Below are 69870 nucleotides of genomic sequence, written 5' to 3'. Positions count from 1 at the left end.
TCCAAATCTTCTAGCAGAGAGGGGAAATTTAGTTCCTGGGTGCAAAGAGCTGGTTTGTGAGGCTGCTGCTGAGAAAGTCCGTTCTGACCAGCTAACACTGACTGGTGTGGGCAGTGGAGGCAGAGCTGGCACAGGACAGCAGATTGCCGTGGCCAGCAGTGCACCAGCACTCCCTGCCAGCCAGCCTGTCAGAGGAGGAAACCCAAGTGACGACTCTGATAACAGTCCTGGCTCGTGGCAGGAGGCCCAGGGGCCCTGCACGGGAGGGCAGTTTCTGAAGGAATCATCACTGATGGGATTACTTTGCATGCATAGGCCCTCCAGAAACCACTGCCAACACCGTGCTCTGGGGCAAGCATAGGCACCACAAAGGGATGTAGTAGAAAAACTAAAGCTTTATTCTTTTTTAATAAAAGACATCCTTACAAAATAACCATTTTTTTCCAAGGCAGAGGGGCTGGGTATGGTTCCTGCCAGCACTCCTTCCCTTCCCTTCCCTTTTGAATCTGTCCAAGGGTGCTTCTGGGGAAGAAATGGCAGCTGTGCTCTCCCCAGGGTCTTCACGTGCAAGTGCCCTGGCACGACCCTGGCACACCAGGCAGGGTGCAGTGGGAGCCCTTCTGAAGGGCCTGCAATGCCAGCAAACCCAGTGCCCTGCAGCAGGGCTGGCAGAGGGCCCCGAGATCCCTTAGTTTGACCCATCCACAGCATTGTGGCATGTCCCACCAGAGGCCATGTGCTGGGTTGGCCAGCCCCTGCCCTGGCTGCAGGGCACCACCTTCCCATGGGCTGGTGCTGGACACTGCTCCTGCTGGCCTGGGGCTAGCCCAGGGAAGTGACAGGGGATGGCGACTGAGTTTTATGAGAAGAGGAGGAGGAAAAGCGGTGCAGGTTTGTCAGTCAGTGTGGATTCTGCTGAGAGAGAGGTGCACAGTGATTTCTGGTGTCTCGCCCCCGACTGCCCTTCTTCAAGAGATGCTGCCATCGAAGATGTGATGTCAGCCCCACATCCTGTATCCATTGCTGCCCCATGCAATTGCTTATGCTGGGAAATGCTGACCCCACGTTAGACATTACAGCCCACAGCTCAGATCTCCTCCAAGCCTCCCTGGAGCCCTGCTGCCTTCCCTGAAATCCTCCTGCCTTCCCATGGGCCGTGGGATAGCCCCAAGACCTATAGTCCTCATGCCTGCCAGATGTATGCTAGCAGGGCTGGGGAAACACCACTCACCTCTCACTGTGTGTTGTCTGTCTCCTTTTCCTTCTTATGCAGCTTCGACTGGGGGTTAAATGAGAGAAAACAAGGATTCTTTTACAGACCTGCTCCTTTCTAATGCCAGGGAAAAATGTGATTGGGGAGCAACTCCTAACCCCCAGTGTATAAGCATATTTTCAGGTGAATTTGAGAGGAACTGTTTTTGTGTCCTGTTAAAGGCCATGAAACATTCCATGGTCATGGAGATGTTCTCAAAGAGCAGAAAAAGAGACATTTTCTAGTTTGCTAAAGCACTGATCTTCCGCTGCTTCCCTTAAAGCAATGCAAGTGCTACCAGATACCAGAATATCTGGGGTTAAAGGGAGAGAATAAAGTTATTAGCAGTGAGTCACACAAGATCTCAGTAATTTTGGAGAGGAGATTCATGGATCCCAGTCTCCAACAGTCCCAAGGGCTCAGGAAGGCGCCTCGTTGCCCCTCAGCGTGGATGTTTGTGTTACAGCGTCATTACTCATGCACACATCCACACACACCCCCGCAAGAGCCTCCGCAGGGCAGGCACTCGCTGTTACTTACAGGCTCCTGTTCTGCATATTTGAATTTCTTCTGCTTGTAATAGTCTCGTCCATGGAGAAAATGCAGCAGGAGCAGGTCACAGAGGACAGAGGCCTTAAATCAAAGTGCAGTTAGGCTTGGAGTTGCCCTCTGAGCTCACCTAGACTACTGTGTACTTCCAGTTTGTCCCAGTTTGCCCCACAATTTAGGGTCACTTCTGCTTCATCCCACAACATGGCGGTTGCTGAAGTCTCCAAATGTCCATTTAGGACAGAAGTGAAGTGTGCTGTGTTCAATAGTGGGTGATTTAAGTCAACAGAAATGAAGTGTTTCTACTTTAGGTAAGTGCAGAACACAACACCCTTTGAGCCGTGCCCCAGTCTTTAACGACGATAACCAAATAGGATGTTGGGTTCCTGTCCTGCATGAAATACTGCCCATCACCTCCAGACCCCCTTCAATGCCAGCTCTAACTTGAAACTATCAGGATACCAAGACCTGCCAAGAGAGCCAGCCTTCCCTTCATCAGCAGGGCAGAATTCACATCAGCCAGGGACCAGCAGGAATCTATTTTCCTGAGCTAGCAAGGCAGGAGAGCACCTCATTTCCCCCCTTTGCCCATCCTCTGATTCCCTGAGCAGTAGCCAGCATTTCATTGCAGCTCAAGGACACTTCCCACGGATGTCACAGGCAAGAAGAATAATTTGAGAGTCTCCATATAGAGGCTGGAAATATCTGAACTTACCACTCCAAAAATACCAATTCCAGAGCCAATTGTGGTCATGGTTGGGATGATGTCAAATTTGCCTGCCTGGATAAAGTCAGAGAAAATAGGTGATAAGTTACAGTCAGACCAGGGGAAAATAAAAGGGTGCTCTAGCTGTAGGTGGGGCTCGGCAAAAGTGCCTCGCAGCAACCCAAACAGCAACCACAGCACACAGGGAAACAGGAGCTGGGAAAGAACTAGTCAAACAGAAAAATATTATAGGTTGTTTTTAGGCTGAAATAAATTGAAGTTACTTTTCTTCCTGTATTTTTAATATAAGAAACCCAACCAAAACCAAGCAACCAAACAAAAGTATACACTTTGAATATTCCCAGTGGGAACATAATGAGGAAAGTCTTCCCTCCCAGTGGGAAGAAAAAGACAAAACAGAAAAATGCAAATGTTCAGCTTTTGGAAATATCAGTAAAAGGTTTTGAGTTTCCACAGGTCCCCCCCACTCCCATCATGAAGTTTTTTTGACAAAACCACTGACCAAGCTGCAGCTGAAAGATGTGACATATAAAACACGGTTTCCTCCTCTCTTCCCTTCCCTTCCCTTCCCTTCCCCAGTACTTCCCAAGGGTTCCTGTGAGCGGGCCAGCACCCGAGGAAAGCACTCATACTAGTTTTCCTGATCCCATAGGATCCTGGTGCTGTGTTACAGAGCTGGTACCTTCCCAAGGACATGGCACTGCTGTCCCAGGGATCCAGGGGATCCACCCTTACCTTGCCATTCACCAAAATGTCGAGCCGGATCCCAAACACCTTGTAGAGTGTCCTCTTTTCCATCCCACCTTCTTTGTAGTATTTGGCATATCTGTGCAATTGGATGGTGAGTGTTAATGGTCTGCCAGAGTGTCTAACAGCCCCTGCAACCCTACAGCATCAGGATCTTGGACACAGATCTGGGAATGTGCTATCACAGACCTGCTCCTGACCTTCTCCTTAAACCCCCTGAAGGAGCTGGGCTGTTGGCACCTCTCCTCTCTGTGCCTCAGTTTGCCTGCCTGCAGGTTGGAGTTTCACCTCCTGCTCGTGCTGTTTGATCTGATGTCCCCAAGTCCTGCACGCTGCAGATATTGATGCAGCACTAGTGACAGCGTCACACAGAGGAGAGGATAGAGACTGTGAGAACATGTGAGATGATCCTGCACCATCTCTAGTCTTTCAAGGGGCTTCCCAAAAGCTCAGCCAAGCAGGAGAGCCAGCAAGGGGGAGGAGATGGAAAGGAAATAGGGTAATTTTGAAGCCAAGGGGTGTATTACCACTTTTCTCATGCCATTTTAAAGAGCACTGGTACTGCTGTCTGGCCCTGCAAGGGTAGTGAGTATTTTGAAGAAGTCTCTGACCTTCCACCATCCCTTGAGTGCTGTGGGAACCTGAAAGCTGTCACTTCTGAATTATGCCTGGAGAATTAACAGATGTTTCCTTACCTGAAGTTGAACCCTGGTGAAACGTTACTGTCATCATTGTAAAGGCCATGGAACTGGTAAATGGGTTTGCAGTACCGCAGGGGCCAGTCGAGGTCACAGTTCCAGTCTATGGTGATGCCCACCACTCCGCCCTGCAGCCAAGAGTGGAGTCATGGGCTTGCCCTCCTTGGACCTGGCCCACACAGAGAAATGTTTTCCCTCCTCATACATGTCATCTCAATGCCATGAGGTGTCCTGGCTCAGGACCCTACTGCTGCCTCAGCCTTCCTGGGCAGCCTTGGCTTTGTGGCCTGTACATAACCCCTTGCAGAGGCTCTTGTTTCTGCCCTGAGTGCTGGATACACAAATAAATTCATGCCCTCTTGTTCCTGATCCAAATCCTGTGCCCAAGGCATGGTCCTGAGAAACAGTGCTCACCACAGATCCCTTCTGGTCCTCATGGGACAGCCTTCCCTTACCTGATTTTGCCCAAGAGATTGCTCAGGAAACGCAGGAGTCCCTCCTGAGCTCACTCCAGATTGTAAATAGCTGTGCCCCAGAGGCTTGTATTTTTACACCTTTAACATATAGAATCTTAGAATGGTTTGGGTTGGAAGGGACCATAAAGACCATCCTGTTCCAAACACCTTCCACTTGGCCAGATTTCTCCAGGTCCTGTCCAACCTGGTCAGGAATGGGGTGGCCACAGCTTCTCTGGGCCATCTGATCCAATCTATGCAATACATGTTCATATATGCAAGCCTCTGATTTTATTCAGTGCCTGGCAAAGCTATCACAAGATTCTGCAGTGCAGAGGGAGCAGATAATCCCACACACCAGCCTGAGGAGTGTTGGACACAGCTGCATTTTGGAGCCTGGGGAAAGGCTGCAGTTTGCACTGTGCAATGACCAATATTTGACCATCCAGCTGGGACTTCCAAGCTCAATCAGATGGGATTTGGCCACACAGATCTAGTTATTCATTGCTCAAATTAAAACAAACTGAACCCTGGGATTTACTGCCAGTGGGTCAAATCTTCTCAAGAGTTTCCAAGAAAGATGTAAATATTAGGCCATGTCCAAGGAGATTCATAATCTCTATGAGATAATTCTGACACTTTTGTTTTCTCAAGCATTCTTGAGAAAACAGAAAATAATCTCAACAGCTGGGGATGATTGCACTGCCAGTGTCCCTCTCCCATCAACAGCAAAGAACATCACTTGAAATTGAAGTACCTTAACAGCCAGAAAGGTAAAATTCTGACCCGATTCCTTCACTATGTATCCCAGTTCGAACACAGGACATAAGGAATCGGTGACTTTGTGATAGGTGCATTTCTTCAGGTACTGCTTGGTAATGCTCTCAACTAAGTTGCGCCTGTGAATGAAAAGAGAGTGAGAAAAATTCTCAATAATACAATAATTTGGGTGGGAAATAACCTCTGGAAGTCCCTTGTCCAATCCATGTCCCTCTCCCATTCACCTGCCAGCTTGTCCATGGGCTCTGCTAGGCAATGCTTGGAGCACCAACAATTCTTGTCTGGGACACCTCATGGATAGTGAGTGTATCCCACAGCTTTTACGTTTAGCTGGAGTTTGCTATCTCCTATAGCAAGGGTTAAAAGGAAAGGAAAACTTCTTGCCTTCCATCCCACTCTGCTCTTTTGCCTAAAAACATCCTCTCTGTGAAGCCTATGGTTTTGTAAGACCTGTGCCTTGCTCAACCTCATCCCGTCACTGATGCTCAGCAGTTAGTTGTCAGCAGTGATCAAAGGCAGGAAGTTTCCCCACAGCCCAGAGGGGTCTGGCACAGCCCCTGCCACAGCAGCAAGCCCCGCCACCCTCACTGCCAGGACCTGCTTCCTCTCTGTGTCCTCTTCAGCCTGCCCTTGCTCAGGGCACCTCTGCTTGCTGCTGGGGGGATCCCCTCTCCCAGCCACCTCTTGGGGTGCAGTGTGAGGTCAGCCCAAGACTTTGCCAAGAATGCCAGCTGCCAGGACGTTTAACCTTGGCTGCAGCACGGGGACAAGATCAGCTTAGAGAGAAGAATCCGCTGTCTTCAGCACAAATAGCTTCTGTTAATTTGTTTCAAATCAAATATATAATCGGTGCCATCACAAATCCTCTTATGAGTATGCCTTCAGCCAGCAGCACTTCCCCCAGTGCTGCCAGGAAGGGGCCAACCCCACCCTTTGCTGAAACAGATCGAATCTGTGATGTTAAGAGGGACTCTGGGGCACCAAGCTTATCCTGGCCATGTAGTATTTTTATGTTGTCTTCAGAGAAGAAAAATGAAGAATCAGAGAAACTATATTTTCATGTGCAACTTGTGAGGGTAACTCAGGAGAGGTTAATTCCAGAAATCTTTCCAGTAACTACAGCTACCAGGTGAAGTGGGACAGACTTGGGAGGGAAATGTCTCAGTTCCTATGAGGTAATCTGGGGTTCAGTGAAGTGGTTAGGGTAATTCTGGGATCCCTGATGAGGTATGCAATCCTCTATACCAAGCATCCAGTTACATCCATCCAGCTAAACCCATGGTTTCCTCTGAGGGACACAGCTGGAGGAACTGACCAGGAGCCAACCCCCCAAACCTCTCCTTACCTGGACACCTTGAACTTAGGGAAGGTGATACTGTTCTTGATGAACAAGGTGAACTTCTCTGCTTCTGACAGTAGGGCAGGGCTGAAAAACACAAGTGTAGACATGTGTCCATCACTTGGCTCTCCAGGCTCTAGAGAAAGCCCCATTTGGTAGAAATTCACCCAAACTGGGACAAGCCACAGAAAAATGGTGGTCTCATCCCTTCCCTTTCTGGTCTTTCATGACTCAGGCTGTCCTAGCCACATCCCATAGAGCCCCAGCTTGGTCTGCCCCACACCAAGTGCATCTGGGGTGGGAAAGAGGGCAACATCATCATTCCTTACCTGGGAACATGGTAATCGACTTCAACAGGACACCAGCCAAAGATCTCACAGGTCTTCACAGTGTTGTTGTAGTGTACACACTTGCCAGTCATGAGCCCTGTGGGAGAGACAGCTGCTTACACCCCTGGATCCTGTGAAATCTCAGCCTCATGCTGGGATGGATGGGATCTGGCTGGGGCTTCTGCTTCAAGGCACAAAATGCTCAAGGCTTTGGCACCTTTCTAAAACAGGAAATTAATTGTGGCCTCTCAGCTCAGGGCAGTGGTTTCTCTTACAATGCTGTACAGGGGAAGAGCTGGGGATTTTTCTTGTTAAAACACACCTAAGAAAATGCTGAGCTGATAAGAGGACAAGAGTTTGGGGGAAATGGCTTAGTCCTGATTAATCTTTTGTTGGCTGAGCTGTTTGCAGCTCAGGTATCTTTCAAAAGAGCAGAGCTGGACCAGCCCAGGTGGAAACTTCAACCAGCATGTCAGAGGCTTTTCCTAAACCCCTGTCCAAAGCATGTCCCCCAGTCAGGGGACACCCCAGCCAGGCAGCTTTTCTGGGTGTGTCTCACCAGAAACACCAAGGCCGGTGCCCCGGGGCCGTGTGCCGTACCTTGTCCCTGACGGCTGTACTTCCCTTTGCTGCAGTCGCTGTCCCGCGTGCACAGCCCGGCATCTGGCAGCTGTTTGGAGAAAGCAGCCACCTCTTAGCATCCCACCCTGCAGCTTCAATCCCTCTGTCCCTCCTGCCTCACCAGGCAGAATTTTCCTAGAGGGATACACTGCTCAGAGCCTTGTCCATACACTGCTTCCCAACCAAGGCTGTCCAGATAAAGCAGGAAAAAAGGGGCAATTTATTCACTCCGGGCAGATGTTTTCATTTAAGCCTCAAGTCTGCTCTGCCTGATCATCTCAAAGGGAAGAAAATTTAAATGGATGCTGCCTGTTTTTCAGCAGAATAAAAGTCTTCACATAGCACACAGGAGTCAGGAACAATAATATGGGGCCAGGCTCAGGCTTTTACTAAACCTCCCAATGTCAGGAAAGTCTTTCCCCACAGTCCCCCTGAATTACAGAAGCTCAGCCCACTGAAGGAAGCCAGTGCGTTTACCTCTGGGCAGGTTCCTTGTTTCTGTCCAGGAGTGACAATGAAGTTGGTCATCACCACGAACGAGTTGTCCCCCTGTGGAGAGACAGCCAACGAGCTCACAGCCAGCACAGGGTCTCCTCTGTGAGGAGCCTGTCCCTGGATGGGGACCTACAGTGCCACCAGCCCCAGGGACAGTGGAGGACCCTGCTCACTGCCTGAGATACTGCTCCGGAGGCACCGGAGGATCCTTGATCCTTTTGGAGGCAGCCTCAAATGGGCCTCCTCAGCCATAGTGGGTCCCAAGTACCAAATGCTCCCCAGGGAGAACCTGGGCAGAGGTTTGTGACGGGAGCAACCTCCTTTCCACCACAGGGACACCCTGTCATGGTTAGCCCCATGGAAAGCCTATGCTGAGGACCCATCTGCACCCCAGCACATGGGGAAAAGCAGCCACAGGGACAAAAGCAAATTCCTAACCCACCCACCCTGACTCCTTACCTGGGGTGGGAAAACATAATCCACCACATCCCAAATGTGAGGACCCAGGACACTCTCATTGGTCAGCGTCAGCCCTTTCAACTTCACCGAGACCGAGCTTACGATGCTGTCCTGTGACTGGTAGCCCTTCTCGTAGAGGAACACCCACCTGGACAGGGAAAGGTGGCAGGGTGAGCATGGCCACCAGCACTCCTCCACTGGGCCCCAATTCTCAGGGCTCACTGGGGCTTTTTCTACCAAGTCTCACCTGAGGAATAATTTTCCAAGTTTCCTCCTGCTGGACATGGGACATGTTGCTGAACTTTCCTACCCTTTGCCTGAGGCATGTGGTAGCTGCAGGACCCAATTTTCATGCCAGGATGGTGTGTTTTGGGGACTAGGACACATTTTGTGGCTGAGGGTGTGTGAAGGCAGGTGGAGCACGGTAGCCATCAGTGATTTGGGGTTAAAGCCTACAGTAGGTTTGCAGCTTGCTGGTCTCAGTGACCTACCCAGACACTCTCAATCTCCTGATCCACTGCAGAGGAACTCTCCAAAAATCAATGCCTCCAAGGCCAACACAGGGCTGAGTCTGGACATGGCTCACATCCAGAGCCACTGTTCCCCATCCAGCAAAGGGAATTTGGAGCCATGGCCCCGTGTGCAAGAGGGCTGTAGGAGCAGGGTTAGGGACACTGCTGTGGCCGGAACAGGGCTCTTTCTGCCTTTCTCAGCCCATCACACAGTCATTAGGGCAGGCTCCTGACACTATTTAACCTACAGCATAAACAAGCTGCCGCTGGATTAACTCAGACTCAGGGAGACTATAAACATGGGCAAGCAACCATTTCGGGTAGCGCTCCCGGCGGCGCGGAGCATTCTTGGCACTAAAAAAGGAGCGATCTGGATTTTGTCCCCACTGCCACGGGCATCAGTCCCGCTGGCTGTGACAGAGGCAGCAGGCTACCCGTGGGACAGCCCATGACACCAGCCTGGCGTGTTAACCTCGCCTCTGACACCTGGCTGATGGGCAGAGAAAAAAATGGAGAACCCCAGGTGCTGCCTGGAGGTTTTCCATTTGGTGCTGGACCTTGTGGGGACTTCTCAGGGAGGGAGCTTTTTAGCTTGCAGCCCCATTGGCATCCCAGGACTGAGGGCAAGAGGACCTCTGCCAGGGATAGCATCTGCTCCAGTGCCTGGGGATGGGAACAGAAATTCAGCACTGCTGCCACCCCAGCTGGGACACCCAGCTCCAACATCCTCCTCCAAGGCAGAACACCGTAATGGGTTACACTGGTTACAGTGGGCATCTTCCCTGATGCCCTTGGAGCTGCAGGAGGTTGTGAGCTGGGCAGAACATTTTCCTAGATCAGCCTCCAGCACAGACTCTGCTGCTGACCTTATCCCCTTCTGGCAGAGCTGACTACAGGCACACAGGGCTGGGCAACCCCACCTCCCCTGCCACAAAGCCAAGGTCAAGACAAACAAAACACCATTTCCCCATGAAGCTGTAAATGCTGCAGTGAGTCCTGACCAGGTTGTAAAAGTCCCCTGGTGTCACTCCCCAAGCTCTCTTCCCTTACCAGCCTCATCCTGTGGCTCAGCCCGCAGCTCCTTGCATGCAAGGTTTCCGGAAGTGGAACCCAGAAGGCACCCAGCATTGCCTGCACAGCAGCGATACCGCCTTATCAGTTATCAGAGGAAAGAGGTACTGCTTCCCAGGGGTGACATGGGGTCTCGCAGGGGAGTTGGCCCCACTTGTGTGCACTGATGGCACTACCCATGTCCTTCCAGCAGTCATGCATTGGCACACATTTCCATGAGCATCCCATGCCTACTATGAAGGAGGGACAAAAGCTGGGAAAACGGTAAATAAATACACATTTGGCTACCAAATTGGCTTTCAAAGGACAGAAGATCTCAGGCCTTGTGGCTTGATGATGGCAGCAAACTGGGGGACAGTGTTGTGGGCAGGGAACTGGGAGTAGTGCTGTGGGACGGGAGCTGGGGGCAGTGCTGTCAGCAGTGAGGGGATGCCAGGGGCTGGGGGGGCTGTGGGCAGCTGCAATCATAGGTAGCCCCTTGCTAGAGGAGCCTGATCCCCACAAGCCAGGAAAACCTTCATACCAGATTCCTCCACTCTGCCACTGTTGCCCCTTGGCTGGTTCTCCTGCTCCCTTCTGGTTGCCTGTCTCCGTTTAGCCAAGTTGCTTAAGCGACGTTTCCTTAGCTGCTCTGCACAACCTTCTGTGCCAGTTCCCCATCCACAGGAGTGGCTGGCCCTGGCCACATTTGGGACTGGAGCCCTGGGACTTCACAGGCTCAATCCTTAGGAAAAACAAAGCTGCTCCCAGTAACACAGGTGAAAAACTCTTTGCAACAAAGCATCCTTGAAACTTCAGCTGCAGTTTTGCATGAGGATTACCCTTGGGAGCCAAAGCACTGATGAGCAGGGTGGGACCAATGATCCCCTGGGAAGATTTTCACTCTTTCCAAGGAGTCTGTGCTAAAAGGAGGGATGGGCACCTCTGCTCCCCACAGCAACTTGCTTGCACTGAGCCCTGGGAGCCACTGCCTTTCCTTTTCATGTCTTTTCATGAGACACTCTGCACCACAAAAATTCCCAGACTTTCCAATTCATGGCCACATACCCCCTTTCCCTTCAAACCTCTTGCCCTGGGGCCCTTCCCCATGAAAGGGTGCTGGTCTCCCTGTAGGGCTGAGTCCACAGCAGCCATGGGGCTACAGCAAAGGCTTACCAATCATTGCATTGTATAGCATCATCTCACACTGAGGGGACAGGGACCGAGTCACTGTGGCAGGAGCAGCAGTCCCGGGGCACCTGAGGACACACATCCTCACTGGGTTCTGATTCCGCCTGCTCCACTCGCTGCCTTTTTTAAGCAGTTGCCCTTGCACCGCGTTTGCTTTTGGAGCTGCCTCCCAGAAGCAAAGCAGACCAGGAATTTTGGAGCCAAGCTGCGTCTCAGCCGCAGCATCAGAGCGGTGAACAGGGAGATTTATGGCCCTGTCTTGAGCTGCTTGGGTCTCACAAATCACTGCACTGGCCTCAGATGCCTCTTATTTAATACAAATGAAAATAAAAATAACAACAGATTCTTGGGCCACCGTCCAGCAGCTGGAGCAGGATTTGGGTTCCCTTCAGTGAGAAGATCGGGCCCCAGTGTGCAGAGCAGGGCTGGGCAGGGATGAGCCTCCAGCCTGCACATACAGTAGCTTCTGGGGAGGATATGGGGACTAACTGCTATCTAAAAGAGCCATGGTGTGACACTGGGCTGCATGGGGGCAGCCACAACCAGAGGGATGTGAAGCCATCAGCAGTAACCCCCCTGCCCTGGGATATAGGGGTTATAGAAGCCTCTCTCTCTCCATTGCTTTTTAACCCATGGCAAAGCATTAATTTTACGAAAGGCAGGTGCTGGGGAGCCTTACCCGATGATGTACGCCAGGACGATGAGCTGGATCAGCCGGAAGGTCAGTCCCACCTTCTTGTTCCTCACCAGCACCATCCGAGGGGTGTCATACTCGAAGAGGAAGGAGGACACCTTGTCCATGCACTTCTGCCCCATGGCTGCGCCAGGGCTGTCCCGCAGCCTCCCGGCTCTTCACCGCGCCGTGGGTTGGGCCGTGCCCGCCGCCGCTTCGGCAGCTCCTCTGCTTGCAGAGGAAAAAAAAGAAAATAAGAATGCTATCGGCGTGGCTCTGTGCACATCTGGGCTGTCGGGTTTCCTCCTCTGCGCAGGGATGAGGCTTCCTCTTCCTATAAGCTCTGGGCTGGGAACAGCGGGTGCCCTACATGGTCTGGGGGTGGGACAGGGTGTGGGAGGGTGCAGGGCCACCCCGCTGCCAAGCCCAGATGCCACCAGGACGAAGCCATCTGCCCGTGAGAGATGCTCCCTCGCCGGCAGGGTCCTTCCCTGGGGACAGAGGCAGGGCTCGGGATGAGCGGGACCACGAGGCATCCCTGGGGACAGCAGTGGGATGGAAGGTGGGGGTCCCGGGGGAGATTTTAGGAATTAGGATTGGGGTATCATCTTTCCTGCCACAGCAGCCACCTCAGGCTGTGTGTCTCGAGTCCGTGTCCTACTCTGTCTCCCAAAAGCTGCCCCAGAAAAAGGGTCGGGAAAGAGAAGAGGGGCACAGAAAGCCCAGCTCAGCAATTCGGAGCTGACCCACGGAGCAGAAAGGCGCCCAGCTTGGCCCCCTCCCGTGGTGAGGCCAGACAGCTGGGGCTTGGCTCGTTCCCAGCACTTGCACTGGGCTGGGCTGGGCGCATTTCGAAGCATTCCCAGCATTTCCTGAAAGGCCCGGCCGTGAGCGGGGCCGTGCGAGCCGGGGTCACGGCGAGGGATGCTCAGCAGGGTACAAATATCACTGAGAAAGGGACTGGATTGGAAAGTGCCAGACTGAAATTTGGGGGCAACAGCCGCAATGGGAGCTTTGAAGGGCGTTGGCTCATTGCTGGGGAAAGCACAGAGGCTGTGGGTGGGGGACCCTGTGCCCTCACTGCATCCCACCAGGCAGCTCCGGGCACAGCCCCTCAGGGGTGAGCTCTGTGCTGGGGAGCACTGGGGCTGAGGGGGGGGCACTGGGGCTGTGTTTCTGGGGGAAAGAGAGGACGTTTTCCCTGGAAATCCCAGCACCCAGCTGCTTCAGCACTCCAGGCAGGGACAGGCTCCATGAGCCCCAGTTCATCTGCTGCCTCCCTTGGCCTCAAAGGAGACACTGGCTCTCTGCAGCCACTGAGCCTGGGATAAAGGCCCTCTCTGCAGGAGGAAACATGGAAAAGCTTAACCTGCTGGGATAAATCTTTCCTTTCAGGAATATTTCTTTTAGCAACACCACCTCTCAAGTTCACTTGCTGATTGCTTACTGTCACATTAACCTTTCGACTCAATATACTACAGACATGACAACTGTGAAATAAGTGGAACAAATCAATTATCTTTGCTGGGCAATAGGAAAAACTGGGGGAAAAGCAACTGAACCATTTATCCAAATCTTTTGGGCATGTCATGAAGCCTGATAATCCAAATCTGACGATCCCATGTTGCAAGTGACGTGATGCGATCCCAATGCCCCAGTCCTCAGCAACATGGAAAGCTGTCAGACAGGGAGCCAAAAGCAGATACAAAATGCTGATGTTAACCATACAGATTGAAGGCTGATACTGCTATTGAGCAGAGCAGACAAACCTTATAAGCTTAGATATCTGTCAGGAGAGAAGCAAATAACTTACTGTATGAAATGAGGCCTTTTAGGGAAGGCTGCTCACCCTTGCCAAGGCCATGGGGATAATGAAAATAGGACAGCTAAATTTAACAGCAAAATGACTTGTAAAAGAGTCACTTCTAACCTCCTCTCTGGTACTTGGAGTCAATAAAATGGTTATAGCATGGATTTAGCGAAAATACTTTCCATTGGGGGATAATATGCATCTGCCATTTTATAATGTCTTGGAGCCATGTTGCAGCTGGTAAGTGGGGCTGGACCCTGTCTGGAGTGATGTGGAGAGCAGCAGACCCCAGCCTGGAGCACCAACAGAACCTGAGTCTTCTCCTGGGCAGCACCCAGCATGGGTGAAAAAACCACAGCCTAAACACTTGTGGGCTCACATCTCTCCCACACCCATGCCATCCCTGGGACTCTTTACATTACTTCATCACAAGGAATTTAGTAGGTTTGCCAGGCATTGCTCACCTGTGTGGCCCTGCAATGGTGCCATGGTGGTGGCATGGTGGTGCCAGGTGGCTGCCAACACACCTCCCTGCCTCTGCCACGTGGTTATCGAGGGACAGTGCCCTGCTCGGGCTGTTCAGTTGTTAATTGACCTGCCCAGACAGGGTGGTCGCTGGCTAGAGATGCTGGGATCATGGGGCTGTGATGCTTCCAGCTATGGTGCAGGCACTGGGCTGTCCTGAGGCCAGGCTGGGATGTCTGTTTGCTGTGATAATAAATGCATTATTGTAACACCCAAATAAAAAATAAAAATACTATTAAGAGAAAGAGGTTTTTATCAGCCTGCTGTGTAGGGTGCAGCCTGGGGCTGTCCCATGACCCTCTGCACCGATACCCACACGTAGCTGGGACCTTGGGGATGGTTTTATCTTGGGTTCCCACAGACAGCAACTGGAATGGTGCTGTCAATGCATTCACAGTCATCTCCTCTGAATAACTTTCGTATCTCTTGGCCACTTCCAAGCAGAGCAGGTGGGAGGCACTGGGGGTGCTCTGCCAGGACTGACGAGGTGTGGATGCTGCTGGAGGAGCAGTGGCAGCTTGAGTTCATCTGCAGCAGGTCCTGGGCACTGAGGGTGGGTTTGCCCAGGGCACAGAAAGTGCTGAACTAGGCTTGACCTGAGCAGCATGAAAACAAAGGACCAAGTGGAACAGCACAGGGACACAGAGAGTAGAACTGGAGGTGTTCAAGGCCAGGTTGGACGAGACCTTGAGCAATCTGGTCTAATGGAAGGTGTCCCTGACCGTGGGAGGGGGTTTGAATGAGATGATCTTTAAGGCCCCTTCCAACCCAAACCATTCTGTGATTCTGTGACTCTAAAACCAGGTAGAGATAAGGAAAATGAGCCCATCTAGCTCTGCCTGTGGGAGGGGAAAATGGAAGCAGAAACAGCAAACGAGGCTCTAAAGCCCCTATGTTTGTGTCTGAGATTGCAAAGACCTAGGGCCAGATTTCCCAAACACTCTTCTGCATCAGCTGGCATTGACTGGTCCCCAGTGCCAGGCTTGGCCTCATCCAGCATCTCCAGCTCCAGCCAGGCCAGATGCCAAGGGCATTGAGGGCTGGTGACCCTCCAAGGGTATCCCTGGCAGTGTTGTGCAGCATTAGCACAGGAGTCCATCTACGGCTGCAAAGGGAACTCCTTCCCCCTGCCCGTTAAATACACTCAGCCTGTGCTTGGGGCTGAGAGAAAAATGCAAAATCTGGTATTTTTAAGGGACACATTTGGGAATGCAAGTGCATCCTTGCTTTGAGCTGGGACAGGAACTGCTGGAGCACAAAGAGGGTTCTGAAAACCTCTGCATGGGGTTCAAGCCCACCCACACCCAGAGAAGCACAACTGTGGAGGGCATAAAAGCTACCAGGTATTGCCAGGCTCTCAGACATTGATGGGGGGAAAGAAAATATAAAAATAATAGATTAAGCTCATTACACAGCCCAGACTCATGCTTGGCAGTGTCCAGCACAGAGCTCTGAACTTCAGCACAAAAATGTGTGGCATGCTGCAGATCTGTGGATGGGGAGGAGTAACACAGAGGCAAGATTTAAAATATGATGGTGGGTGCAGAGGGGCCCTGCTGTGGTCAAGGTTGCCAAGAAGAGCCTCTGAGAGCTGGTGGCTTTTCCCAGTAATTTTGGCTACCACAGCCCCCTTGCCCTCACCAGTTGCAGGAGGTGCTTACACTGCACCACTGGCAATGGGAAGGGGAAAGTGGAAAAAAATTGGCAGATGAGAGCAAGCAAGGTTCTACAAAACAGCATGTTCAGTTTTCTTTCCAATTTTAACTTGTCCTTGACCTCTCTTCACTCCTTCCCAGCAGGGCTGGCTTGGCTCTGTACTTGTCCCGTGCTGCAACGCCCTGGCACAAGATGTTTTTGGTGGTACTCACCCCTCAGAAGTGGCATTTCCATCCCCAGTTGCTGTGACAACATATCTCCCTGGAAATACTTCAGCAATAGTTTAGCTGATGCCAAAGCCAACATGAACCCAAGGTGCTGGGGGTGCCAAAATGTGTCAGTGGCCCTGTGGCCATTGTGGCCTCCAGAAATGTGGATGCACATCTAACGTGGGGGCTGGACCTGTGCCATGGACCAGCCAATCACAGGGACAATGGGATTGTTTTGGTAGGGTAACACCTGTGTTCTGAATCATGCCTTCAAAGACAAGCATAGTCCCAGGTGATGGTCCCCAGGGATCCAGGGACTGACACAACATCAGGTGGGAAATTTGGGGTGTTTTTGCCTTCACCACTGTGTCCTGAGACAGCATTTCTGGTATGGGAGTCTGGCTTGAGGTTCCCCTCCAGCCACGGCAGAGGTGCTCCTCTTGCTCTGCCATGAGTCTGCTCCTGCAAAGAGAAGGCCAAGCAATGGCCCTTTCCCAAAACCAGCACTTGCCAGGGTATCCCATGTCCCTCTTTGTAACCCCCTGTGGGTTACAAAGTTTTTGGCTTATCTTGTGCACCACCTTTGTCCTGCTCACAGCATCGGGAAGGAATATATGGCGCCACATCCCAGCAAAAAAGCACCAAGGGTAGATGTTGCCATGAGCACAGGTTTGCTCTAAAACACAACCTGCAGCTAGATCAGGATTTTCTGCTTGAAACATCACCATGGGCAGAGCTCCGGGTGATGCAGAGATGGCCCCAAGCACTATGCCATCCTCCCAGAGGAGGCCAAGTTATTTAATTATTATTTATTTCACAATTATTTCTTACGGAGGTTATTTCAGGGCTTATTTAAACCTCCCCTCCCAGCTGGGGAAGATAAGGTGATGACTATTCTGGATACAGTCAAAATTAGCACTGTTATTTGTATTCTTGTGCCCTGAGAGTGAATGAAAACATTCCCAATAGTCACATCATGCCACTCCGCTCATTTTGCCTTTGTCATCCCATGCCAGGCACAAGCTCAGCTCCATTTCTAGTTTGGCTCCTCTGAAAACCCACAAGAAATCCTCATCTGGTGAGCACAACTCCTTTTACGGCTGAAGAATGCCCTCAGACACTCCCGTATGGCTCCATGGGCTCCCAAATGTCCCCCAAATCAGCCACAAATGGGACAAGAAAAGAGAAAAAAAAAAAAAAGAAAAGGTAAACCAACAACAAAATAGACCAAAAAACCCCCAGAGTCATCCAGTAAAATTGCTTTTATTTCTGTAATTTTCTAAGTATAAAACAAATCAGCCCAATATTGTGTGAACAGAGTGGATTGTATGGATGTGACCACAAGGAGCCTTCCCACATCTTCCTGGCACACCTGGCTATTTACAGTCAGACAAAGGACACGGTTTAGGAAGTGGTAATTTAGTGGAAAAATATCTCTCATATAATAAAATAGGAAACCTCATTTTTTTCAGTTCTATCCCTCAAATAACACCCTCCCACCCCCCAAGATATAACAATTTACCTTTTGCTATGAAGCACAATCTCAGAGATTTCTACATTTGGCTGTTCAGGCATCTCATATAAAAAAATCAGCATATTTCCAGACCAAAGCCACTGAGGGCACCCGCTGGCAGTTCAGTGGTCGCCCTCCTCTTGGTCCCAAGTGCCCATCACTCCAGGCACACACAGATTTTGGCTCATTTAATGCCCCACTCACACCAAAAGCTGAATGGCACCACAAGAACATGTCCAGGGAGCACAGTTTACCCTGTGTCTCCACTGCAGCCCTGCAAATCCTAACCCCAACTGTGCCACACAAGATCTGCATGGGGTAAAGCCCTCTCCTTGGTCAGTACCAAAAACCTGAGTCCCAGGCTGTCTCCCCTGACAGAAAATGCCTCTGCAGAAGTGGGAGGAAAAAGAGCCCAGATGGGACTGAATCTCCGTCATCAAAGTGATGGCCATGCCAGGTATGGTCCAAAAATCACAGTAAGTCTTAAGAGTTGGTAGCGGGGCCTCAGCTGTGTTTGAGTTTCAGGAGTGACATAATGCCAAGGTCACTGAACCTCATGAACATCTCCCAGCCAGAGTGCCTGCACAGCTCAAATCATTACTTCATGAGTTTTGGTGGAGCAGGACCCTGACTGGGAAGCAGTATTTTATCAACCTGATGTACAAAAGAAGGACCAAAAATCAATGCTGAGTTTTCCTATTGCTCCTCCTTCTGCCATGCACACCATGAGCAGAAACTCAAATTCAATCCCAGGTTTGATGCTCTTACAGGAACAAAGTCCCCCAGCCCCTCCATAGAGCCTGTCCCTCCTACTGCCCTCTCCAGTGCCTGGTGGTGCCATCCAGCCTTGGCTGAGCAGAGCATCACCAGAAACACACACGGAATGTTCACAGTGCCAAAGCCCCAAACACACAAACACAAACCTCATGCAGGCCTGGGCCACACGACACAAATAAAACACAGGATGCAGTACTTTGCTCTTTTTCCATTTCCAGCATGCCTCCCCATGGGATCACACACCACAGGGGGAAGAGCTCATCCAGCAACTGGCCACAATGACACAACATCCCAAAACAGTACAAAAGACTTGCCACAGCTGCTGCCCAAAGCTGATCCCCCTGGTGCTCGCCCCAGGGACACAGGACCTTCCCCTCCCACCTTGGCTGTACCCCAGCACAGTGCTTGGCCCCTGAGGAAGGAGTATAAAGTGCTCATAGATAATCCTATGCTGCCATCCCAGCACATCCTACACCCTGCATCTTGTGGAGGATCTGTCACAGCAGCCCACCAATGCTAAAGGTCTTGCTGGAAAGACCTGAGTTTTATTTATAGACTTAGAATATGCCAAGCAGCACCATCAAAATAAAACTAAAAAGGAAATATATCCTAACCTCTGTTGCCAAGAAAAGCAAGGATCCCAGAGGTTTGCCCCTAAGCTACTTTCTTAATAAAGCTTTTGGGCAAAACAGCCACCCAGTGTCCCTCTCCCTTGTATTGCACAGTCAGATGCCTTGGTAAGACACAAGAGCCTATCCCAAAGTGATGGTCTTGGCTCTGGGATCTCCAAGTTTACATAAGAACATGTTCCAGCCTGTAAAAGTCCCCACCATGCTGCTGCTGGCACACATGCAATAAATAACTACTCTGTGATTTATCCTGACCCTTCACTGAAGAATAAAGGAAAAAATAATTACATCTATGGATGTTTTTCTACTTCATTAAGATGTTTGAAGTATAAGCCCCTGTAATCAAAAAGTATGGAGCGAAAACCTGTACTCCAAGTAATTAAAGGATGGGGGGAAAGACAAGAGACGCAGTCAACCATTCAGAAGGGGACATGGAGACGTGTCAAAATGGTCCCGCCCAGCAAGGGGGATGCCTGCTCCAGGCAGCTCTAGTGCAGATTACCTGGGCTACTTTCTAGATAGATCTGAAGGCTCACAACAGAAATAAAATGCAATTTGCTGCTGCTGGAAAGAACAAGCTGGGACACAGCTCTGGTTTCCTGCCCACGATGGCTCAGCATTTGGTAACTCACAACTGTGACCCAATGACTGCATGAACAGACTGACACTGCCTGGGCTTTTACACAAGAAACTTCTCCACACCACATGTATTTGGGTTAAATTAATAATACACCACCAGACATTAAGTCCAGGGAAAACAGTGTAACTCAGGTGGTGGATGGACCAAGCAGGTTCCTGTAAGTACAAGGGACAAAGGCCACCACATCCCAGGGAGATGCCATTGGGCAGCTGAAAGCCCTGCTGGACCCTCCAAACAGGGCTGGGATGCTCTGAATCCAGCCCAGCCTCTCCCAAACTGGTTTTTAGCCTCAGAGAAGCTGCTGCTTCCTCTGATGACACCGAGCTGGAACTGGACTAAATTCCCACTGGTTGTTTTTCTGCACAGAGCAATGGAGATGGACTCAATCACCTTGGATGTCTTTCCCAACTTCAACTGTTCTTTAATTCTATGACCTGTACTAAAATAAGGTGAAATCCACCCTTCTGGGGAAGGGCAAATCAAATGTCTACAGCATTAGTCTTACTGAGGCTTTATTTTGAAAGCTTATGCAGTACCTGGGTCATGTCCTGATCCTCTACACCAGGGTGGGTCTCATCCATAGTGAAAACCTTTGAAGAGGAATTGGTTATCCCAGGGGATCAACTGATTAAATCATTTAGACAGAACACATTTGAAAAATAAAACTTCTTCAAGACAAAGTATAATAAGATTTTAAAAAATCAGCAACAATCTTCTAACCACAGAGTATCTATAAAGATCTTTTTAAAGAGCTCCATATTAAAATTCCTTGAATACATTATATATTAAATACAGTAACAACATTTCATGCAAGGTTTTCTGTACAATAAATCAGCTCAGTAGTATAACAATTCTGTACATTCCCATTGGTCTGGGGGCTCTGCTCATCTTCAATGCTGGTGATGGAGAAAAGAAAGGAGGGATGATATTTGGCACCTAGTGTACAGAAGGAGAGATGCTCTTGCCCAGGTGATACAGAAAAACATTGGAAGCTTTTAAGAGGCAAAAAGTAGAAGAGAAAACCCAACAGCAAAGGAGCAAATGCTACCCCAGACCGTGGCTCTAGTGCTGTTGCTGGAATGTAAGAGAAAGGAAAAATACAGGCTCTGGCTAACTAAATATCATCAGGATGGATCATAAGGGACTGTGAGGAAAACAGAAGGGAGGATCTGGAGAGCTGGAGAAGAAACCACCCACTATCAGCTTCTCAGCTGACACAGCTCAATGGAGAAAGATAAATTTAATGGATCCCAAAATCCACTCCTGATCTACAAACTCTCAGTGCAGCCTGTCTCACTCCTGCTGTGGAAAAATCCCCAAAGGGCAAGATAAAGTTGGTGCCTTACAAAAAGGGATGCCACAACAAACACCACTCACGGAGAAACACCACGTTATGTACAAGCATACATTCATTCCCATCCTGATCCCTTGGCAAGGATGCCCTGTGCAAGTCAGCGATGTTCTCCAAAGCAGAGGACGTGAAGTCATGGATGTGCTCCTGAACACTTAAGCTCTACTCCTGCTAGGGAAATAGTTAAAAATTCACTGAGGAAAGAAAGTGTGACTAGGAAGGAGTGATGGACATGAGGAATGCAAGGTGGGCATCCCCTCGCTTTTCTTTACATGGCTGCCCCTACAAGGAGAAGGACTGCAGCTTATATAGTGCAGATGGGATCTAGAAGGATGCCAGATGGAGAAGAACAGACAGGACTTCATCGTGCTTTGGTGCTGGATGAGCCTGAGAAGGTGCTGGGCTTTCCAAAACGCAGGGATCAAACAGGACAGCGTGATAAATAGGGAGAATGTCACCTTCCACCACATGCACCCGACCTCGATGCATAAACACACATCCATGAGGTCCATGCCAATGTTGGACACATTCTGAAGCTATTCCCAGCTGCTGCAGCCACTGGAGCAGAGCACAGCAGCAGCAATGCACCCACCAACACTATGGACATCATCAAGGCTCAGCAACCCCAACATGTGGCCCCCTCTCCTCTCTCCCTGCCCTCACTCACTGCCAAGCCCTTCCTGGCCCCTGAAGCTGCCCTGTGCATCCTGTCCCACTGGGGGATGTGGCCTCAAATCCCGACTTCCTGCCTTGATCTCTCATGAAGGCCACCTTGCCCGAGCTCACCCAGTCACGGTGAAAATTGGAAAGAGGGTCTAAAATTTGGCAACAACAAATCCTAAGGAACCACATGACAACGATTCAGATCCACACAGCTCCATCCCCAAAGCCTATGCCAGCTGTCCAGTAATTGCACTCGTATGTACAGGAAAAAGAAAGCTACAGAACAAAACAAAATCAGTATTTTTCTTTTTGACGATTCACCCGCATTTGTCTGATAGTCGGACACATGCATGTCCTGCTGGCTTTAGCGGTGGTCACGCATGCAAGACTTCAGTCCGAGTTACAAGTTAGGGATCCTCTAGTTTGGAGTGTCGCCCTCGTGTCATTCATTTCTTGTCCTCTTCTCCTGAAATGAAGGGCAAAAAAGAGAAGGAAAAGTATCGGTGAGGGTTCAAAAGCAAACCAGATCCATGTTTTTGTTACCAAGAGTGCCTGCTCCTGGGTTGATCCCAGAAGGAACCTGGAATCCTGTCTGCACAGAGCTGGCCTGACTGCAGCTGCGGCAGCTCAGGCTGTGTGAGGAGGAGGAGGATGCCCGTCCCTGGGTGAGGAAGGCCTCTGCAAGAGTTAGGAAAAGGGATGAGGTGGAGCCCTGTGGGAAGGCGAGTAGGCAGGATCCCTCCTTACTGCTCCTAATGAGGCATTACCGAGGGAAAAGCAGTGGCTCAGAGAGGAGGAAGCTCACTGCATCCTCCCACCCACCCCAGAGCCCCAGCCCTGCTGCAGCCAGAGACACGGGCACTGCTCCATGGGCTGACACCACTTACACACACTGCACATGTACTTACACCCATAAATACCTCCAAAACAATGAGCAAGGAGCAACCTATTCATCACAGCCACTGTCCCAGGGCTGCCCTCCTCCCTTCACCCTCCCTCCGGATAGATGGGGTTGGACATGGAAGGTTAACAGGCAACACATGGCCTGTAGGAAAGTGATGGTATCCAGCTTGAACTCCATGTGAGCAGCCTCAAAATCCCTGCCAGAACATGACTTACAGCAACTAGATCCCCAATTTTCAAGCAGTTGACAGGAGTGTCCCTGACCCCTGAGGCAGCAGCTGCCCAGAACAGATTTTTTTCCTTAAAAAAAACCCACCCAGAAGCAGCACTTGCTAAGGAGAGTTAGAAAAATCCCTTATCGTGAATCTTTTGACTGTATTTCTCTATCTTTCATCACTGCACACATCACCAAACACATCTCACTGGGGACCGCTGTTCCTGTGCTCTTGATAAATAGGGGTCCTGCCCAGGGTTACCCGCGGGGCTCCGTGCCTGCTGCCAACCCTGGTGCCGACAAGCTTTCAGGGGAATTAATAAATAACAGGCAAGAGAGAGGGAAAAGGCTTTTCTGCAACTTCTGCCAAATTTTTTTTCCAGGGCTGGCTGCAGAGCCCAGCTCCTGTGTCCTGGGATAAAATGGTTTGCTGTGATGGCAGCACCCCTCTGGATGACACTGTGGGCTTTGGTGTAAAGCAAGGATGCTGGCAACTGCACTGTATTAAATCTCATTGCAATAATCAAAATTCACCTCCTCCCCATTGCAGCAGCATCTCTTCTGTCTCCTCCAGCAGCTGAACAGGTGACATACCAGTGGTAATTTGCCACTGATGTGTTTCCCCTAAACACATCACTCCATGGTTGTGCAAACAGGGAGGAGGATGCCATGGCATGTGACAGGCAGGGGCAGGAAGGGGACACAGCTGCAGTGTTTAACCACAGTGGATGCTCTTCAAAATGTTGCTCTCAGGCCTCTAAGTAACACAATCCTGGCGTGGAGCGAGTCAGGTGTTTCCATGAGCCCTGCAAACAGCCAAGGTCCAGTTCCAGGTCCCTGCATGCCAGTGTCCATCTGTCCTCCCCTCACGTTGGTGACAGGAGCAGGGGGAATGCAGGACCTGTTTACAGGGATGATGGGATGGTCACACTCCCTCTGGATGCTGCCTCACACCAGGGCTGTCGCAGCCCTTCAGTACTTGCAAACCAGCAGCTGAACAATGTGAGCTCAGCTCCTCCAAGGTCTGCTCCCCCCAGGACAGCTGAGGCTTCTGGGGACGTTTTTCCTTACTGCTTTTGACTTCCCTCAACAGGTCCCTGTAAAAGGTGCTGCTGGAGGGATGCAGGCTCCCACTGCCAGCCCACATCACTTCCTTCACCAAGGAAACGCTGCAGCCCTCGTAGCTCTGAAAACTGCGCATCTCCCCCATCACACCAGGGCATCCTGAGCTGCAGCCGAGACCCCAGACCTCAGGAGAAAACCAAAAGGGGAATTGTCCCCCCATCCCTTTGCAATACCAGGGCAGCAACACTGGCAGCTTCCCTCTGCTCTTCCATATTTAAGGCAGGACACATGGACACGTATGAAAAAACAGGAGAGAGAGGGAAATAAAAACAAAAAGCGAGGCAGCAGAGCTGTAAAATCCCCTGTGGAGATTCCAGCACTGGAAGGTGCAGCACCACTCTCCTGCAGAGCATCCCACAGCTCAAGGGAATACTTGGCCCATAGGGACACATTCCTCTGCCAGCACCCAGCCAAGGTAGCTCCATGCACAGATTACCCTACAAGGGCAGGCCACGGCCGCAGGCGCTCGCTCCCGGCTCTGCCGTGCCAGGGAGAGGGATGCCTGCCTCCTCTGCAGGGAGCACAGGCAGCTGCAGCAGCTCCTGTGCTCCTGGGGAGTTTTGGGGGGGGGTTCCCTCATACTCAGGTGCAGGCACATGGGGCAAAATGAGGGTGAACAGCTCCTTTTTGCTATATGCTGGAGGGTTTTTTGTGATGGGACATGGAGATTTTGGTCCCTGCAAATTTTGGGCTGTCTCAGATGCAGAGCTCCCTCCGCTCCTGGCAGGGAGTATGATGCTCTTGTCAGTGCACTGCCACCTCTGCCAGCCACTCTCCTCTGGGAGGATGCTGAACCCTAAAGCTGATGCCAGCTTTGCAGAGAAGTGGCCAAAGCTCCCTCAGTGGTGGAGACATTCACCCAAGGGAGCAACCTCACCCCCACTTCAGCTGCAGTGGCAGGAGACTGCAGGGCACTGTGCTGCCCATGGGAGAGCGAACAGGGACCCGGTGGGGACAGGAACAGGATGGGGTGGCCACCGTCTTGAACCCCTGCAAAATGACTCCAGGGGCTGCTGTCCTCACTGGGCACAAGGAGAAACAGCTGCATAAAAGCTGATCTGCCACAAAACACACCAAGTGAATTCCTGTGCATCCAAACTCCTGATTTTCAGTGGCCCTGCTGCTGCCAGGGCAGGTGTGTAGTTGTGTTGCAGAAAACACCTGCTTTGTGATTTGCCCCTGCCTTTACCACAGCACAGGTGAGAAATGGTGATGCTCAGCGCCCAGGCAGGGCCTGCTGCTGAACGTGCTGAGAACAACCACAGCAGCAACTCCGACACCTGCAAGGGGTTTGCTTTGAGATGATGAACATGAGGAGGTCCAGGGACAGTGCAGGAGGAGAGCAGGGTGGCCTCAGCAGTGGGCTGATGGTGCACAGAGGAACATGAGCACTGGGGTTATCTCAGTGTCCTCCCTAGATTTGGTACGTCTCGAGAACCACTCAGAAAAGAGACTTCTGCAAGGCTTTGGCACAGATGCCTGGAAACCTTCCTCCTGCATGCCACAGGATTCGGAAAGAACAAACACTTGAATTCATAGAGCCCGGAAAATATTAAAGATACTACAGCAAGAGATCCCTGAGGGTGGTGAGCCCTTGTGAGCCTGCCAGCGTGTGACAGACCCCTGAGAACATCTCCATGTTCCTGACCAGAACATCTGCAGCTCACACCAAGCCAACCTCAGCCGTGCACATTCTCTCGCTCTCACAATCACATCACCTCCCAAAACTGAGATAGCAGAAACCTCAGAGGGGCCAGGGAGGAATGAAGGCAGTCAGATATGCAAAGCATGTGAGATGAAAGACTGGACGTGAGCAGGGCGATGGGAGAGGAATGTAAAGCACTGAGACCACAGTGAGAACTGAAGAGTCTCAGCTTTCTGCCACTTCAAGGACAAGGAAAATCCAGCATAATGGAAACACAACTTATCTAAATCTCACCAAAGGAGAAAGTTTTCCATGCAAAACCTGAGTCAGCAGAACTCGCAGCTATACATTTGCATTCCTCAGCTGAACACCCTTGGCCCTCCCTTGGAAGGTCCCATGCTGGAGACCATCCCCAAGCACTGTCTTGCACAGACCAAGTGGTAGCCTGGCCCCTGGCCAAAACTGCCATCAAAGAGCTACTTTACAGACTTGTTAGGCCTTATTTTGAAGCAAAACACAGAGAGCACTGTGGGAAAGGAGATGCTGTCTGGGTAGAGACCCCCAGCTCTGTTACTGTATCTCTGTTCTAGGTCTAAGCCATGTTCATGTTCCAAGCAGGTCCCCACCACACACGAGCAAGACTCTGCAGGAAGCACGGGGACACGGCATTCAGGGATGAGACACGTAAGGAAGCCAACCCTTGCTCTGGAGTCTTGCAGGTATTCAACTGGTGCTCCCCGCTCCACTGTCCTGAGAATACCTGGTAAAAAAAATCACAAGACCACATATAAAAGTGGCTTTTGGAGGTTTTTTCCTTTGCTTTTCAAAGCCCAGAGGAATGAGGAAGATGAAGAGTTTCAATTACTTCTTTCAAGTCTGATGATTTAAGAGTGGTGATTTTGCCACACAGCCATGATTGAAGAGCTGCATGGGAAACCCTGGATCCATGAGACAGAGCAACCCGTGAGCACCAGCAGCATCGTGACCGTGGGGATGAGGGAAGCTCAGAGGACCTGAAACACTGGGAGCATGGCATGGGAGGAGAAAACACTCTGAGCTGGTATGATGGCACTTGAGAGGATTGTGTGCCTACCAGAAAACTTGCTGTGCTTGGAGCTGTGCAGGCAGAGCCAAAGAAAAGCCCTTTGTCCAACAGTGCTGAGATTTTATAGAGAAATACGAAGTGTGGGAGAAAGACAGGCTCAGCCCCAGATCACAGATGGTGAAGTGAAGACCGAGGGCATGCATGGGATGCAACATTAACCAGCTCTCCTACACCCCAGCCTGGTGCCGTGCTGTAAAATTGTTGCTACAGGCTCTTAATTGTGGGATAAAACAGACCTGGGTGTCCAGTGAGAGATGCAACAATTCAATAAAAAAAAGGCTAGAAACAATTTCTATCTGGTCTGTAAAAACAGGAGTCCCTGCACCTCTGTTTCTCTGAGCAATTGCTGAGTTTCTGCATCAGCTCAACACAGGAAGAAAGGCTGACATGAGCACCAGCTGCACACCAGGACACACTGGTGGGGAGGGAGACCTGTTTGTGACCATTTCCTGCCTGCAATACTTTCCCATCCCATATTTCCAGGTACTCACAAAGCTCTGCTCCACAAGAAACCAAACGCAGCTGTTACAATGCCCAAATCCCTGCTTGACGGGGCTCGCCAGACCTGCCTTCAGCCCAGGAAGGCAAGAGTGGCTTTGCACAGATTTTCTGGGTTGTTATTACAGGGTGAAGGGAAAAAGAGGGGTTTGCTATGACACAGGTTGCCTGAGGGATGAAAAAATGGTTTGAGCAAGCTGATGGTGTGGAAGGACATCCAGTCCTCACACTCAGATTGTCCATCTGCCCCCAGAGCTTCCCTGAGCAAGGACAGTGCCTTTCCTGCCCTTCTTCTCCCTGCTATCACTGTCAGGGTGAGCACACCACAAAAAATGAATAAAACCTGTTTGCTGGAGAGGGGCCACCCCTGTGGCAGACACAGCACTGCTCGGCAGCCTGGGGCCCGCAGCCACCGCCAGGAAAACCCGTGGGCTTAACTCAGCACCGAGATATCCCCCAGAGCAACATCTTTTGCAAGAAATGAAAGACAAAAAATGATATCATCTCTTTGGAAGGCTGCCCAAAGATATGCTGTGATTTACACCATGGAGCCCAGAAGCACATGGGAACTGCTGCCCCCGTGTCACAGGAGCTGCTTCTCCTCCGGTTGTGCCAAGGGCTGCATCCTGAGAGGTGCTGGCCAAGGGCAACCCCATTAGAACCAGTTTATAAGGTGTTCAGCTCTCAAATGATCTTATCATAGAGGTTGCCAACACAAAATAAGGATGGACAGAGAGGGGTGGAAATCTGAGAGGAAAAAAGAAAAGGTTCCTGTTACAAATCAGTGTTTGATTTGTTTTGCTTTATAAGCAAAGGGATCCAGCTCCTGGAGGTTCAAGAGTTGAATTAATAACCTGTGGCAGATTTATCTAATGCTCCAGCTCCAAAGGGAGCAGTTCAAGCAGATGTAAGTACCAACTGCTCTGCCAGGCATGGCACCAGGAAGGAAGGGAGTAGGAGAAAAAGCCCCTTTGCACAGCAGAGGTGGGTGAACATGCAGGTGCAGACATCACACAAGCAGAGGAGGTGAGCGAGGGGTCCACAAAGCCACCAGGAACCCCAAGCAAAGTGCCACAGAGCCACCCTAACCCAGGGTGGTGCAGACCATGCTCACCATCCAGGTGGTTGCGGGAAAGGTACTTGAGTCCTTCATCCAGCAGGATCACGGGCAGGGAGATCTTCATCACAACCACCCACTGCGGCCAGCTCAGGGGGGTCACCTGGAAGATGAGCTGCAGGGCAGAAAGGATTGGACATGTCAGCAGGGAAGCAGGTGGGATACTTTGTTGGTTTAAGGGTCCCATTGTTGTATGGCAAAGGTTGAGAGAGGGTCATCCCAGGTATAAGGAGGGAGGATCCAGACAGCCCAAACAGGAGGATTTCTTCAAGGTCTGTCATGATCCAAGGTGGCTCTTGGCCAAGATGAATAAAAAATTATGTCCTTCATCTCTCCTGCAAATGGGGAAAGTGAGGCACAAGGTAGGACTGTGTGTTTAGGTGCTCACAGGTGCTTAGCAAGTGACAAGGGACAGTGTAACCTCCTAGGTACAGAGACACACTTCATCTTAAGCATCTCTGGGCATCAACCGAGGCATCCCCAACCTTGCAAAGGAAGGAGACAACTCCAGAAAGGGCTGAACCACCTTCTGGAAATTATCTACATCCCTTTGCATTGCCTATAGGGAGAGCTTCTGACTTCTGGCTCATGGGGCAGAATGACTCCTATATTCCATGCTGGGTTGAGTCATGGGACCTGGTCCTGAGGGCACCTGCTGGGAACAACCATCCCAGAAGTTTCCAGACCCAAAGATTGCTCCAGGGATGTCCTTGTCCACAGGAGGCATAGGGAGGTGACAGAGGGCACTCACAGGCATGGGCTTGACATAGAGGATGAGGAAGTGCAGAGCCATGGACATGATGATGGCCCCCAGCAGCCAGATGTTGAGCCACGGTGGCATCCGCAGCAGCGACTGGTTCTCAGAGACACTGTGAAAGGGAGGGGACAATGTCAGGCCCAGAAACCTCCCCACATCTGCCCACGCTGGGAATTTCATATATCCTTGCTATATCCTTGCTTTTCCAGGGGCTGTTCATCTCCAGGCTTTGCTGAGAACTGGATCTGGATGCCCAACACAACCAGCCATGCATGGATTAGGATCGATCACTAATGACCAGATCGCTAATGAATGCAGATCCAGTCCTTCCTTCCCTGCTCTCAGCCACAGCACACAGCCTTGGAGGAGCTTCTCTATGGAAAACCCAGCGGTCCCCCGTGAGGATGCTCTGAACGGCTCTGCTGAGCCAAAGCAAAGCCCTCAGCCCACCCACAGACGCTCAAAGAGACCCTGCACAAAATCAGTCATGCACAGAGCAAACAAGGCAGCCCTGTGGCCACCACACCTGTTCAGAGCATTGCACATTTCGATTGTCACCAGCACAGACAGAGCCATCGTCGTTGGGTATCGCGACTCGAAGATCTCACAGTCAATTCCTTCAAAGATGGGGTTGTCCTCAGTGCACCTCATGAAGTTCCTCTGTCGGCACAGGAAACCGCTGGTAAATACACGGCAGAGCAGCAGGACAGGCAGGAGAGAGGAGGAAGAGTCGACTGGTTGGGGGCACGTGATGAACTGGGTTGCTGTTAAATATCCCACAGTTCAGAGCAACCAGTAAATTGCCTACAGTGACCCAGCTTCTGCTGGGGTTGGGGTTGGGGTAGGGGCTGGACAGTGGCTTTAAGACTCTCAGGTGCACTTAGGAAAGAGTTTGACCACACACGTGTCTCCATCAGAAATCCATCTTGCATGGCACATGCCATTGGGATGTGATAGCACCTGCTTCCCCCCCACCCTGCTGTTTTCACATTAGCTACAGGAATGTAATGTGAGAACAGATCCTTTCCAATATGGGAGGTACTTTCAGCTTCTCTGAATCAAACTTTCACTACCACGCTGGTGGCTAGCTGAAGCAAGGCTGGAAATGTGAGCCTTGGAATTGGGGAATGCTACAACCAACGCAGAGGAAAGGTGGATGAAGGACTCCAACACCTGAATGCACGCCCTCACCCATCTGCTCCAGCTGTCAGCCTGTTCCCCTCCTGACTCACCAGCTGATGGAAGGAGACCTGCGGTCCCTCGGCATCGTACAGGAACCACCAGGTCGCTGCGCCCACCGTGGCCAGGCCCACGTACACTGCAGCCGAGAGAGACACCCTTAGCCCAGAACCCAGAGAGGGCCCCTGCCCCAGAGCACCCCAGGCACATCCTAACTGCCCACCTGCACTGACAGCACTCACCTCCCACAGCCAGGTAGCGGAAGAAGAGCCAGCCACTGATGAGGGGCTCCTTGGGGTTGCGGGGCTGCTTGTCCATGATGTCCAGGTCGGGGGGGTTGAAGCCCAGCGCAGTGGCCGGCAGCCCATCTGTCACCAGGTTCACCCACAGCAGCTGCACAGGGATGAGGGCCTCGGGCAAGCCCAGGATGGCTGTCAGGAAGATACTGCAGGGAAAAAACAAGAGATGTGAAATTAGACAAGCTCTGGGCAGGCAGAGAAAAGTTCTGTGTCATGCAAGGGGGAGAGAGCACCTGGATCCAAAGCCCCAAACTGAATATTAACCCAAAGTCCTGAAGATGAACCACAGCCCCTGATCAGGAACCTGAAGCCCAGCACTGAATTTTGCAGCTAAAATTTGTTCCTGTTGCAATTAAAATTTGCTTTGCAGTTGTAACCCAACAACCAACGTCCTCACAGCCACAAAGGTTCCCATTCCCAGCACAAACACCCATGCTGAAATGCAAGGGCAAAGGATGCCCAAGCGATCCCAAGGTTGTGCTGATGTTGCTGAGGACTGGGAGGGAGAGGCAGAGAGCTGTGACTGGGTGACAACAGCCTGTGCACAAACATCTGCACCCAGCTCAGGCACTCTCATGGCCTTAAATAGGCAACACTTTAACAGAATAGGTCCTGTGGACTGGCAGGATTGGAAAACTACAAAAAAAAAAATCTCCCTGCACTTGGGGAATGAGACATGGTGCCTGGGATTACCAGTTTGGGCACTACATGCTGCCAGGGCCAGGAGACATGGACAGGTGTGCAGGTCACCTGTCCCAGGGGATGTGTCCCCACACTGCTGCTCCTGCAGCATGGTGCCTGGTGTGGGAGGCTCTCACCAAACGACCTCCCCGACATTGGAGGAGATGAGATAGCGGATGAACTGCTTCATGTTGTTGTAGATGGCTCTGCCCTCCTCGACGGCCGACACGATGGTGGAGAAGTTGTCGTCAGAGAGCACCATCTCAGCAGCTGACTTGGCAACGGCCGTGCCCGACCCCATGGCGATGCCAATCTCTGCCTTCTTCAGGGCTGGAGCGTCGTTGACGCCGTCACCTGTCTGCACGAAGCTGTGGTTAAGTGTGCAAGGCATTGGGCAGGGTGGGGAGGAAGGGACAGGGGGGTGGTGGGGTGTGCCTGAGGGCTCACCATGGCCGTGATCTCATTGAAGGACTGGAGGTACTCAACGATGCGGGACTTATGCGCCGGCTCCACGCGGGCGAAGCACCGGGCCTCGCGGCACGCCTGGCGCTGCTCCTCGGGGGACAGCTCATCAAACTCCCGGCCCGTGTAGGCCTTGCCAGACACGTCCTCAGTCTCTGAGAAGATGCTGATCCGGCGGCAGATGGCCACCGCCGTGCCCTTGTTGTCGCCGGTGATCATGATGACGCGGATGCCGGCCTTGCGGCACATCTCGATGGAGGAGGTGACCTCCTTGCGGGGAGGGTCCAGCATCCCCACACAGCCCACAAAGGTCAGGTCGTTCTGGGTGGGAGGAACACACCCCAGACCAACATTAACCCCTTGGGATGCATCCACTTCCCCCCCTGCTGTGACACCACCCTGGGCACAGGGATTTCCCTGGGGAGGAAACTTTCAGGAGGTTTCGTACCAACTGCCCCACGGATGCACTCTACAGCCCCAATCCAACAGGATGCTCCCATCCCCTCTGCTCCTCCTCACACCTTTTCTCTTTGCTCCCCTCCTCCCCATCCATCCCTCACAATGGTCTCCAAGGCCCTCTCAGCTGTTACCCCACAGGAATACATCCTCAGTGAGATGGGGCTTGTTATCCTTCAGATTGGACCCTGAGGTTTGCAGAGGAGATGAGCCATTACACCGCCCACAGAGAAACCAGAGAGAAAATACTGCTGGGACAGCTGGGAGTGTGGGGGGAAACTTTGGGAATAAGGAAGAAAGCTCCTGGCCGAAGCTCCGGTGCCGTACCTCGTAGTGGACGAAGGCGGCGGAGTCGTGCAGCTGCATGGTCTCCCTGCGGACAGGCGAGTCGTGGGTGGCCAGCGCCAGGCAGCGCAGGGTGTCGATGCCCATGCCCCAGTCCCGGATCCTGCCCAAGATCTTGTCCCGCACCGGGGCTGTCAGCGGGACCTTGGCAGGGCCCACGCGGACGTGGGTGCAGCGCTCGATGACGCTTTCCGGGGCACCCTGCGGAGGAGCGGAGGGCTCAGGGGCTGCACTGAAGCTGCAGGATGGGCATCTCTTGCCAGCACCGCAGGAAGTGCCAGAGGGAGGGAAGGCGCCAAGTTTGGGCAAAGGAGAAGGAAACCTCCCCAAAGTGCAGCGGGCACACGCCGGCCCTGCGGCTCGGGGCACTAGATGGCAGCCTCCGACCGAGCGCACCGGGATCGCGCACCGGGATCGTGCCCCGGAGCGCACACCCGCACCAGGTCACCAAGAGCAGGATCTGCTGGAGAGGAGCTGACTCCTGCCAAACCTACGTATCTGCCCCAGATACTGCCGCCCCACAGATCCCCGCTCCGGCCTGGAGGGGATGAGGGCTGTAAATCTGTGTGAAAAAAATGTGGGATACTCAGCGGATGTTTGTGATGCCTTCTCAATTCAGGAAAACATGTCCTTCAGCACCCCAGCATCTCACCCCAGCCCTTCTGGTCTAACAAAAGACCCTGACATTGCTCTTTAATATGCAACTTGCAATCCTTCTATTGCATCTCTTAAAAAGCTTGCCCAGGACCACAGATCCAGAGGCTTCAGAGGGTCCCAGCCTGACCTGGAGGGCAGAGTTCACCTACCCAGATCATCTCCCAGTGGGAACAACAACATACAAACCTTCCCAGAGTCAGCAGGGGGAAATTCCACCACATCTCTTCTCTCGGGAAGAAAATGCCCTATGAAACACTACTTTATTTCTGGTTACAGCGGAAAACGGGACATCATCCTTTGGGCATTACTGGCATCTGGATGGTCCAAGCCTTTAATAAAGGCAAGTGCCCAAATTCTGCACAGGGGCAGCTCTCCCTTGCCCCAGCACCAGCACGCTCAGCACCTTTTCCTCCCTTTAAATCATCTCATCCCCATTTTTTCCTAATCCATATGGCGAAGACTCACCTCCTGTCTGACCCCACCAGCCCACCTGCTGGACCCTGGATCCACAGGCAGATAGAGTGGGAGAGGAACTGCAGAGCATCATCACTGCCCCGTGCAGCAAGGGCCAAGCCCTGCTGGGTGTGCAGAGGGGAGGAGGACCCTGCAGGTGCTTTGCCCCTACCTTGACAAACATCTTGCTGCCCGTGGAGTTGTTGCTGGGCCCGGTGGGAGTGCAGTACACGGACATGGACTTGCGGTCCCGGGAGAACTCGAGGGTGCACTCCTTCCTCATCAGCTGCTTGATCACCTGCAGGAGCAGTGCTGGGCTGAGCCTGGACGTGTCAGGGACACTGGTGCTCTCTGCCTTGGCTGACGGCCCTGCTGAGCCCCGGGGATGGGAGGAGAAAGGCAGCCACAGGAGCCAGGAAGGATGGGACAGGGCTAAAAGCTTACAAGCTTTCCATATCAGAAAGGAGTCAGGAGATTTATTACAACCTGCTCAGACCTATCCAGGGAAAAAATGCTGGAACAGAGAGCCCTTTGAGCAAGTAAAGACATTATAAGATCTAAAGCGGAGGAAATCCAGACCCAAATTAAAGTGTATTTTCACCCAGGAGGACAGGGAGACACTGGAGTAGGGGAATTGCCAACACAAGATATTTTCATGTCAAAAATAGATATTTCCAAGCAGCAAGTGTCACTGGGGCAGGAAAGGCTCTGGGGAAGAGGGTTTGGTTCATGCTGGAGGGTGGCTGCTCAGTGCAAACTGGGCACCTAAAGATAACTCCACATTTCCTCATGTGCAGCCAGAATTCGGGCTATCACTGAGAGGGTCTCTCCTGGCTGAGCAGGGACTGGACTGAGCTGGAGCCTCAGGAATCACCTGCTCCAAAGCTCCATGTAGGCTGGTCCTCAAGGCCCTGGGATCAGCCCCCCGGGGCCATTGCACCATCTGTTCCAAAACCAGCTCACCCTGAGAGCCCAGAAATCACATCCTTGTGCCAGATCAGTCCCTTGGATCATTGCAAGTGTTTATTGCCCGAGTACCAGACGTCCTAAATCCCTCCTCTCCCTCCAGTCCCCCAGTGCTGGAGTTCACAGGAGCTTCTCCCCACTCACCGAATTGCAGGCATTGGCTCTCTCCACCTTGGAGAGTTTGCTGAGGTCCGTGTTGAAGACGTTCATCTTCTCCACCAGGCACGTCAGGGCTGTTTCAGTGGCTTCCCCCACCTTCTCATAAACCTTTTTGGACTAGAGGGCAGGAAAAAAGAGCTTCAGCTTTAGAGCACATCCTCTACATGCTGCTGCCACCAAGGCTGCTGTCACCCACCACACCAGAGCATCCCCTTGGGATGAGCTGAAGCCAGGGAAGGGGATCCCAAGGGACAAACTCTACTGGCTTTGCCCCGAAGCACAGCAAGAGCCTCTCCCCACCCCACCCAGCCCTGGTGCCCCCGCACCTCGTTGTAGTCCAGCGAGGAGTCGTTGCAGAGGGCACAGATGGTGGCCAGCTCCACCAGCCCGTCGTACTGCCCGCACTGCACCGGCTGCTCGTCCTTCAGGCTGTGGGCAGAAAGCAACCCCAACAGCCTTACACCAGCTCACACCTTCAAATGCACTTAGCTCATCCTAAAGATCCCCTCTAGGGGGATATATAGTCTGTATATCGCTCTTGTAAATGTGGGAGAAAGAGCCCAGTTAAAGCCCCAGTGCTGGCAATAAATCCTTGGGTTCACATTTTGTACTTTATGAAATGGGGCAGGACTAAATTGCAAATAAAATATCACAGGAGGCAAATGAATTCTGGAAGTGGCCCAGAATAAAGAGGGCTGCAGAGGAGTTCAAAGGAGCAAGCAGGGGCTGCTCACAGGCTGGTGATGAAGATGATGGGCCAGAAAAGGGGCAAAGAAATTCACGTTAACATCCACCTCCTCAGGGGTTTCCATTTGCTGGGAATCCAGAGGAGCTGTGGAACCAACAGCAAGTCCCTTCTCCTCCCTGTAATGCTGCTTCATGCTCCATAGGGAGCCCAAGGGAGCACTTAGGAGCAGCAGAGAACTTTCACAGCTGTACTGCTGTGACGGCTCCAAGCAAGCAGTGAACTGTGATCTTTGCTTCCTAAATAGCAGCTCTTTGCTACAGAAAGGAGCACAAATGTCCTGGAAAGGAGCAGCCCCGAACACTCCAGGCAAGCCAAATGCTTCTCCTCGCCTGGTGGTAGGAATGGCAGCAGTGGTTTTGAAGGGAAATAAAAAATTATCCTGGTTCCAGCAGAGGTAACTGCAGGTTAGAGCTGTATAAACCCAGCCGGTCATCTGCTTGCTGGAAAAATAATTTGTCAGGCATTTACTAGGATCAGCTTATTCCACTGTTGGTTCCCAATGGAAAGAACATTTTGGAGCCCTTGTTACAGCTCGGGAGCGGAAAACAGGGAGCAGCCAAGAAAATCTGAAAAATCTGTTTGCTGAGGGAGATGAAGCCGCACTGGGCTGTGAGTGGGAAGGGAGATCCACTGCTCCTGCCCAGAGATGCTGCCCAGCCCTGGGCTCATGGGAAGGGACAGAGGGTGGAGGAGGGAGCTGTGGACAGTCTGGATGGGTTTCAGTGTTTGGGAAGGTGGAAATACCAGGCATGGCTTTGCAGCATGTGATCCCCGGGATATTGCTGGGAAGGGATGGGAGGATACGGCCCCATCGTCAGCGGTCCCTGCATGCAGCCAGGTGAGACCCATGTGCTGGGAAAAACACCAGCAAAGGCACTGCTGGCTGGGTGCTGTGTGAGCAAACCCAAGATCCAGCACGAAATATCCCCCTGTCAAGGCCAGGCTAAAGCAAACAAGCATTTCAGTCCCACCAGCCCTGGGGGAAAGGCGAGTTCTCTCCGTGACACCTCAGTGAGCCCACACATCCCCCTCGAGACACAATACAGGCACAGGGCTAAAGCAAAACTCAAGAGCAACACAAATTGTTGCAGACCAACACAGTGGCCCTGAATGCAGTGCCCAGAGGAAAGGGGACTCTGAGCAGACACAACTTCAGCCCCTCAGTCCTCCTCAATTTTAATTGAAAAGCACTGATTGACACCAGCTTATGACCTGGCTCAGTTTTTAATGGAGATTCCCAGCCAAGGATCAAATTGGCTCTATAAATATTCATGAAATTAAGTCTGAGGCCAGGATGAATTACAGCTGCTCCACGGATAAGCAGAAGGGACCATGGTGACGAACGTGTCTGGGATCACAGAACAAAGCAAAGGAGAGCAGAGAGTGCTCCCACCACCAGCTGAGCTTCTCATCTGCCTTCTTCCCAGACTTTGCCACACTGGGGGCCACCATCTCCTTCCAAAGGAACAGGAATAAATAAATACAACAGCAGAAAACCCCATGTGTGTGATAACACTTCAGGGAAAATCCCCCAGCTTCCACTCCCTGCCCTCAGCTGCAGCTCTGCAAAGCCCGTGTCTGCCCTGAGACACACCCTGCCATCAGCAGGATCGTGCCCTGGGCACACCAGCATGGGAGCCATCCCTGCCATGGACACAGAGCTCAGGGAGCACTTTCCTGGTGGGGTTCCAGCCATTTGCAAGTCCTCTTGATCACTGCTGGTGGCTCCTGGACAAGCTGCCAGCCCCACATTCTGCTCGGGGCAAGGGCAACAGCTGCCAGTCAACACCCAAACTGTGCAGGCTCCAGAAATTTGGAGAGTCATCGACTACTGCAAAAAGCCTCATTCATCACCATTCCCACATTTGCCATCTTCTCTGGTTCACAGGTGGCCTTGTTTTACTGGGATTGCTAACGAAGGGAGAGCCAAGCGTGTGGGAGCCCCTCTGCTGAGCAGTGGGAAGGCAGAGCCAGGGTGAGCACCACCCAAATCAAGTGGGGCAGGAGCTGGATGTGAGGGACAGTGACACAACTGCCCTGGTCCCCACGACCAGCAGAGTACAGTCAATCACCCAACACTTGCAAGCCCAGCGTGGCCAAAAGACAGTGCACAGCGGGTGTCCCCATGGACAGGGTTGCAACCAGCCTCAGAAAACCCTCCTTTCTCCCCAGCTCATGGGGTCCCCCGGCCGTGGCCATGAACCTGACCCTCCCACCTTCCCCCAGCTGTGCTGCCAGCCCAGGGCCACCCTGTGTCCCTGTGAAGGGGGCGGGACCCTCACTCACATCTGTCCCTCGGGGGCGTAGGTGGAGCCGGTGATGCTGAACTCGTGCAGGCTGCACTGGGTGCCCTCCACCTTCTCCATGATGAACATCTGCCAGGGGGAGAGGTGGAAACGAGCATTAGACAGCAAATTTTTGGTACAACCCTCGTGCCCAGCATCTGGCACTGTCCCAGTGATAGCCCTGCTGGCACCAGGCTCAGCCCCCTCCCTGCTCAACCACCACTCCTGGCTGTCCCCAAACCCTTCCAGCTCTCCCCTGCCTTATTCATGTTCACCTCCTCCAGCTCTTTCTTTCCCTAGGGGAGGAGAGACACCGAGCCTGTTCCTAAGAAGGTGCCTGTGTTTTTCTTGGAGCAGAGAAGGAGCTGGGTCAAGGCTTCCACTCCTGCCCTGGCTGCCCTGGAAAGCCTCTGAAGGGCAGGATCCGAGCAGCTGCCTCTGCCACCCCTTCCCAGCCAGCTCAGGCACCAGCCTTGTGCCTTACTGGGATCACAGCTCAGCTCATTAATAAAGCCCCAGTGAACCATTAAAGTCCCCCACACTCTATTTTTAGTGATTTTTGCCTTTCAAAATCCTTCTAGATTCTCTTTTGCTGCTATAATGAGACGAATCCCTCAAATTCTAAAATAAAATAAAAATTCCCCTCTCCCTAAGCTCTCCCAGCCTCCCCTTGTCCCCTCCCAGCATAGCCCACCTTTGAGGGCAGCATCCCCTAGGAACAAGAGCAGGGCCTGACCCCAGCCAAGGAGACAGTTCAGAGACGCTCATTTCTGCTTACTCGTTATTTATGACCCATACTGAAGCCAAAAAGCAACATAATAAATAAATAAGTAAATAAATAAATAAATAATATTTGTTTGGCAAATGCCTTTTCCTGGCTGCAGGGAGAAGCCAGGATGGAATTTGGCTGCAGGGAAGTGCTGCTCTCCTCAGCTCCATGAACTTGCTGAGTGCCTCCAGAAAGCAGGTGCAGGGAAAACTGTCCCCCTCCAACCTGTCTCAAAATAATTGTTTTTTCTCTATTTATTTTCCTCTGGTTATTTGAGTTGTTTCCCAGGAGAGGGAAGCAACAGATGCTGGAGAAATCAGGAGGCATCACTCAGCACCAGAGATGCAACAGCTCCGGGTACCACCCACTTCTCTGCCTTCCACGTCTCCTCTGGCAACAAACAGAGGTTAATTTGCTGTTGTTATTAATTACTGTTAATAATACAAGGAAACCTTGTCAGTGCAGCCACGTTGGCAGGTGTGAGCCTGCCCCACACAGAAGGTGTCCCAAGGTATGAGCTTAGGGCCAAGCCAGGCAATAAAGGGCACGTTCAGGGGAGCACACTCACGGCATGTCTAGCACCAGGACACCTCGGTGGGTTTTCTCACCTCCCTATTTTACAGGTTTAGGCAAATCAAAGGAGCAGGTTCAAAGCATCCACCTCCTATGTGAGTAATTCTGAGCCCAAAACAACCTTGCCATGGCTTCCCAGCTTCCCAGCTATTTGCAGATATCCTGTTTATTGGGCTAATGCCCTCAGCTCCTTTCCCAGGGCCCCTCCTGGAGGCCCATCAGCATTCCTGACAGGTTTTGAAGAAAGTAATGAGCCAAATGGCTGCAGAAGGGCTCCTCTGGGAGTCACTGGGCTCCTCTGGCAGTGGGTGTAAACTCAGTAAAGAAACCAAACACATCCTATCTCCTTTGGTGACAACACCCCCAGAGACAGACCCAGAACATGAGGTGAGGCACCCAGTCTGAGACAACATCAAAGGCTAAGCACCCTTCATCTCTTTTTGAGACATCCAATGCCATCGGCCTTCCAGAGAGCCAAATTCTCCCAGCCTCTTCAGAAAATAGACTCCTGAAACACCAACCAGACTCATTTATTAAAAAAGCTGAACGCACCCACCCCAGCCACTGATGGTTTTGCCTGATATGGGTCTGTTTGTTTTCAAATGCTCATGGCTACAAAACAATTATTACTTTCATAATAGCATCCTTCTTATTAAAAAAGGGAAAAGGGAAATAAAAAAAAACATTCCAAGCCCTTTATTTTTCCATGCCTTTTAAAAAAAGGTGCTACATAACCCACAGCAACCAGAGGTTATATCAAATTTCCTGCTGCTCCCAGCTTGCGTGACTGGCCGAGCATGGGGGTGGCCAGGGCACTGCAGAGGGGTTTGCAGGGCTTCGGTGTGATCAGAGAATCACTGAATGATTTGGGTTGGAAGGGACCTTAAAGCTCATCTTGTTCCACCCCCTGCCCTGCGCAGGAACACCTTCCACTGTCCCAGGCTGCTCCAAGCCCTGACCAATCTTGGACACTGCCAGGGATGGGGCAGCCACGGCTTCTCTGGGCACACTGTGCCAGCCCCTCACCACCCTCAGAGGGAAGAATTTCCTCCTCATATCTAATCTAAATCTCTCCTCCTTCAGTGTGAGGCCATTCCCCCTTGTCCTGTTGCTCCAGGCCCCTGTCCAAAGTCCCTCTCCAGTTCTGTTGAAGCTCCTTTAGGCACTGGAAGGGGCTCTAAGGTCTTCCCGGAGCCTTCTCTCCTCCAGGCTGAGCAACCCCAGCTCTCTCAGCCTGTCGATGTCTTGGCAGATTTCCAGGCTGAGAAATGGGCAGGTTTGTGGGCAGTGGAAAGAGTCCAGAGGAAACAGCTGTGTCTTAAGCAGTTAAGAGGAGAGGTAAAGTTTCAATCACAAAAATAATATAAAAAATATCAGGAGCAATAGAAGGAGGTGGGAATGCTGCAGGGATGCAGCTCAGCTGTGGGGGCTGCTGACAAGTCAGGCTCACAGAGGGGCTGCCCAACCTCTTGTACTGCACAGTGAACAGCAGCTCCAGCACCCAGCCAGGGGAACGCAGCCAGCAGCACCCCAGGGCTCCCCCCTACCCTGACCCTTTTAAAGCCATGCCAGTGATTTGGGGTTTTAGTGCAACAGAGAGGCTGGAAAGAAAATGTTACTACATGCTCATGAAGAGCGCAGCCTTCTCCCAAAGGATTGCAGCATCGCTCCTCCTCCCATGTCCCATTGATCCTGCCTGGCCCTGGTGCTGTATCACGGCTGGATGCTGCTGGTGTGTGTTTGTAGGGAGCAAAGGGCACTCGTGGATGCACCATCCCTGGAGCAGCACATGGCAGCAGCTGTGGGCTCATGGGGAAGACAGGTGTGAAGGATTCATCTCCACTACTCCGTATTTTCTGTAGTGTCTTTAAAGGAACTACTCATCGAGAGGCAGACAAGGCAGGATTGCTGTCTGGAATTGTAAGAGCTGTAATCATCAGTCACTGTTCCATCAATCAACCCATGGATCAGCATCATTTTCCTCCTGCACTGGAAGCAGCCCCAGCCAACAGGCACCCACTGGCAACTGGCACAGCCCCTGGGGACCCCCAGCCAGGTCTCCCAGTAATCAGTGACAGGTTTAGACAGACAACAGTGCTGAGGCAAACAGTGTCCTGGAGACTGCAAAGCAAACACTGCCAGCACAACTCCTGGGACCAAGAGTTTGCACGTCCAGGCTTTGCTACAAGCTTTGTAGAAAATAAACCCCTTTCTGCTCCTGTTCCCCAAAACACCAGCAGCCATCTCAAGGACAGCCAAATATCACCAACCACCTCCTCCTCCCAGACACGGGGTGCCAGCATCTTTTCCCCCCCAAGCCCACATCTCCACTTTGGGTCCTGACTTTCAAATGCTACCTTCCTGGAAAGTGAAGGTAGGATGCATAAAAGGGTGCTGCAAGTTTTAGGAGAGTGATTTAAACATGAGAGCAGAGAGAGCAGTGATGCTTCTATGTCCCTTCTCCTCCTGCCAGGCTCCCGTTGCTCCATGGTTATTTAATGGTTGGGAGAAGGCTGTTCCTGGTTCCTCCATGCCCTGGGCTGGGGGAGATGGTGATCTCAGAGAGCCCCAGCTGACCATATAGTGACACGAACCACAGGTTTACTCTGATTTACCAAGTGGGTTTGTGGCTTTGTTACTGTAACCTTGGGTGGACTTGAGGTAAGAGCAAAAGCACCGAAGTCTCGGCCATCCTGGGTGGACAAGGTCCCCAGCACGAAGCACCTCATTTTGGGGGGCTTTGGGGGGCACAGCTCCACCCCTGCTGACCACCTGGGGTCGATGTGTGTCCTGCTGTGCTGACCCAGACACCACCCTGGCCACGAGACCCCAGCACTGGGTGGGACCCAGAGACATGGCACAGCCCTTAAAAACCCAGCTGAGGGTTTGAAACCAGACCTGAAGCCCCTCCAAGAGCCACTTCACAGCTTGACAGACCCGATGCCAGCAGTGAGACAGTGAGCAGGCCCCGCTCAGCAGCACGCCCTGCAGCCGAGCAGCTGTGCTCACCCAATTAATGGGCAAGTTAATGAAATCACACTCAATTAATACACTTTCCCAGGTTATTGATAGGCTTGTCTGGCTGTTTGCTCCCATGGCTGAGCTGTCTGTTTGGCACAGGAGCATGTCCCAGACACGCCTACGGCTGCCCAGCACAAATATTGACGCTCCTGCCACTCACAGGGCCCCGTCCTGGCCACGTCAGCACGGGAATCCCTGTCCATTAAACATTAACACCCCTGCCTGTGCGTCCTGGGGCCAGCCCTGCTCCCAGTATCGTGCCCTGGGAGCCAGGATCCAGCCAAGTGAATAAACAGATATTGGAATAGGGTTGTGGGGAGATGGGCTGGAGGATACTTTGACTTTTTAACTGAATTTTTTTTTTTTTTTGCGAAGTTGCTGAGTTCATTCTGCAAATGACAATTGATGCCAAAATCCTTGTATGCCACTGCCCCACTGTGTCGCTCTCCCTGCCTCAGTATCACCATCCTGGCTCTCCTGACTGTGCCACACTGCAGGGGATGGTGGCACTTCTTTCCAAGTTCAAGGAACAGACCTTCCAGTAGGAAGTGGTTTGGAAAGGCATGGTCATTCCTCCTTCTCCTCCTGCAACGTGCAGAGCTCAGGAGACCCCAAGCACTGGGGTCACGCTGTCCTTGTTTTGCTGCATCACTGGCTCTGAAAATGGGGCTGGTGGGAACCTCCTCCTCATGCGAGACACGGGCACTTTGGTCCTGCTTTGTTCAGGCCCTGTCTTGTTCTGTATCATTTACAGGGCGGAAACACCAGACATTTCCAGTCATCTGCAGTTTGTGCTGAGCTAACCAGTGGCCAAAGCCTGTGGCCAGTTTGCAGCACTGTCCCAGCTTCCCACCACCCTATCTGTGTGTCAGAGAGGAGGGACGTTGGCCAGGTCCTTTTTTTCCCACAGCAACACATTTTCCAAGGTTCTCCTATAAAACAACACGCCAAAGCCACGTAAAAAGCTTTCCCAACACTCATGGATTAATGGGGAAACTGAGAAGTACTCAGCTGGTCCAGGCTTTCCTAACAAGTCACCTCTCCACATGGCCAGGCTTGTGGGAGCAAAACTCTCTGGTAGATGAGGAACATTCAAACTCTTCACCAAACCACCCCAGGGCTCCCTCCATCAGAAATGCTTTTCACGGGTCCAGGATTTCTCACTGGTTTGGTTAAAAACAGGGGGGAAAGAGCAAGAGAGCAGAGGAGGCTGATTGCATCAGCATTTCCAGGAGCTCTATATCAATGTCACATCCCAGCAGGAAGAAACATTCCCTGGAAAGTGACCCCTGAAACGAGACTGCAACACAGCACCTCCACAGTGGTGTGCTGATAAAAGTGAGTTTTCTAATTACCCCCAAGCCAAGAGAAGCCCTGATCCTTATTGACCCTGTCCAGGGGAACCTCGGGGCTTCCTATAACCCCTCTTCCCTGCTCACACCCCCACATTCCTAACGTGACACAACTGTGGTGAGGACACACAGAGCCCAGCACCACAGGATGGGGTGCTCTTAAGCATCCCCCTTGCACCTCCAGAGCCCAAGCCCAGCCGGCTCTCACCCGGCACACGGACATCTGGTTGGTGGTGAGGGTGCCAGTCTTGTCGGAGCAGATGACGGAGGTGCAGCCCAGGGTCTCCACTGAGGGCAGACTCCGGACGATGGCGTTTTTCTTGGCCATGCGGCGCGTGCCCAGGGCCAGGCAGGTGGTGATGACGGCCGGGAGGCCCTCGGGAATGGCGGCCACCGCCAGCGCCACCGAAATCTTGAAATAGTAAATGGCCCCCCGAAACCAGGAGCCGCCGTGCACGGGGTCGCTGAAGTGGCTGATGTTGATGACCCAGACGGCGATGCACACCAGGAAGATCACTTTGGAGAGCTGCTGGCTGAACTCATCCAGCTTCTGCTGCAAGGGGGTTTTCTCGGGCTCGGTCTCCACCATCTGGTTTCGGATCTTTCCGATCTCGGTGTACACCCCTGTTGCAATAACGATCCCTACGGCCTTCCCAGCTGCAATGTTGGTGCCCTGGGAGGGGAGGAAAGGGGCAGAGTGGATATGTGGGCATGAAACCTCTTGGTTTGAGCAGGGAAATGGATTGCTTGTTGTGAAAGGAGAACATGAGATCTTGGTTAAGAGGAAAATGGGACATCCTGGGTTTTTATATAAACCCACCCTAAGGAGCAGGAGAGCCCTTCCTGAGAGCTGTAGCCCCTTGAGGACTTGACTTCTGCCTGAAAAGAGCATGAGAAAGGAGGAAACCCAAATTTGCAACAGCTCCAGGCTCAACCACAAACCTCTTCCCCATCTATAATGCATTCAACATGATGGAAAAAAAAGTGCTCTGAGATTGCCCAAGGTATTTAAAGGCCTTATGTGCCACAGCCCAAATGAAATCCAAATGAAGCAGGTTCTTATTTTTATGGATTTGGAGCTCTTTTTTATGGATTCAGGTCTTATGCATGCACTCCCTTTCTTTGCTCAGAGATCTCCCACATCCACCAGCCTCTGCACTTTGGAAAACCACAGGAGAGGTGGAGACAGGTGGAAGGGACTTACGGAGAAAAGCATGTTCTTCTTGTCCTGGTTGACAGCCCGTGGATCAGGGATGGGGTCAGCATGTTTGATCACCGACACAGACTCCCCTGCCAAGACAAGAGGGGAGAGATGGACCACCCATGTTCCCTCTCCAGCCTCAGCTTATTACTGTCCCTGCATCACACACCCCACAGTGCTCTAGAGCAGCACTTTGCCACTAAACTATCCAAACCAAACATCCACCATGGAGATGTCAAACCCCACATGTCACACAGGAAAGCCTCAGGCTTGTGTTCTGCAGGAGGGATACCGGACACATCTCACCTATTCTGTGACTTTGAGGACCTGGGAAGATCCAAGCATCATCTAAATCTTGCTCTCCCACCCATTTCCCACCCCAGCAAAGCACTTATCCGGGCATCAGTTCCAAAATTTGCCTCCATGAAGATGGCAGAAGGAAGCTGCCCCTGCTCCGTGAGGCCCACACGCACCTGTGAGGATGGACTGGTCGACCCGCAGGGTGGTGGAGCGGATCTCGATGATCCGGATGTCTGCTGGCACCTTGTCACCAACTGCAAGGACAAGAGCAGAGCAGCTCTGTCAGGGGGGACTGGCAGCGCCCAACACCCCAAGCTGACACCAACCATGTGCAGATGCACAGCAGCACCCAGCCTGGAGCAATGAGGGGTCCAGCCCCTGGCAAAGAGCCCTGCACTGGGATACCTCATTTCTGCATGTAAAGCTTTGTTAAAGCTTCATTTTGTCTGTCTAAGTCTGCCCCCAGCCAAACCCTGGTGGTGCCCTTCCTGCTGTGCTCATCCCCTTCCCCACCATGTCCCTGTCTCTCCTCTTCCCTGCAAACTCCCTCTGCACCCCCATCTTGCCTCTTTCCTGCAAGAAAAACCACAACATCCCCACGTTGGAGCAGTCCAAGCTTCCTAATGCCCATCTTGACCCTGCTTCAGGTTTCTCTGGGCTGACTGGAGGCTGTTGACAGTGGAAAATCTTCTGTGTCCAAGACAAACAACCATCCCTGGCTCTCCTGGTATGGCACAGTGGGCACAGGTGAAAGCTGCCCATCCACTGCCAGCCACTCAACACCACCCTCCAAGGCACTAGGGCTTCTTTAAAAAAAAACATTTAAAGCTGCTTTTCCTGCTGGGTTTCTTCCTCCTGCTCCCTTATCAGCTGGACACAACCACGCTCCGACGCTTTGGAAATATTGAGGCCGAGGGAGCCCTGGCTCCCAGCCCTTCCCAGCCCTTACACAACACTGCTGGCCTGGCTGCTAACGATGCTCTCAAATCCCAGACTGTAACGAGGGCTTCCTCCCAGGGCTCATAAACCCCCCCAGCGCAGTGGGAGGGGGCTGGCGCCGCTCCACCACCCAGCCAGTTATTCCAGCTGCAGATCCCAGCACTCCAGGATGCAGCAGCAATATCTGCCATCCAGCCAGACCTCCCCTGCTCCCTGTCACACCTGTCTGGGGGACACTGAGCTGGGGGGTGCCAGCACAGACCTCCCCAAAACATCCACTTCATGCACAGACTCAGACTCTGCGTCTGTTCAAGGGGGCTGGAGCATCTTAGAGGGAGCAAAGAGCTCCTCGTCCCCCGGGAAAGGCAGGAGGGCTTGCAAACATGAGCTAAACCTGCACAGAAAGACTCTTGCAGCAACCAGGGACAGAAAGAGCCCTGGTGCCACAGGGGTGGCACTTGCTCCAGGGTACACAGTGCCGTATTATCCCACGGCACAGGACAGACCTGGCCCCGCCATTAGCCAGGTACTGAACACGTGCTGATTCCCCCAGCACCAAAGTCTGCCAAGGGAAAGAGAGGAAAACAGGAGGACACTGCCCGAGCACCACAGGGGTCACAGCAACTGCTGGAGCTCCAGAAGAGATGCTCTGCCTTCACTTTTTGGGAAAGGCAAAAGCTGCCTGCACCAGGACTCACCTCCACGACCTTGTCACAAACGGGCAAAACTCAGCTGGGTTTAAGCAGCCTGCCAACTTCCAACCACCCTCCCTCCTTGCCTCAGTGCAACAGGTTTCCTGCTCCCTGCTGCCAAATTTATTGCATTTGCACATGCAAACAGCAGCTAGTCCCTCCTGCCTGTGTTGTCACACTGTCCCCAGGGCATCACCTGGATGTCCACCGCAGGTTCAAAGCTTTTCCTCCTGGTGTGCTTTCCTACCAGGTGCCTGACAGCACCCTCACCACTTTCCATAAGCTCCTAAACCCACAATTTGCTAATAATTTGCAAACCCGTCCAGAGAGCTCAGCTCTTTCCATTCCAGTCGCAATGCTGATTGTGCCATTAAAAAGTAATATTGGGCTGCTGATGGGCAGGCAGTATGTACTCGATTTGGGGAAAGATGGCAGAGTTTTATTAATAATTCATTAATTTAATTAAAGGCCGGGTCAGCAGCCGGACTGCATTGTCAGAGCTGGTTTGGGAGCGCCGCCAGCTTGCCCAGCTGAGGATCTGGCTGGCTTGATCCTCCCTGCATTATTTTTATGTTCATCTTCCAGCTGAAGCCCAACTGGAAGACATAAATAACAACGAGCTGGCTGGGCACGGGAGGGATTGCAGCATGTTTCCACCAGCAGGGCCACAAGGAGGAAAGGAGAGGATTAGTTTTGTGGCTCTGGGGGTTTATGGCATCATTTAAGGAGCAAACAAAATGGAATAATTGGAATGCATCCTCCTCAGCTCTGCTGGGGCAGGCAGCAGACCCCCAGGCATGCTCTGCTGAATGCACAGCCCCAACAGAAGGGCTGGGGGGTAAAACTCACCCAGAGGCAAAAGCACCCTGCAGCTGGTCCCCTCTGGCTCTCACCCTCCCTGGATAACCAGCCGCAATTCCCAGGGAAGCCTTCCCACACAGGCTGCCTGCAGCAGCACCCAGCACCGGCCCTTCACCCACGCCTCATCCAGGGATGCACGTGGGAGAGCCACTTCCAGAGAGAGGGAATCTTGGTGAAAGTTAAAAGTTCTTCTAGTTCTTCCAGAAAAAGGGGAAACCCTCCCGAGACACAGAACCTGCCTCAGAAATGGATACTTTTTTCTCTTTTCTGCTGTTGCTCTCTACTGCCTGATGCTCACGTGAAGCCTTGGCAGGGTGAAGAGCCTCAGCTTTGGGGGACTCCCAGCCAGTTCCACCTCCCCATCCGACCCCATGCCCTGGGGTGATGGCACCCTACCTGCCACCTCCACGATGTCCCCCGGGACGATGTCGCGGGCGCGGATGCGCTGCACCCCGCTGCGGTCGGCGCGAATCACCTTCCCCATCTCGGGCTCATACTCCTTCAAGGCCTCGATGGCACTCTCAGCATTTCTCTCCTGCAGGCAGACAGGAGCAGAGCTGCTGGTGCTGGAGCTGCTGGTGCCAGCAGGCTCCTTCCCCACCCGCTGCAAAGACAGGAAAACCCAAACCCCGGCCCTGGCTTCGGAATCCATTGACACCATGGATGGAACAAGCAGCACGTCTTCTTCAGCGTCTGCAAAACGATTCCTGCTGGTTTAAACCACACCAGATCCTGGACATTGCCTGGACCTTTGGGGATGATCATCTTTGGGAAGCAGCATATCCCAACCAACTGTATTTTTCCCCACCCAGCAACCCCACCTGAAGCTGCAGATAAATAAATGGCCTGATAATGAATAGATACAAAAGAGGAGCATCACTGGCTGAGGTGTTTACTCATCCCCCAGGAGGGACAGAGTGAGGAGAGGGACAGCAGCCACTGTGGCTGTCTGGTGGACAGGGCAAAGAGCTTCCCTTGGAAAATGCATTTGGCCCTGGCCAGGAGACAAGCAGTTTTTGCCTGTATAACTACAAAATAAGCTCCAACCTGCAAAAATTGCCAAAGAAGGACTGAAGGAACGAGCCAAGAAGCAGCCAGCAACTGAACATCTGTGCAGGGGCATGGGGAAGCACAGCCAACGTGAAAATTGAACCTTTGGGAAATGAGTTACCAAGGGCATGAAGCAACCAGGCCTTAAGATGAAGGATCTCAGCCACATGGAGCAGAGAGCCCAGGGGCAGGCGGGGGCTGTGCCTTACCTGCCACACACCCACCACAGCGTTGGCAATCAGGATCATGATAATGACAATGGGCTCCACAAACGCTGTCGTGGTCTCCTCTCCTTCTTCAAACCAGGCCAGGATCTGGTGGCAAGAGAAAAGAAGGAGCACAGTGTGGTTCAAACAAGAGCAACAACATTTTAAAAAGAATGATGGGAACAAGAGCCAAACAACAGGTGGTGTTTGCTGGAGAGAAAACAACCTGGAGGTGGCCAGAGCCACATGGCTTGGTCCAAGAGTGGAACTGCCATACCCCACTGCTGGAGCCTCCACTCCTCTGCTGGGATAACCTGATGCATTGAACAAGTGGGGCTGGAGCAAACAGCCATGCAATGCCTGGATGAGTGTTTGCACCAGGAAAGCCTCTCTATTTGTGTTTAGTGCACCTGTGGGGAGACCATGGCCATGAGCTGATGAGTGGGGAGACCAGGCAGCACTGCAGCCCCTCCCAGGCAGCAGGCCAGTGATGCACCACGAGTAATCAGTGCAGTAAGAGCAGCTCTGCAGAGCAGGGACTGACCTTGTGGCTTCCACCACCCTGAGCCCCCTCTCCATCCCACAAAGGCCTCATACCATAGTACGAATGAAGCAAACACACAGATATTTCCACTCCATTTAACTGCTCATCGACCTGTGCTGTGTCAACACAGCAACACCCCTCTGCTCTGTCACAGAGGCACAAGGACCTCTGGCACAGGGCTTCACACCTGCTTTACCTGCATTCACTTCATTGCGTGTTGTTTTGGGAATGTACTAAACCCCACAAGGGACCAGCTTTCCCCCTTATCTCCCCATGAATCACATCCAAAAGGAAGAGACAGGAGTCTCAGCTTTGCCATCCCTGCCAAACACACTGACTACACTCTAAAAAATCAATCATTCTCCAGCAGCTTGATGGGAAACCTCCTCACGCAGAGTTGCTCCCAAGGCAGACTGTGGGCAAAGCTGAACTGACAGTTCAGCACTGGGGCACTGCAAACCAGGCTCAAATCATCAGCCTGGAACAGCCCCCTGTAAACAGAAAGCAGCCCAGGGAGTTGTTTGATATCACTTTTGGATGGATCAGCATTACTGGAAAATCCTCCAATCCCATCTTTAAGCAGATGCAGTGATATTGCCATTATGCCCTAGAAACCACTGCTCTGCTGCTGCATCTCCTTCGTCCCACAAGCACCTGCCCACCTTTCCTCTTTGGATGTCACCTGAGGCCATATGTGCCCCAGAAGGTGCCACCCCAAGCTCCAGGTACTTACAAAGGACAGAAAAGCTGCCATCAAAAGGATGCGGACGAGTAGGTCTTCAAACTGCTCCAGTACCAACTCCCAGAGGGACTTCCCTGGTGGGAAAACATGAAGCCAAGCACAGTCAGTGCTCAAAAAAATCCCAGAGGACAGGTAATTTAGACCACTGAGGCCCTAAGACCCACAGAATCCCATCCCTGCTTGCTTCAGGGCTGCTCCAGTGCCCCTTGGCCATGGGCACTGGTGAGGACATGCAGCATTGCCATGGGGGGTTCTCTCTAAAATGAAATGCTTTCATTTGTGGCACTTCCCTGCTTTTACTGGCTCTGTTTTTAACTACTGGAATCAAATCCTCTGTGTTTCTATTCACAGAGGTAGCCTCCCCATCACAGGGAAGCTCTGCTGTCAGCCCAGCTTTCTCTGGGATTAAAACCAAGATTAAAAGACCCCAAAGATTCCCTCTTCCTTGTCCCCAGCACACTCCGCCCAGACTCAAGGCATGTACTGCCACCTCCAGCTTACCTTCTTCTGCAGGGAGTTCTGTGGGTTTTCATCAGCAGCCCAAGGAGTGCAATACAGCAAAAAATGATAAAAATAAGAAGATAATTAGTGATTTGGACCCAAACTAGCAATCCCTTCCTTTATGCCCAGCAGTTCACTCAGTACCCCAAAATGCAAATTTTTCTGCACATATTCCCACATCAAGGCAGCTTGTCCTCAAACTTCTCAGTCTAACACCAAGTAAGCAGCCCTGGAAACATCACTTCCCTGCTGCAAGTGGCTCCGGCAGCATTTATTCCTACACTCAGCCTGCCTAAAAAAATACTCCTCAGGAGCTGCCCTCTCCAAATCCAAGACACAGAAGTCCAACCATCCCATAAAATGCCCTGCCAGAAACCCAGTACAGCCCTACTGGGGACTGTAACTTTCAGACCACGTTTCCTGTTAATCTGTTGTACTTTACAGCCTGCAACACTCTAGGAAACAAATCCAAAGCCAATGCTCAGCTGCTCCAAGCTGTCCTCCTGAACCCACCCCAGTGGGAGCAGAGCCTCCATCCACACTGCTCCCAACCAAACCCAAGCCCAGTCACCTGCAGAACCTGAGAGAAACCCAAGGGCTCCCAAACACCCATCACAGCTTCCCCAGGATTCCCACATCCCCAGGAGGTGACCGCTACCTTCGCATGCACCGACGGGTCCTGCTGGACAATGCACAAACCCTGGTACCCTGCAAGGGAATCCTCCTGCTCCTGGGCAGCAAGGGATGTGCTGGCCCTGCTGTGGGCAAGCTGGGTCCAGGACTGTAAGGTCCTGCACCCTGGGAGGGCTCAGGAGTGACCCCCCTGATTCTGGTGGCTCATGGGTGCTTGTCTCCATTTGCACCCATTAGAATCCCAGAGCAGTTTAGATTGAAGAGGACCTCAAAAACCATCTTGTTCCACCCCCTGCCACGGGCAGGGACACCGTCCCCTGTCCCAGGTTGCTCCAAGCCCCGTCCAGCCTGGTCTTGAAAAATTCCAGGGATGGGGCAGCCACAACTTCTCGGGGCAACCTGTGCCAGCCCCTCACCACCCTCACAGGGAAGAATTTCTTCCAAATGTCCCATCCATCCCTGCCCTCTAGCAGTAGGAAGCCATTCCTCTTGTCCTGTCACTCCATCCCTTGTCCAAAGCCCCTCTCCAGCTCTCTTGCAACCCTTTTAGGCACTGGAAGGGACTCTAAGGTCTCCCCAGAGCCTTCTCCCTCTCCCCAGAGCTCTCAGCGTATTTCTGCACCCCATGGGGGTGACAAGAGACAGGTGGCAACTCTGGGTTAATGGTTGGACTCAATGAATTTAGAGGTTTTTTCCACCCTTAACAATTCTATGATAAAACAAGATGTTTCTCCAACTCCTTGTGCTTCTGGGAGGGAATAAGGGACCAGATGAGTCCACGAGGAATCAGCCCGAGGCAGACACTGATGCCCCACCACCGTGGCTGTCTCCAAACACCCCCAGCGTGGAGCCCTAAGCGAGAGCAGGAAGTGAAACCTGCTCATCTGTTTTCCATCACCTATTTTCATTCAGAGGAATGAAAAAAAACCCAAACCAAACCCACCTTCACTAAACCAACTGGTGAAAACAAGAAGCCTGAATGTGTTCATGCTTCAAACTGTACCAGCTCCTCAGTGCTCACAGACACACCCAATACAAGTTGTTTTAAACCCACATTCCCCCTGGGTCAGGCTACTCTGATCCCCTGCCCCTGTGAGACACAGACCAGGACATAATACCTATAATTATTTTTATAGCCAAAAAAAAAAAAAATTAATCTTGGAGGACATTTCAAATCGCTCTACAGAGTGTGTCAGAGCAAAGTGGCTCTTGTCCTCTCACAGCCAGCTCCTCTCCACCCCCAGCTTCCTCTCCCCAACCCAGAGAGCCTCCAAAATTAAAAGTAGAAGAGATCTGCTGCTGCTATTTCCGTCCAGACTCCACTTTTAAGGGTGCAAGCGTGCAAGGTAAGAGGGCTAAGGGCAGGCAGATGTCCTGGGGGAGGCAGCTGGGGGTCCCAACAGGTCTTGGCTCAGCCGGGGTGCCCAGGGGTGACTTTCCACCCTGAGCAGCCACCCGAAACACCACAGTGCTCTCAGTGCTTCTCCCACACCGTGTTTGCATGCAGACTGGCAGCAATGCCGTTCACAGAGCTGGGACTTTGCATGAGATCTTGATTAAAGCACGAAAACGGGTTTCTGTGAACTCAGGAAACACGTGCCCTGGGGCAGGCAGCTGAAACACCGCAGTGGCACTGTGACACTGTGCCATCGCTGTCACCAAACCTCAAACACAGCAATGCTGCTGCAGGCACCTCCCAAAACCCCAATTTTGAGTATGGTGATAACCAAGCAGCTTCCTGCTATCGGTGACTCCTTCCACCACTGTTCATGTGGCAGCTCAGCACCAAACACCCAGAGACAAAGGGCAGAAAGTCATAAGCCCATATTTTTGGGTCTGAACTGATAAAAACACACTGGAAAATGGGAAGGTTTGGGGCTGGAGCTTCTTCCTGTCACATCCGAAGTCTCACCAGAAATAAGAGGGTTTGCTACTCACCAACACCTGAGTCAGCCCCATGGCACCAGCAGGGCTGCCATGTCCCATCCGACCGGGAAACCCACCACAGGCAGGGAACCAGCAAAATCCCAAATCTGCCATTCCTTTGGGACAACATGGTGAGTGCAAACAGGCTGAAATGGAAGCTCCTGGCTGGCACCTGAATATCCCCTTTCTTTGGACAGTGGCTCAGCACAGAAATCCCACTCTGGGCACGAGCTCCCTGATACAGCCAGAACACAAATGCAGTGACAACATCAAGGGTGGAAAGTGGTAATGGTGGCTCAGGGAATCCCAAAATGGGTCACCCACGTGCACCATAAATATCCAGCTTCCCCAGCTGAGCAGTCCCATCACAGGGCCTGCAGCTTGTGGACACATTTGCGGCTCCTCTGCTCCTGCTCTTTGGCATCGCAGCTTTCGAGAGCAGAGCCAAGAAAGTGGAGATATCCCAAGGGGCGATGGGAGCCTGGATGTCACAGGGCCATTCCCACCAGCAAAGAGCACCGTCCCCTCTGGGTTAAGGCACCCCAGTCCCACCACCTCGGAGGGCTTTGCCTTGCAGGGACACATCCACAGCTCCTGGAACCGCTGAGCATTTGCAACTTGCTCTGAGCTTGTCGCATCACGACGTCTTTCCTCGCTGCGCCATCATGTCATGTGGTGATGTTGGCCCATACCAGGCTGCAAAATATCCATACAAGATGCTCTAAGGGCATACAAGGAGCCCGGCCACCCCGGGCAGACGTGGGGCTGGCGTCGGGCTATTTTAGCAGGAGGTTAATCTCCAGCTCCTGCCAACTCAAACAGGGCTGGCAGCCCACGGGCTGGCGCCTGCAACATGGCAGGGCACAGTAATCAGGTGATGAAAAGGTAAATAAACACTGGTGCCACCCATGAGCACAGGCACAGGCGGCTGCCCCGGGGCTCTGTCACAGCCTCCGTGTCCCCGGGGAGACCCAGCCCCGCTTCCCGGCCAAAGCAAACACAAACTGGGACAGGGTGGCGTTGGGGGTGCTTCAAGGAAACATTTGAGTTTCTCCTGCTGTAACAGGAGCAAAAATCCCTGGAGCACATCCCTACAGCAGCTGGTGTTTCTCCATCCTGCACTGAGGTATTGCATCCCACTCTGCTTTGGGGGAAAGTGAGGCACCAGGTGACACTCTCACTGGCCAGCACGTGGCAAAGCAACCCCTGGTGCACATTCAGGTCCAGGGTGCAATCCACAACAGCAAACATCCTGCAGGGTGAACACTGAAATTCCATTTTCCTTCACCATTTCAGGAGCTTCCCTTGGATAAAATCAGATTTCCCTCATGGGTAATACTTCTGCCCCCAAACGATGTGGGAAGAGCATGATGCCCTCTGGGGGAATAATGATGAGCATCACACCCAGGCCCAGCTTTCTTCTCTAAATAACTTAATTCAAGCTGTATTTCTATGTTGTAAACTCCTTTGTTTTTTCCTGCCTTTAATATCTTTTCCCATATGCAGGGAAGGGGAAATGGATGCGCAAAATAAGGGATGCATCCAATTTCTTTGGACTTTGCTGACAAGCAGTAAAATAGTAGTGAGAAGAGTAAGAAAACCCTAAACCAACCCCAGCTGGGAGAGCAGCTCCCGTCCTGTGACATAAAGCAGGAACCTGGGCAGGGCTGCTCTGGGATCCCTCCACCATCCCACAAGACACCAGGCAGGATAAACTGTTATTGTAACTGGCTGCCTTTCCCAGGGCCGGCTGCACGGGAAGGATCCCATCCTGGAGGGACATCTGCTCTGCCTCACCCCCGGTGACAGCCAGCACCGCACACCACCGCCCCCCAAAACTGCTGGATTGCACAACCAGGACAGGCTTTGCCGGGGTGTTTTAACGCACACTCAGCCCATAAATCCCACCCGAGGATGGAGCATGGGGCTGCTCCTCATCCTCGAGGTGAGAAGTGTGAAAACCAGCGTTTGCGAGCTAATCCCGGGTGTTTCAGCGTCATCTGGGATGACAAACACTCAAAGCCTAATGGTGCTAATGCTCCCTGATGCTCCCGGAGGACAAAACACAGTGATCCAAGTGCCTGGCTGTGTATGGCTTAAACTCACCCACACCACTTCCCTTTTTGCACAGCTCCCTGCCGGAGCTTCCGAGCACCGCTGCATCCCTGGAGCCCGCCCTGCACCTCCCGTCTTGCCGGGACTCTGCCCCTGTGCCAGGGCAGGAGGGGGCTCTGCTCGGGAGGAGCGGCACCCTCAGGGTGCAGCTGAAGGGACTGTGCCCGCTTCAGCTCCCGCCCGGCCTCCCTCACCCTCTGCCTCTGGGAGCTGGAACGGGACCCACATCCCCACGGCTACCACACTCTAATGCCCTCAGATCGGGGGCAAACACACCCCAAAGCTCACTTAGCCTTTCACCAGAAAAGCCCCAGACGTTAAACCCCAACAGCCAAGCAGCCATCCGAGACCCAGCACGGCAAGGGGCTGCCCCGGGGCACCCCCTTGGCAGAGGGTCACTGACCCCCGACCACCCACGCATGGAAATGCCACCCCTGGGCGGGCACAGCTGCAGCGGGAGCATGTGAGCCCACGGGGCTGCAGCAACCAACATCTCCCTCTGTGCCGAGCCTCTGCGACCCGAGGAACGCAGGAACGAACCCCGCGTTAAAAGGCACCTCGTGGGAGCAGGCACAGCGCTGGGAGCATAGAATCACGGAATGGTGTGGGTTGGAAGGGAGCTTAGAGACCATCCTGTTCCACCCCCCTGCCATGGTTAGAGACCATCCTGTTCCACTATCCCAGGTTGCTCCAAGCCCCGCCCAACCTGGCCTTGGACACTTCCCGGGATGGGGCATCCATCCCCATCCTTGTGCCTGGTGAACACAGCCAAGCTCTGCTTTGTACCACAGCCTGCTCCCAGAGGATTCAGCCCTTCCCCTGTCCTCCACCACCCCCAAGGAGCTGCTCCCAAAGCCACGGGTGCTCTCCTCCTGTGCCTTCCCCTCCAGAGCGAAAGCAGTGGTGGCTCTGGGTGTGCCGTGGGTGGGGAGGCCCTCCAGCCCCAGCACCTTATTTGCCTATCACCTCACAGCTGCTTTTTCCTGTGTGCCAGGTGAGGTTTGCTTACACCAGCGACAGCCGCTCGTTCGGGGCTGCTTCAAAAGGCATCAGGAAGATAAAGTAAACGAGATACAACCCCCCTCCCACGGCAAACACCAGCGGTTTGCTGTTCCTGTAATTCCCCAGCGCTCATCCCTGCTCCAGCCATGCCCTGCACTTTGCAAAAGCCCAGAGCCCTCGTGGCTGGGGGATCCACCGCCCCAAAAATAAGCAAATTCAGGCCAGCTGGGGATGGCAGCAGCCCGGGGTGGGTGAGTAGCACATGAGGATGGATAGCAGAGGTTGAAGGGCCAGAAACATCCTTGCTGTTTTCCAGGCGATGCTTTAGGGTAAAATGACCCAACCGTTTTCCTCACTGGGACCCGGATGCTGTCAATGGCTGGCAAAAAATTCAGCCCCAAAAATTTCTGGTTTGGGTCACAAAGCCTCCTGTGGCAGACAGAGCTCCAGATCAACTGCTCATCCCACCCTCACACTGCTCTTCCAAACTCACAGATACTGAACCCAGCCCCATCGATCTCCCCAGGACAGCGACAGGGTCCCAGTGGAGAACTGGGAGCACCAGGCACCCACAGCCCCACTGCTGCAGTCGGAGGGGGAAAGCTGAAAGGCTCATTTGTTCCTTTTTTGGCCAGCTGAGCTGATCTCAGCAGGTCAGGGACTAGGAAATGCACTTGTCCTGCCCCGCTAAGAGCGGCAAAGAACCAAACAAACCCAGCCCAATATCTCCTTCTCCCCAGAAAATCAGACATGACATTTCTGTGCTGAAGGATAAGCCACCACCACCATGCCCCACTGTCCAGGGAGAGGGAAACAGGAATGGAGGAGGGAGTAGGGCATCAGACCAATGGTCCAAGAAGCTGTGTGAAATAAATAAGGAAAGCCTCACCCATCCCACTCCAAACTTCCTTTCCTTCATTCTTGGAAATGGCTCATCCCCAAAATGCTGGGGGGCACAAGCTCCCCTTCACTGCAGTGCAAGGGGTCCTGGCACAGGGCCACAAACCTTGCCCAGCCCTGAGCATCCTCCTCCTATGCCACAGCAAAAAGCACATTGGTTCCCTGCCAATATCCCACCTCCTTTCCTTAATGCCAGGAAAATAAGGACAGAAGATTTTGCCCATTTCACTCTGAAAAATGAAGCTGCCACTTGGGTTTGCTGCTCCAGTGCCCATGTGGCATTTGCAAGAATAAAGCCTTGGAGAAATTTAAGGGAAAAACCTTGGGCAAATGGGACTTCAAGCAATGTCCCCTCACCCCTGTCCCCATCAGCACCCACAGCAGATCCTGGGATCGCTTTGGGAGTGGGAGGGAGCGGGAAGGAGGAAACCCGTGGCTCCAGCCAGGGATGGATTATTTGAGCAAGCTAAAAGCAGCGGTTTGTTCCCTCCTGCACCAACGCAGTGGAAAGAATTTCCAGCTCCAGCTCCCGGGTGGAAAAGCTAAAAATCTGCATTTAAATAGTAACGGTTTTGGAAAAAGAAGAAAACAAACCAAAAACCCCACAACCACTACAGGAGCTTGAATAAAATAAAGCTAAAAGTGTGGTGGGTTTTTTTAGTTTTGGGGTTGTGTTGGGTATTTTTTGCTTCTTCCTACCTCTGCTTCAGGCAGACCCTTTCCATAACTGCAGGGAAAGGCGAGGGAGTGACTCTGCCTCATCTGGGAACCTTCTGCCAAAGTTACCACAACCCCAAACAAGGGACATGGTGCAACTTCAATATATTCTCTTCTTTCACCCTAGAGACACCATTTTATTTCCTCCTTTGTCACCCTAAACCTTAGTTTTCAGCTAAGTGTTAAGTAAACTGGGAATTTTTGGCCAGTAATGTTTTCTCATTGTTTTGGGCTTTGCTGCAGCCTCCTGCCCTTGGCTGCTCCCCACATCCCTGAGATGCTCAGTTGCCACCCAGAGCCAACCCCCAGACCCAGCACAGTGGCCAAAAAGCCCCAGCCAGGCCAGGGCACAGTGCAGTGGGGGATTTGTACCCTCTCCAGGCACACTGGACAAACTGGGCACTTGCAGCGACTCCAACACCCAGTGACAAAACTTAATAACGTTTTCCTGGCAGGGCTGGAAGCAGTTTAGGAAACCAAGCACAGGGATCTGTGGAGGCAGCAGTGCCAGGAGCCCCAGCGGTGCCCTCACTGCCAGGTCAGCTCAGAGAGTGCCCAGCCCCAGGAAGATTCAAATGCAGCAGGGGAGGAACTTCAGCACCAAAACTGGGCTGAGCCTTTCAGCTGAATTCTGCAAGAGCTGGGAAAGAGCAAGGTGGGACCATGTTTGGGATTTTATTTCTAAAAATCCTAAAGGATTTAAGAAAAATCCTATTCTTCCTAAAAATATTTGAGCTGAAAAGACTCCAGGTAAGAAAATGAGACTAGGATGCATTTTTCCAAAGGGATGTATTTGATTCTGGAGGAGAAATGCTGCTCAGAACACAGCAAATGCTGCTGTGCCCAATGGGGGAACAGCATCCCCCAAAACTGCCTCTCCAAGGACCAGCTCCAATATCCCTTTACACTGAGACAAGCAACTTCCATGAGGCTGCAAGCAACCATCAAGGATATCACATTTGCATGTCTTGGAAAATAAACCAATAAATAATAAAAATAAGTAAGAAACAGAAAAAATAAATTATATTACAAATGTAACTAAAGTTACTGAAACAAAGCCCCACACCTGCAGTGCCAATTTTAAAAAAGAAAAAAACCCAAAAAGAACTACAGGATATTGCTTTTAAATCCAAACTGCATCTTTTCCCCTTCCCTGCCAAGATGAGGAACCTGCTCACCCTGACCCCTCCAAAGGCTGATGTTTGTTCTAATTGCTATGTTTTAATCCATATGTTCTAACCAATCCTGCTGCAGCCGAGCCCCAGGGCACAAACTGGGCTGTGCATTTATGGATCATGAAAACCCGGAGTGGGCTGGAAGAGTTCCCTGCCCCAAGCTCGGGGCCAAAGGGATTCAACTCCATCCTCAGTGTGCTGTGGTCTGGAGGGAGTGGGGTTGGAGTATTTTTTCCATTTGTTTGTTTTCTGGAGGAAATGCTTCTGCCATGGCAAACCTGTGGGGAATATGAAAGTCTGAACATGGCATCCCATTCCAACCCACCTCCCATGGCAAATAAAATCAGGGTGATAAAATACATCCAGTGTATCTGCAGGGTGATGCATCCCCGGACCCACATGGGTGCTAATGAGCTGCTTTTTACTCAAACTGTTAATATCAATCATTAATTTATTTTGCAGAACTCCTTGCCCCAGCTGACCTGCCCCCACCCCTCCCTTGGCTTTTTCTGGTATCTGTTCTCAGAGCCCAGTCTATTTTCAGCAATCCTCTTGGATGGGTTTTCATGGAAAATGAAGTCTACCCTGCCCTTAGTTTAGATTATATCAGAAGAAAAAAATTTCTGTAGGATAGAAAAGATCTGTTCTTCTGGATGGGAAAAAGGGGCAAGTTGGACAATTAATACTTTTCATGGATGAACTCTCTGAGGATCACACATTTCTATGTAGTTGAAACAGTTCCTTTCCTGGAGTGAGATACTCAGAGATCCCTGGAAATATGAGTCACTTCTAGGGTTTTTCATAATCTCCTTCCAAGTATGTATAATATCTGTGTGCATGACTATAAATACGAAATATTACACATATATGTATACATACATGATAGCGACATATATTTGTGCATAAGGATAAAATCTTTTTTATGTACCTAAATACAGGGATACCTAAATATATTTGTGTGAAAAAGGGAAGAATAATTTGAATTAGGCTTTTATAAATAGAAGAGGAACCCCAGAATGGGCCTGAGCCAGCACTGCAGAGCAGCCCCATCTCCTCCTGGCTCACTGCAGGACTCCCCTCCGGAGGGGAGCAGAGAAGATCCCTGGCTCTCAAAGCATGCAAAAGCCCAGAAAAACTGCAAAACCCCAAAGGACACCCCAAAGATGACCCGAGGGGAAGCCTCTGTGACGGCCAGAGCAGGCGGACCAGGAACAGAGCTCCATCACTTCCCCTCTCCCGCCCTTGCACTGCTGAGCCAGCCTTTCTCATTTTTACTTTTCCACTCACTCCCCACATATTCCTTAATTTAGCCCTTCTGTTGACTCGGGAGGTTGCAAAATGGAAAAAGGAAAGTGCAAACAGGCAGGTAAGGGGAGGGTTATCCCGACCTCGGCTGCCCGGCTCCCGGGAGCGGGCGGTTCCTGCTCGGCAGAGCCCAGCTGCGCTGATGTGTTACGGTGCAATCCTTGGGGATCCGGCCACCGCCAGAGAGCCCGGAGTCACCCTCGGCTCAGTTCCTCTTCGAGGATCTTTGAGCTTTCACTCCCCGTGCCGAAGGAAGCAGAAGAGAGAATCTCCCCCACCCACACTGCCTTCCCAAAAAAAACAACTGATTTTTATCACCAACAAATGCAAGCAAAACTGTTTCCAAACCAGAAGAAGAAATACCTAAACAAAAAAAACCCTGTATAATAAATCAAATATCTAACACAAAAACCCCACAGTTTTGCATTTGCTCTGAGGGCGGCTCTGCAAGCGCTCCAGGGGGGTTCTCCAGAAAGACAAGTTAAAAAACAAAGGAAAAAAGGCGTTTTGGCTATTCATCACCAAGGAGGACACGGAGCAGCTGTGGGGGCTGGTCCCAGCACAAGGGACAGCTTTCCCGGCCGGGCACAGCCGGCGGCTTTGGGGCGGTTCAGGCACGGAGAACGCCCGGGGCTGCCCCGGCACCGCGTCCCCGGCCCGGCCCGGATTAACTCACATCCCTTCCCCGCCTCCCCCCGCGCCGGTCTAAAATACACAGAGTGGTTAAATAGCAGGAAACACCCGAAGCAAAAATACCGCGGGCAGGAACCCAGGGGCACAGGGGACACGCAAAAGCAAGGAGCGGATTTCCTCCCCAAAACATCGCACCTCCGACGGGGACCGTGACCCTGCCGCGGGCTGGCCCGGGCCACCAGCGCCCTGTCACTCGTCCTCGAGTGCCTTCACCCTTCAGCACGGATCTCTGATAGGGAGAAACAGCTTTTTATTGTGCGTGGTTTGTTTTTTCCCTCCATAAAGGGATCTTTTGTTCAAAGGTGTCCCACAGTGACTTGCAAATGTTAGTGTGGGGGAAAAGTTTTTAATATATATATAAAAGTTATCAGCGGGTTAATAAGTTACATTAGTTTCTTTTATCAAATAAGACAATATATATATAATCTCAAATGGGAGACTATATACATATATAAAATCTCAAATGGCATATATATATATGGATATATATAAAAATCTCAAATTGGACATAGGTTACTCTCAGATGGAGTACATATGTATAATCTCAAATGAGACATACACATACAGTCTCAAATGAAAAACATATATATAAAATCTCAAATGGGATATAGAAGTATAAATATAATCTCAAATGGGTTCCTGTAGGACCAGAGGGTACAAAGCCAGGACCTGCATCAGCACATCCAGCAGATTCCTGAGCATTTAAATTCTAGGATGATTTTGATGATCAGAGCAGTGACACTTAGGTTTAGGACTACTATAGATCTAGACTTCAACAAGAGGTACAACATTTCAGATTTCAGCCACCACGGGTCACAAATTGATGCCATCACATGCCCTGAATGTCCAGGGATGTGTTGGACCAGGCAGCACATGGGTAGATGGGATCACCACCAAACCACAGCCTGACCGCAGCCTCGCCACCTCTGCGGGTGAGAATGAGAAAAGGTTTTTTACAGAGTGATAACGAGCAGCCAAACCTCAAAAACTGGGAGGTTCCCACAGCAAACCAGCAAATGCTTGTTATAGACATGAGTCTAATCTCTGGCAAGGATTAATGCAGCATTTCTTCAAAAGAGCAACACTCTGGACTCAAATGCGACCCTTTGGTCACGAGATGACCGCTCGACTAAGGCAAGTCACCCACGGAGCCACAGCGTGGAGGAGACCCACCAGCGTTAATCCTGGTGGGAATAACGAGCCCCCCGTGCAGCTCTGCTCCTCACAGGCAGCGCTGGGATGCGGGGGGAGCAGGCAGCTGCCTGCAGCCCTGCCTGCCAGGGGTTAACCGCCCACGGAGGAGCCTCCGGCGCACGCTCACGTCATGGAAATACTGGAGTAACCACAATTTTCTCTATTGCTTTTTGGCTACGTTTTTTTCAACATTTCTACACTTCCACCCCAGATCTCTGCTACCTGTTTTCCAGTGAGGTAACTGGTACTGACAGCAGCTCCATTGAGCAGCCGGGGATTTTGTTTTTAAATACAGGTTATTGTTATACTTTCTACTTCCAATGCTACCAACACTGAAATACAAAAAAAGATCATGAGTAACAATACCACCAAAAAAAAAATTATCAGATGCAGAATAATAAACAAAGGTGGGCTGTGGGTTGGTGCTTTCTGGGTTTTCTGAGTAGTAATATTGCACTGGGTTGGACTGAACCCACAGAGAGCTCTGTCCTGCTGCCACTCACCCACGCAGAGTGGCCACAGGCCCCTTCTCCTCCATCCATCCCTTCTACCCATCCCAGTGCCCTCAGCCTCAGCTGTTTCTCCTGCCCAAGGTGCTCTGACTGAGCAGAAGGGGCTGCCGGCATTGCCTTCACCCCATCTGAGATGCCATGGGAGATCATCCATGTGTGCTATGTGAGAACCAGGGGAAGGGGAGGGGGAAAAAAAGGGGGGTGAAAAGGGAAAAAAAGAAAGAAAATATAAAAAAGCAAGCAGAAAACCCCAACACTCTCCTGATAATCACAACCTACCTCAGTATTTCCACCCTGTAACTGAGACCATGAGTGCCAGCAGTGCCAGAAAACATCAGCCTGGCAGTTCAGCTCCTGCTCCACATGCCAGTCCCAGTGCCTCCCTTCTGGAACACTCTTCCAGCCCATTACTGCACTAACCCACATCCCACCAGCCAGCCCAGGAGAAAACAGCCTCGTCTCTGCAACGCCACTGGTTGAACTCAGCAGAGAGAACCAAGGGGCTGGGCAGGGAGCACTGCCTAAGTGCCCTGATGGGCTTTTCCCATTGAAAATAATGAGCAGGAATTGTAGAGCATCCTTGGGCAAGGTCAGCACCCACATGCCCGGTATTACCTCCCAAAGAGGTTTGTTATTCTGCTTTTACTGCCCTAATCCCCTGTGGAATACAGTTCAGCTGTTGCTCTTAACTTCTCAGTCCTTCTTTCAACAGCCCTGAAAACATTAACAGGGATGGAGCATCCACTGGCCCCCAGGCGAGCTTGATGGACCAAGAGAAGGGTTTTGTGGCTGGTCCAGCCATTGCAGTGCCTCGCAGGGAGGAGCCCCTTCCCCAGGAGTGGGGCAGCACCAGCTGGAAAAAGGGTGCAAACACTCAACATCTGGCTCATAGCTTACAAAAAATAACCTTAAGAAACCCCCCCAACAATACTTTGGAGGGGTATCAGCATCCCAACTGACTCTGCAAGAGCTGTGTGTGGGAGAAAAATCAAAGCCATCTCCTCCAGAGGTTTGAACGTATGAAAAAGCATCAAACCACCTCATTTTTCAGGACTGTGAAAATAGAAGCATTTCAGCGCTACCAGCAGCCCTGTGAGGTTTCTGATGCCTTTTGATGCCCAGTTCAGATCCCTGGTGCCAATCACAGGACAGCACCGGGAATGCTGCTCTCCAGGGAGGTTTTGTGCATCCAGGATCAGCCCAGATCTCGAGTGCTGCACAGGGCAGCTGTCAGCACCAGAAACAATAACCATCTGCTCTAAGTCACTTGAAGTCTCCCTTGCTCAGCCCCACTTTGTGCCAGCATCTGCAACCCTGGCCCCTGTCAGGGATGTTCCGTGGTATCCATGCCAGAGGCACCACCTGGGCTGTGGCTGTGCCAGGACAGACCCAACACTCAGCCAGGAGCCTCCTATTCTCCCACCATCCCTTTTGCAGGAGCAGATCAAACGCAGAGCGAAAAGGCAGCAAGTTGGATGCTTCTCAAAAATTAAAATTCTCCTTGGGAGGAAGAAAGCAACAGCAACACCCGGCATCGAGTGATGCTTTCTACTCAAGAAAAATGGGTTTGAGGCAAGCTTTAGAGAGCAAAACTTACTTGCAACATCAGTATCAAGAGGATTTTTCAGGGATTTACCCTGAAGGGAGATGACCACAAAAACGGAATGCTTCAGATCAGATCTGGAGATAAGAAAAGGCTTAAAACATGCAGAAAGACCAATGCCACTGAAATGGCTAAGAGGAGAGGTGTGACTTTGTGGTGGTGGCAAGTATGGCTCTAGGATGGTCATAAACTCTTGACTGGAGCAGGGACTTCAAAAGAGACGCCTGAATTACTGGGGAAAAGGATTACCCTGGGAGAAAGGGGGTATTTTGCTACTAATGGTGTTTTTGGAGGACCTGCTCAAGCCCCTTACTGGAAGCAGCACATCCCAAGCCAGCATCTGGGCATCCACAGTGCGTCCAGCTCCTCTTAAATTAGTGTTTTATAGCACCAGCTCTACCACCCCCAGCTTTAAAACCAGCAATGAAATAAAAAAATTCATGAAATAACACTTGTGCCACAAGGCAGACCAGCCCCAGGGGTAAACACAAGACCTGCAGGCACAGTCCCTTCTCCCACAGCACAGTCTCTGCGTCTTCTTGCCCTGCAAATCTTCCTTCCCTGGTTCCTGCAGCATTTAGACAGCAGATGTCAGTTTTTCTGAACGTTGCTCTTGATTCACAGTACTTTTTAAAGGTAGGTGTGAATGCAGGTAACTTCAGAGGACAGCGCAGAGATGAAAATCCCAAGTTTCCTTGTCAATTACGAAAACTTTGCGTAGTCTCTCCCCAAATTTGAAGGCGCTCGCAAGGTTTGAATGCCTCAGCATTTCTCCTCAGGGAAAGGATTTGGAGGAGGAGAAAAAAAACCCCACAACCCGTAGCATGTTTATGAATCAGACTGTTAAGCGTGTGTTTCGGGGGTGGAAAAGGTGGGCGATGCGCAGAGGAACAGAGCGCAGAGTTCGATGAGTCAGAAAATGCTGCTTTTCCTCTTCTTGCTGCCACCTCAAATATTTCAGCGTGAAATAGAAATTTTATTTCTTCTTCTTTTTTTTTTTTTTTTTTTAATTTTATTATTGTCAAGAGAGAGCTGGAGCATAACCTTGGCTCGTTAGCAACCGCCAGCAGCTAATCCAACGTCAAGCCCCGCTCCGCAGGCAGAGTACGCACAGACACGGGCACACGCGTGTGCTGACGGATGTACACACACATCCTGGGAAAAGCACGCAAAGAAATCATAGATCACTGCTGCTTCTAGCAAAACAGGGGCTCGGATGTGTGCTCACATCAGCTCCTTGAGGACGAGCCTCGGTGGGTTTGAGGAGAGCAGCAGCACAGCCCAGGCTGGATTTGGGCTTGGGGATGTCTCTTCCTCCCGCCCAGGCAGGCTCGGCACGCACATGGGAAAATACACACAAGGGTTTGGGGATCCTGAATGAGGCTTACGGAGACACAGGGAGGTGTGTTGGAAAAAACAAGTAGATTTGCTCATGGGTTTTGAGCTGAGCCGGTGCTGAAGCTGGTTTGGATTACACTTAAACACGGTTACATTGCATCTTCAGCAAGGCGTGGGAGGGTCTGCAGAGCATCAGGTACCACGGTGGGGCCACCCCTGGAGCAGGGCAGGTAAAGAAGAGGATGGGTGAGCCCCCAAGGAGGGCGGATGGGCAGGATGATCCTGCCCGGCTGCGTTTCCAACTGCAGCAGGGCTTCTGCTTCAGAGTCAGAGGAGATAAAACACAAGATGAGATAAACACCCCTATGCTGCAGCCTCGAGTTTGACTCCACTGACATTCACAGCCCATTTAGGTTACCGATGGAGCAAATAAAATTATGCATATGCATTAACTCCAGCAATATCCTGCCTGAAATGTATGCTCATTTACACTGAGAAATCCATTTAGAAGAAATAAATCAGAGCTATATTTAAAACAGAAAAATCACTTGGCTGTCCACGAAGCAACTCCTGTTTACATCTGTCATTTCTTGGCAAAACTCAAATCATTTCGAGGGAAATTGTGCCCCTGGTTTTACATTTAGGAAGGAAAATGTTTGCACGCCTGTACCCTCCTGCTCAGTCTGTTATAAAATAACAGATGTGCATTTAGGTTTTTTCATTTGTTTGTGTTTTTTTTAAAGTTCTGTGGTCTAAAAGCAACCTGTGGAGCTTGGAGCTGGTGGATGGGATGAGGTATAGGGAAGCACCTGCCAGGCACATGTGAGACATCCAAAGCATTTATTAATTAAAATTGACTTGGGAGATTCAGAATTGCCGTGGTGAGACCTAAATGTTCTGTGGCTTCTCCAGTTTCCTTGGCAAATGAAAGGCCATGCTGACAGCACTGATGACAGAGCTGAAACAAGAACACAAGCTCTTCCTAATGGAGAAATATCTCCTTCCACTCCAGTAATCTGTACCACACTGCTTGGCTGCCCAGCCACGATCTGGAGATACCAAATAATCAGTATTGCTCTCTGTTTCCTCCTGCAAATGTGTTTGTGAGCACTGGATCTGAACAAACAATTTTAAGCTCCAAAAGAATACCGCCCCCCAAAAATAAAATAATTTTATATCAATCACACCAATGATGGCTGCTTCTCACTTAACGTCAGAGCTTGTTGCAGCTCGTATTTTTTTAAATGCAATAAAAAAGCAGCAGCCAGCAGCTCTAGGAAGTATGTCAGGAGGCAGTTTTTCAGAAAGATGATGTATTTCAGATTGTGATTCACGACCACACTGGCAGTTTGGAGTTCAGGATTAGAAGGAAATGAATGAATGTGAGACAGGAGGGTGCAAAAATGAAAGTAGCTGGAGCTGAAGGCCTGCTCTGCACTTTGAGTCACACAAGATTTGAGTTTTCTTCCCCTTCTTTGCAAGCTCAAACGAGTCCCCAAACTGCCCCACACTTCTGCTGCCAGAGTTCAATTTAAACCTAAATTGAAATGCAATTTGATACAGCCCATCTCCAAACCCAGCTCGTTGCCCCAAGCTGCTCCCTGCAGCACCCTCACCCCAAGCAGCTCTCCCAAACAGGATACCCAAGGGTACCCCAGCACAGCCGAGGAGGTGGGTGCCTGCTGCCACAAAACAACCTGCAAGTTCTCAGCATGCTGCAAGAAACCCCCACTCTTTGCTTAACATTAAGGTTTTAAACCAAGCAAACCACACAGATCCCTATCTGCATGGTTTTAAGCTGTTCTAACCTATGTCTCATTTGCACATGAGAAAAAATTTACTGCTCAGAAATTGCAGAAATTCAGAATTCTTAAAAACCTTCGACCACATTTCACTGAGGGTGTCACTGCTCACATCGTCCAGGCACATCACTGCGAGCTGTGCAGTACAGGAGCTGCAGAGCTGTGCTTGGAAGGTGAAAGACACAGGACACCCCAAAGTCAGAAGCTCTTGTGAACCAACAGGCTGTGAGAAACCCAACGCTGGGGTGTGTGGGAAACAAAACTGCCGAGCGAGGAGAGCACAGAGCCACTGCTTGCAAGAGGAGGAAGCAAAAAGAAAAAATAAAAAGGCAAACTAATTGCCACCACTAATTCTTTGCTTTGCACCTACGTCACACCTTTGAGCTCCCCTTTTCAAGGCAGAGCCCGGTGCCACTGAGCAGCCAACGTGCCTGACTCAGTGATGATGATTCACTTGGGCAAACAGAAGGACAAAGCCACCAGGAGCCCCACAGTGGTGATGCCCATCGGTGACACCCTGCTGCCCAGCACGGACCACCCTTCAGCCACATGCTCCCATGGGGCCAGGAGATGGCACTGAAATTGGGTGCAATTATACCTTGAAATCAGACCAACCACCTGTTTGATAAGGATGTATTTTGCATTAAGGATGTATTTTGCCTTCAGCCCTCGAAGCAGAGGGGTCCCTCCCAGTTAACCAGACAGGTCCCCAGCTGCCCTTCTCCAAAATCAAGCCTAACAGGGGCAGATGTGATGCTCCATTGCTTGCAGCTTATGCAGATGCTCCATGGCAAGAGCTCCCAAGTCCAGCCCTGACCATACTGGCTTAGGTGATGGAGCTGAAGCTGCCTGGGTCAGGGAGCACTGGTGGGATGAGGACACTGAGCAGAGCTCAGCACAGGACGGCTGCTCACAGGGCTGGAGGAGTCACAGCCCTCTGATCCCACCTAACACAGCCCTCCCAACAAATAGAAATGCAGACAGCAATCCTGCCAGCATCTACTCAGGCTTTCCTTAGCCTCATCCATGAGGATCAAGCAAAAAGCAGATGCAACAAGCTCCAACCCAGGAGAGAGTGTACACGCTTATCTCCTTGCACAAGTTAAAGAAAGGACTCGCTACTCCAAAGCACTGGAGCAAACCACCCTAAACCCTCCTGTTTCCTATGCAGAGTTAACGACCGACCTTGGTCACAGGCTGAAGAAAGCCACCCTAAAATCACCTGGGTAGGTCCAAGACACCCCGGCCAGTCCCTCCTGGGCACACTGAACACTTACAAAACACAGGTTTAAAAAATCCCCTTCCCCATGCCGTGAAGATGCCCAGCAGCTCGCAGAGGGTCCCCCGGGTCAGTGTGACACACGGCAGGGCCGCTACACGGACGGTCTCCCCAGCACCCCTCGCTCTTCCACAGCAGCACCCGCAGCCTGGGCTGCGGTAGTGGCGAGCGGGATCCCCCCACTGCAACACCTCTCACAGCTTTTTTGGGGCTTCCCTCTGTCACCCACGGGCAATGAGACCTTCCCCTGCTTCCTTCCTGGTAACAACATATCGCTGTCCCTCCCCGCTTTCTTGTCACTCCGCCAGCGGAATTAACACCCCGCTAATTGCCGACGCTCCCGGCCGCCCGTACCCGCAGTAATTAGCCTTTAATTAAAGCCAGCAAATACTGCCCTAATCAACAGGTGTCCCGCGGCACATCCCCACCGATCCTCCGCACAGCCGGGACCTAGGGCAGCACCCCGGACCTTCCCGGTGCCGGCAGCGAGGATCCCGGTCCACATCCCGATCCCAGTGGGGAGGGTCCCGGTCCACATCCGGATCCTGGTCCCGGTAGGGAGGGTCCCGATGGAGGGCCCCAGCCGGGATGCCGGTGTCCCGTTAGCGCTGCCCCATCCCACCCCCGCCCCGCATCCCACGGCGGTCCCGTCCCGCCGCACTGACCATTGGGGCCGTACTTCTCCCGGTTGCGGCGGACCTGCTCCGGGCTGAGCCCGCAGCTCTCGCTGACCCCGAAGCGGCGGAGCACGTCGAGCACGGGGATGCTGTGCGCCGCCTCCATGCCCCGGCCCGGGGGTGCTGGCCGGGGGCGCAGGAGGCACACGGGGCGCCGCTCGCACGGCGATGCCTCGGCACCTCTCCGCCCGCCCGGCGCCGGGCCCGCCCCCCCGGCACCGCCCCGCTCCGCTGCCCGCCTCCCCCGGGGCCCCGGCCCAGCGCCGCCCCCTCGGCAGCCCCGGGACCGCGGAGAGCGGCAGAGCGGGGACCCCGGGGTGCGGCACCATCCCCGCTGCCGCCCGGGCGGGCCGTGGCAAGGGTTGGAAGGGACCTTAAAGCTCATCTCGTTCCACCCCCTGCCCTGCGCAGGAACACCTTGCACTGTCCCAGGCTGCTCCAAGCCTCGTCCAACCTGGCCTTGGACACTGCCAGGGATGGGGCAGCCACGGCTTCTCTGGGCACACTGTGCCAGCCCCTCACCACCCTCAGAGGGAAGAATTTC

The 69870-nt window shown here is 52.0% G+C and overlaps 2 protein-coding genes across 5 annotated transcripts; both read right to left on the bottom strand.

The window, feature by feature from the left end:
* Positions 1-375: 375 nt before the first annotated feature.
* Positions 376-12209, bottom strand: P2RX1 (purinergic receptor P2X 1). 3 transcript variants are annotated; one of them, XM_042025956.1, is made up of 13 exons: positions 11884-12209; positions 8452-8599; positions 7975-8046; positions 7477-7546; positions 6877-6973; positions 6554-6634; positions 5186-5327; positions 3971-4101; positions 3264-3354; positions 2517-2582; positions 1793-1885; positions 1232-1279; positions 376-978 (listed from the first exon to the last, which is right to left on the bottom strand). In XM_042025956.1, exons 1-12 carry the CDS (start codon positions 12018-12020, stop codon positions 1235-1237), a joined length of 1173 nt encoding a protein of 390 aa, XP_041881890.1. In that variant the 5' UTR covers positions 12021-12209; the 3' UTR covers positions 376-978; positions 1232-1234. The 3 variants fall into 3 exon arrangements, with proteins under 3 accessions (XP_041881890.1, XP_041881889.1, XP_041881888.1); XM_042025955.1 differs by having other exon boundaries at positions 376-915; XM_042025954.1 differs by having other exon boundaries at positions 376-912.
* A 5115-nt stretch (positions 12210-17324) lies between these two features.
* On the bottom strand, positions 17325-69529 carry ATP2A3 (ATPase sarcoplasmic/endoplasmic reticulum Ca2+ transporting 3). Of its 2 annotated transcripts, XM_042025952.1 has the most exons (22): positions 69315-69529; positions 50456-50473; positions 49946-50028; positions 48672-48776; positions 47809-47947; positions 45094-45174; positions 44624-44709; positions 43628-44092; positions 37706-37794; positions 34998-35100; positions 34657-34788; positions 33719-33844; positions 32419-32637; positions 31621-31956; positions 31311-31531; positions 30436-30638; positions 30247-30332; positions 29541-29674; positions 29009-29126; positions 28255-28372; positions 26236-26297; positions 17325-22116 (listed from the first exon to the last, which is right to left on the bottom strand). In XM_042025952.1, the coding sequence occupies exons 1-22, from the start codon at positions 69430-69432 to the stop codon at positions 22093-22095; spliced, it is 3066 nt and encodes a 1021-aa protein (XP_041881886.1). In that variant the 5' UTR covers positions 69433-69529; the 3' UTR covers positions 17325-22092. The 2 variants fall into 2 exon arrangements, with proteins under 2 accessions (XP_041881886.1, XP_041881887.1); XM_042025953.1 differs by lacking the exon at positions 26236-26297.
* Between the last annotated feature and the right edge of the window lie 341 nt (positions 69530-69870).

This window comes from Corvus kubaryi, unplaced genomic scaffold (genome assembly GCF_017639235.1).
Source record: "Corvus kubaryi isolate FWS band 111438036 unplaced genomic scaffold, C.kubaryi_AGA036_p1.0 37284, whole genome shotgun sequence".
Lineage (NCBI taxonomy): Eukaryota > Metazoa > Chordata > Aves > Passeriformes > Corvidae > Corvus > Corvus kubaryi.
The sequence above is the reverse complement of the archived record's forward strand: the minus strand, read 5'-3'. Positions and strand labels throughout refer to the sequence as shown.

What these genes read in the sequence shown, in the direction of transcription:
- P2RX1 (XM_042025956.1), bottom strand. Translation starts at nt 12,020, where the DNA reads ATGGGGCAGAAGTGCATGGACAAGGTGTCCTCCTTCCTCTTCGAGTAT. An exon ending in GTACAGCCGTCAGGGACAAG is followed by an intron (nt 6,974 to 7,476) that starts GTACGGCACACG and finishes TCTCTCCCACAG; the next exon opens with GGCTCATGACTGGCAAGTGT. An exon ending in CCTAAGTTCAAGGTGTCCAG is followed by an intron (nt 5,328 to 6,553) that starts GTAAGGAGAGGT and finishes TTTCATTCACAG; the next exon opens with GCGCAACTTAGTTGAGAGCA.
- ATP2A3 (XM_042025952.1), bottom strand. Translation starts at nt 69,432, where the DNA reads ATGGAGGCGGCGCACAGCATCCCCGTGCTCGACGTGCTCCGCCGCTTC. An exon ending in CGACCAGTCCATCCTCACAG is followed by an intron (nt 44,710 to 45,093) that starts GTGCGTGTGGGC and finishes TTGTCTTGGCAG; the next exon opens with GGGAGTCTGTGTCGGTGATC. An exon ending in CCTCGCTGGACTACAACGAG is followed by an intron (nt 34,789 to 34,997) that starts GTGCGGGGGCAC and finishes CCTGCCCTCTAG; the next exon opens with TCCAAAAAGGTTTATGAGAA.